This window comes from Misgurnus anguillicaudatus, chromosome 24 (assembly GCF_027580225.2).
Source record: "Misgurnus anguillicaudatus chromosome 24, ASM2758022v2, whole genome shotgun sequence".
In the NCBI taxonomy this organism is placed as follows: Eukaryota; Metazoa; Chordata; class Actinopteri; order Cypriniformes; family Cobitidae; genus Misgurnus; species Misgurnus anguillicaudatus.
The window spans coordinates 30,229,126-30,301,214 of record NC_073360.2 but is presented as its reverse complement, the minus strand read 5'-3'; the positions used below and the strand labels follow the sequence as shown (position 1 = coordinate 30,301,214).

Genomic DNA, 72,089 nt, shown 5'->3' with positions numbered 1-72,089 from the left:
AGGAATTATGATAATGTCCGTCTTTACTACATCACCAATCCAAGAAGTAAACTGTTGCCTGTGTTTGTTGTAGTCCAAGAAAAAGATTCACGTTAAAAATGATAACTCGCGTCATCGTTTACTTCGGGGGTTTGTACCTTTTGCATATCGTTAACATGTACTAATACACACTTACACACCAAACGAAATGTAAATTATGAATCGGACCATAGTTTCTCTTTAAAAATAGTATGTTGAATTGACTTGAAAGTTTTAACTTCATGCTGTTTTTTTACAGTGTACAAATTGCAATTTGGCGTATATGTATTGCACGACTTTCACACTGCATGCTATTTACTACATTTCATAAGAATAGATTGGTTAAAAATGCGGCAGAAATCAGTCCAATCAAGAATTGGACGTTTTCTTTTGTTTCAAGACAAAAACTTTTGTGTCTACACTTAACGAATATCTGTAAAAAGTGAGTTGAATTGCTTTGGTCGTTTTAAATTTTTTTTACTAGGTTATCTTAAGGCACAAAGTGAGCCAGGATTACTGCTGATGCCCCTTCAGGAAAACCGGTGCATGACGCCCCTGCATGTCACCTGGACATTTATTGAAAACAGAGAAAAGCTCGAAGTAAAATACGAAAACTGAAAGAGCACAATGTTCTGAATGTTTGACAGCACCACAGGGAAATTTTCATTAGTGAAGGTTATTAGGGTCAGTATGAAATATGGCCATTATTATTTCACTTCACTACTCATTGTGTAATATTTCATATCACATACACACTGCAGTCTGGCCAAGTGCTGAGTCACTCCTCTTTGTTATGATTATTGATTCAAACTTTGCTATTAGTTATTTTTTTCACCTGTCAGAGAACATGTACGGGTTTTGCGGTTTATTTTATTGAGGTCAACCTTTTTAACCTTTTGACACCCATTTAAGCAAGTTGTTAAAAAGTCTTGTTTTTCCTGAAAAGTCATGCGTTATGCTTCTATGTGTGTAGACTGTACCATCTCTTCAGTCGGGGAGTGTCTCCGAGACCTAATGACAGAGAAAAGGGAGTATTTTAAAGAAATCCTTTTACTTTGAGATATATCAATCAGATTATCTGACATAACAAAAGATTTCAGACAGCACGTGTTGAAAGTGTCGGAGAAAACATGATCACATAATTGATAGCTTGTAAATCCCACACACTTGTACAGAACATTGAACATTAAAGGCAAACAAGTGGTGCAGAATGCGTCTTGACAGGGGGAGGGAGAAGGGCTGATTTAATAGTTTCATCTTTCTAATCCTGTCTTCCAAGAGCATCAATCCTGGCTCACCCCCATCAGTTTATCACAGACAAACACTCGTTTTCTTCCCCATTTTTTTTTTTATGTTATGCCATCTGTACATGTGGTAATATTTTGCACAAATGCTATGTTGGAGAACTGGAAGTGAGGATTTCGATATGACGTCCACACTCGACCAACCGTTAATAAACGTTTCCAAACGACTCTGTACTTCTGTAGGGACTCCACCCTGATGTTTGAAATATAAAACTAACTCTTAAATGTTAAGGTGACACCTTTTACGGATCATATCTTTCATTGATTTGTTGACATAACAGAACAATGTTTTGAGATTTGAAGCATTACATCAATATTTTCTCAATTAGACGGCAAAGATTGTTTGGAAGTCATAATGAAATTGTAATTAAAACTTTACTTTTTTGAAAAATTATGTTTTTTTTTTTCAAATGACTTATTTGTGAGCTTTATTATTTAAAAAAATCATGTGCTTAAATCAGAAGGTGTTAAGGAATGTAACGTCTACTACCTATGTGTATAACAAGTCACTTGCAGATGCAAGAGAGTCATACAAACAATACAAAGTATACACTGAAAAAATGCCTTTCTTACTTAGTATTTTGGTCTTGTTTTTAGTACAAATAGCTAAAAATTCTTAAATCAAGATGTATTTTCTTGATAAGCAAAATGACCTAGGAAAATAAGTCTAGTGTTTAGACAAAATTATCAAAGTTAAGTCAATTTGTGATTAAAACAAGCAAAAAAAATCTGCCAATGGGGTGAGAAAATGTTAAATTCATTTTTCTTGAATTAAGTGTTTAAGAAAAATGTGAACTTATTTCAAGAATTTTTCTTAACCTATTGAGAGATTTTTTGCTTGTTTTAAGCACAAGTTATCTTAAATTTGATATTTTTTGTCTAAAAAAACTAGACTTATTGTCTCAAGTCATTTTGCTCTTTAAAGAAATATATATTGATTTAAAAATTGTTAGGTATTTTGTGGGTGTGTGGGGGGAGGTGTTGTGGTTTGAGAAATTTCCCTTATTTTTAAATCCCAATGTTGACAGTATTGGGCTGGGCCCCACAAAAAGATCACAGCGATTAGCAAATAGCAACCAACTTCCAACGATCCAATAAATACTCGATAGACGAATTCAAGTCCCGCACAACCTTTTATTCTCATTTCAGTAGCCGATTCACTTGGATATACGCAGGGGCGCCTCTAGCAATTCTGGGCCCTAAGAAAGAATATGAGGTTGGGCCCCCTACCACTCCCATTTTGCACCAAAAATAAAAATTCAAGATATATATCTGAAAAAAAATGATATCCTTCTAATTTATAGCGGTGATAAACGTAACCTATTGAATTGACCATTGTTAGCGGATGGCTATAACTGACACTAACATTATGTCAAAATGAAGCTCCGTGAATAAATTATATATAACGTTAAGTTACCTTTCTTTAATAAATATTGGGTAATTGTCAGCCCATTTCTCTCTCTCTCTCTCTCTCTCTCTCTCTCTCTCTCTGCACTCTCTTTTAGTTTCTGATGTCCTTGCGCTTTGCCCCGCACCACAAAACGGGCCTCCGCTGATGGTGCGCGCATCTCAAATGGACGTGGGGCTATGCAAGACTGGACGAAACCATTCAGCAAAAGGGGGAAAATGCATTTTGCGGGAAATGCGGATACAAGCCACAATTTTGTTGTATTAATTATTCTATGTTAAATACATTTATAATATCAATAGGGTTACTACTACTAGTGTTACTAATAAAAAATATCTTTGGGAGCCCCCAAAGTGCGTGGGCCCTTACAATCGCCCTAACTTTTCCCCCCTTAGGGGGATATACCCCTATATATACGTCATGATGGGGAATATAAAACAATCGCTACTTCTGTTTCATTGTGACTTTAAATTACATATAGAACTTTAATACACTACCTATATAAACCAGCTGTATACAAAACAATAAAAAGTTTATTGGTTGCACACAACTAAACACAGTTCGCCATTTAGTAAAATTCCTGGTATTATTTCTCCCCACAGTTTACAATAAAGAATTATACAGATTAGGAATAAAAAAATAGAAGTAGGGATGCATGACGTATCAGCCTATAATTGGTATCGGCAGATAAAAGCAAGTTTTCCCGCTATCAAACATAGTCTGCACTTCAAGGATTTCACAAAATAATACTCTGAAACAAGCAGTAAAAAGCAAAATTATCTGTATTTATCAGTATCCACCTGTTTCTCGAACGCGTAAGTAAGTGATGTGATGTATTTTCTTTCCGGTCCGAAACTTCCGTTTCAATAGCCAGCCAGTGTAGTGGGAGCATGCATAAAACATAAAACAGTTCATATTTACTACACCTGCCATGTATGAACCGGTGTGAGGATAAAATTAAGAAGAGGCTTGATATATGAACATATAATCAATCATTTTGTGTTGTTGATCGGAGGTGACTTCAATGCGCAAATATAAAAGCACAGAGACATACCAGTATCTTTACAATGGGAAAGTCAGTCGAGAATTTGTACATAGAATTTACCAAGACTTCGTGTTTTTAACTTTTATGGGGCTGGTATAAAATGTCACAACTGTCCTTCTGGTGTGAAGTTTTTTTAAAATGGCATTTTTTTAATGCACTTGCTTATGACGACACGTCAAGCTTCTCGCGGTCCAACACAGTCAGCAGTATCTTTCTCATTCAACACATTGTAAGTTATTTGAACAAACCATAATAAACATATTAACCTACTTTGAGTATTGTTTTCATTTTATGAAAATATTATTACATCTCTTCTTACGCACTAGGTGGAGACATGAGCTTATAAAATTATGTGCTTACTTTTTAAAGTATTTGCTTTTTCATTTAAAACTTAACAAAAGTACAACACATTACTATTATAAACATTAACTAAGCTGATTATGTCGTATATATTCTGTACTGTAATCGCATTTTTGTAATAATATATAATAGCAGAAGAAATAAATGAGCTAAATCAGCATATTTTTATTAGCACAATATTAGTTGTTTTTAAACAATTATTGTATTTATTGTTTACTGGCAGTTTCTATGAAAGGTTTTACTGGATGGATTTGTAAATACAGATCATGATTGCATGTTCGCCGCATACACATTCAGTTCTTGTGCATGGGGTTAAAACAAATGTTTTGTAAAGATTTATTGCATTTGTATCATCTATTATGGCAACCCCTAACTGCACAAATTATGTCGGTCTTCTTGGATTTAATAATAAACATTAAACAGCCAGTCAAAACGGCACACTTGTGTCCTTCGCAATAAACTACCATTAGCTTTAGTGACTCACCGGAAGTCATAAACCGGAAAACCCAAAGATGGCGGCACCCACGTTTACGTCAAGAAACAGATGGATTGGTGGATGTCTTTCTAAGTATTCGGTATCGGCACAGATATTTTGTACCGATGCATCCCTAATAAAAAGTAAAAAATATAAAAATGTCAAAATAGGAAAACAAGATAATTAGAGAATTGTGATCTCTAGTAAATTTGCCTCAGAATGAATCTTATAATATATGGAGTATGAAAAAGTATATGTGCAAAGTAGGCATGTGTATATAAAATGAATGAAAGCGAATAAGGGATGTGGAAAAGTGCAATATGTACTAAAAAGAAGAAGTGATAACAAGTGCATTGTGTAAAGTCTCGAAAGGTGTCAAGAGGTCAATCTTTTTGCGGTATACATTTGCAGGTCAGGAGGTCACCGAACCTGAACTTTGGTATGCAACAGAAGACGAAACTTCTTTGCATATGTTCATACGATATCGTCCTACTGCATTTATATACGTCTGAATGAAAGTGAATGGGACACAGTCTTGGGGCCGCACCCTAATTGTTGAGACTTCAGATGGCTTATGGGTAATGAATGCTGTGGCAGTTTAAAGTGGCCTCTTTTATTGAGAGACGAAGATAAAGGAGTACATTTAGTGGGGGATGTACTGCAGGTCAAGACCTTAGAGGTGAGTAAAGATGATCGATTGGGATAATATTGCCTATGTTTGTTTAATGTATGTCATGTATGTATGACTGTTATGTGGATTAGCATTGGTTACTGTTTGCTTTGCTGGGTGCGGACGGATCATCTTTGCCCTGCTAAACTGAGGTGCCACCATTTCATAATTGTATATGATGTTTGGGTCTATGTGTGCGTGTGTGTGTTGGAGATATGAGGGATGGGGAGTGTTAAAGTTGAGAGAGTTCAAACTTTTGGGGGTCTTTTGAGGGGGTCTGCATATATGCCCCTCCTCTTATGTTTTGTCCAAACATGTGCACACAAACAAACAGATATTACTCACAAGTTCACATTTTAGTGCAAATTAAGTGCAGGTTTCTATTTACTTTATTTTGTTTGTATTTGTTTATGCATTTAACCCTATAAAACCCCAAAGAACAGGTGCTTGAACCTCATTGCTTTTGTACTATCATCGTTGTCATACATGACAAAAACAAATATTTAGTGGGAAAGCATATATTTCATGTTAGAATAAAACATGCATGTTCACAATTTAGACAAATAAAGAAAAAGCTTGTAAGAGACATTGAGTGTTTGGCTCTTTGTTGGCTGTCAGTATCCCTCGGATGACAACCTTATTTTCCAATCAGAGCTCCGGATTGTTGTGCACTTCTCGCTTCAAGGGGGCCCTGGCAAGCACCCCGTTACTTATAAACTAACCTCCTCTCCAGCCCATAATGAGACCCCAAACCAGTCCAAATTTCAACCAGTGTTTCCTTTAAATGAAGACTAGAGCACTCTTATGCTTTTGATCTACAGAAAAATGTTATTGTTTAAGGCAGTGGTCTCCAACATGGTGCCCGCGGGCGTGCTGCCCCCCTTGTGTACGGTGCATCTCTTTATGGCCCCCCAAAGAAACTTAATGACATAAAATATTTCAAAACTTAAAATTTTAATTAAACAAAACATTAAAGGAACAGTATGTAAGAAATGTATATCAATTAATCATAAAATGGCCCTGATATGTCACTAGACATTAAGAAATCATTTTCATTTTGAATACTTATATTAGTCACAACAGTGGTCTGGCCAGGATATTGTCATTTAAAAAGTGGAGTTGCAGCCCTCAACTGATGTTTATGTTGTTGTGTATTGGCAACCAGTTGTGTGATTGCAGTACCAGTTTTAGCCACAAGTTTGCGAATGCAGTACCAGTTTTGGCCACAATCCTACATACTGTTCCTTTAAATTATACTATGTAGTGATGTTGATTAGTAGCTTTATTTTTATGAGGTTTATTACACAGAATATATGATAAATTAATGTTTTTCATAAAATGTCATTAAATTGGGGCCCCCCTGGCACCATCTCAGGGCCACGGCCCCCAGTTTGAACAACTGCCATAAACAGTGTGAATGAAAGTGAATGGGACACAGTCTTGGGGCCGCACCCTAATTGTTGAGACTTCAGATGGCTTATGGGTAATGAATGCTGTGGCAGTTTAAAGTGGCCTCTTTTATTGAGAGACGAAGACGAACACCAATAGCACCGTAACTATAACACAATATTTAATGCACACACAGCCATTAGCAAATTATTTAATACAACAAGAGAAAATCACTCTGCTGCTTTTTGAAAAAGCGAGAAATACACACCGATCAAATGCTTTCTTAGCACAGCAGGTGACTGAATGTGTGCAAAACCCAAATTAAAATTCCTGGTGCTCATTGTGTGTGCTGTGAAACAAAACCTCGACAATGTAGTGTGTGTGTTAATGTTTTTTTGTTTATGTGTTCAATGCCTTTAATCCTATAGTGTGTGTGTGTGTGTGCATTTAAATGTGTTAGTAACACAACACTATACGTGTGTGTGTGTGTGTGGTTGTGTGTGTGTGTGTGTGTGTGTGTGTGTGTGTGTGTGTGTGTGTGTGTGTGTGTGTGTGTGTACAGGGTTTGGACCAAGAGTGTGCATGCCTCAAAGAGGTTAGATCTGGAGAGAGTCCAAACCAGAAGGGGTGAGATGAGAAAAAGAGCAAAAAAGATTCAAAAGGAGAATAACAATCCAGAAATTACAGGCCTTTGACAACCGAATGGGAAGCCTGCCCAGCACACGCTCGCGTGCACACGACCATGGGCCCTATCTTACACCTGGCGCACTGCGATGCCAGAGGCAACGCAAGGGTTTCTTGCTAGCTTAGCCGTCTGAAAACAAGGTGTTCAGGAGTGTTGTAGGCTATTTTAAGGCAACTGAAAACGAGGCCGCCCATGATCAACTAAAACATGGTCTAAAGTCAGTTTTATTTACTTAAAGGTATAGCGGAAGATTTTCTTTTTCCGGGTGGATCATCAAGACTATTGGTCATCCCAGTTGTCAATCATTCTGGTGATATGTTAATGTAAGGCCATCGTACGTGCTCATCCCTAGGTTCGCTTTCTGCACATGCGCACTTTGAGGTGTATATGTGTGGTGGGCTACGGCTTAAGCCATTCATTGAAGCTCGCATTCTCACCGTGTTTTTTACAAAATGTCTGAGTGTCGCAATAGAAAAAGTGTCTATGAATTGCATGACAAGAAGAGAAAGGCCTCTGAAGAAAGAAAGAAGACCAGAGTGTTTTTGGAAGAATATTTCACACGCTGGAGTGCGCTAAAAGCACAGGTTGGGCTTACCACTGATGCCTCAGTCGTGAAGTTTCTACTCGACAGGTAAAGTTTGGCATGCTATTTGGAGAAATCCATTTAAAATCAATAATCAGCGATGCTACCTGTAGGCGCCTGCACAACCTGCGTACACTCTGCTTATTACACACAAGACATGCAGCAGCACACAAACATGCTACATATTAAAAATAAAAGGATTACGATGTAAAAGGTTATTATTGTGAACATGATAAAGATGCCTATGGATCGTCTTTGCATGTATCAGAATTAACTATGTGCAGTAATGACAAATGAAATTGGTTTCCTCTCTGAAGAAGAGTTCGGTCTTTGCTTTAAAAAAAATCTGCGCAACTGGCTTTAAAGTTAATGTGAGATTTTAATTGGTTTATTGGATGTTACGTCCAAAACCTTGACTCATTAGGAGAATAGACACTTTGGACCATGCGCCTGGCTTGCCAACCATTTTTTCTGTCGTTAAACTAGCAAAAGTGGATTCGGATGTCTCAAGTCAGGGGTGTCCAATCCTGCTCCTGGAGGGCCAATGTCCTGAAGAGTTCAGTTTCAACCCTTATGAAAATTAACCCTTTTTTTTCCATTTCAGTTAAAAACAAAAAAACATGGTTACTTTAGTAAAACAATGGTAACCGCAAAATAGCCATGGTTTTGACAATCATGGTTTTCAAAAACCATAGCTAAACCATGGTCAGTGTAGTAAAACCATGGTTTTGCACTTTAAAAAAACTTTGCTGCCTTAAATAAGTTTGTTGAATCAACTCACAAGTAATTTTAACTTATTATTATTTATCTTGACTAAAGATGAGTTGTTATAACTTGTAAAATGAAGTTGACTTTTTAAACTATACAAGTTGTAGCAACTCATCTCTTATCAAGACAAATAATAGTATGTTTAAATGACTTGAAAATCGGTGTTGATTTAACAAAAAATTTAAAGCAGCAAACAAAACAAAAAAATTATCCGGTCAAAAATATATTTTTAAGTAAATGCTAAATACATTTTGTAGAATGTTATTCTCAGTTAAATATATTTTTAAATTTGGAAATATATTTAGTTTTAACCTTCATATCAACATATATTTCAAAATGTATTTCAAGGGGAAGCAAATACATTTTTAATTTTACATCCTATTGTAAAAATTTTAATCAAGTTAATTTTAAAAAGTATATTTTGAAGTTAAAAATATATTTAATTTTAACCTTTCTAAAACTGTTATGTTTACAGTTTTTCCACGTGATACACGTCTGGATCCGAACTTTACTTCCGGTTTCGTTTTTTTAATGGTCTGACTAGTTGCTAAACTGATCTCTTGAACAAATGCCTCGTCGAAAATAACAAATGTTTTGCTTTCCTAGGTAATCTATGTGTTGTTTTTTTGCTTGTTATATAGACGGTTTCATCGGACCCACGTGATACACTTCTGGATCCGAACCTTACTTCCGGTTTCGTTTTTTTAATGGTCTGAATAGTTGCTAAACTGATCTCTTGAACAAATGCCTCGTTGAAAATAACAAATGTTTTGGTTTCCTATGTAATCTATGTGTTGTTTTTTTGCTTGTTATATAAATAAACTATGTTTAAAGTACTTTGTTGTTATTTATTCTTAGCGGAGTTTACCAGAAGTTACTGCGGACCCCGACAGCCGCTTGTTTATGTTGTTACTGCTGAAACGGTCTATAAATAAACTACGTTTAAAGTACTTTTTTGTTATTTATTATTAGCGGAATTTACCGGAAGTTACGTGCGGACCGCGACAGCCGCTTGTTTATGTTGTTACTGCTGAAACCGTCTATATATTTCCTTGAATTGAAATATATGGAAAGCTAAATATATTTTTAATGCTTTAAAATTTATTTACTTTTAAAATATTTTTCAAAATATAAAAAAATATCTGTGAAAAATATATTTTTGTATACATATTCCAAAATATATTTCAGCAAATACATTTTTGGCCAGTTATTGTATATTTTGAAATATAAATATATTTTTTGAAGTATGGGTAAGTTGACATGACTAGTAAATCTGAGATAATTCAACCAAAAAAATGTAAGGCAGCAGATATTTTTTACAGTGCAAGCCTGCCCTAAGTGCATCTGAATGAACCATGAATGAAATGCGATTAGTATGTGAGGGGAATGCTATAGTGCCATCTGCTGGTGGAAATCAATAGACGTGCAGAACTAGAACGAATAAAACAATAATTTTAAGTCATTGCTAAATATAAAAAAATAACAAATAGGCATTACTTTCTTAATCATGCTGTCATATCTCAAAATATTCGTGCTGTAGAAACCACTAGGGGGACCCAAATGCTTTTGTCTTAGTAAATATGAATGAACAATTAACTGCACTGTGCATTAAAGTACTGCAATAAAGTTTCATTCCTACTCAGTCCTTGAAACAAGATATATTCACGATGCTTTAAATTCAGATAAATCTTACAATTTAGAAATTTGTGTTTAAAACAAGAAAAAGCTGTTTGCCAGTGGAGTAAGAAAAATCATTTTGTTCTCTTTTTGGATTGGATAATTTTTTGGCAAATAACTTCCTGTTTTAGGCAAAAAAATAATAATAATTGTAAGACATAAACGCTTGCATCATTTTTCCTCTTAAGTAAACATATATTGTTTTAACCCCTTCAGATCCTGCAGTGTGTAAAAATCCCTAAGTATCAGCACCACCTACATGTACAAACTGATGTTTAATCATTAAATAAACAACAATCAAATGTATTAATTATAATTATTATGAACAAACATTTGTTTGCCTCATGCAGTTATGACTGCATCTCTATATTCACCCTAAGCATGCTGTTGTTATCTTTTTATGATGTCGTAAACTCACAGCTCTATCTAATCATTTTGCCTGTTATGATCTCTGTTATCTTTGTTAAATGTAATCAGTCTGTCACTATCGCATCTACTATATCTGTATTTCCTGTCATTAGTTTGGCAGCTGTTATTCCACGAGCAGCCTTATTTTTCTACAGCGTTTTGTATAAATAAGTGCTTCTCAACACAGAATTTATAATAAATTAAAGTATTATAAAATGTAATTAAACTGGGGACCCCTGGCAACATCTCAGGGCCCCCAGTTTGAGAACCACTGATATAAGCCATGTTTACCTTTTTTCTCAGGTCCACAGAAGATCAAGACATCTTTCATAGGGCTATAGTCATAACTTCCTTCTCACATGCAGAGGGGTTCGATCGGCCCCGTAGCCACACACGCTGCGCTCCGTCAGTGTTTTTGTTGAGGAGCCCCAGTGGGCTTCTGGGAAAGAGGAAGCGTTAGTGTTTTCCTTGTCAGCCCATGTTTACTCTACAATAAGAGCAATCACACGGCTCAGTGGATCTACGGTCCTCGGCCCACACCTTAGCTCACTCTCTTATAATCTCTCCATTATTTCTTGTATTTCGTCTTTAGGGTCATTCTATGAAACAGGACACATTTCCAGTTGAATGTGATGATTTTTGAAGCAAATTTTTGGGAAAATGTCACTGTGGCATTAGAGGATGAATTATAGGTTAGATCACGGGGCTCCAAACTTTTTGTGAGCAAGGGCTACCACGATGGATAAAACAATCTTGGAGGGCTACTTTTTTATATAGTTTCCTAAAAAAAAAATGTTTTACTTGGTTTTATTTTACTTGCTGATATGTTTTATAATTGTTTAAAATGTTAACATACATAAAAGAAGCCAAGCTATTATAAAGAATATGTAATAATTATTAAAAGTAAAAGTACAAGATTGAGATTTTAAGTTATATTTGAAGTCTTATTTTTACAAATATCCACTTTTTATGAACTTATCAATATTTACTTTTAATTCATTTATTATCCAAAATTTTGTAAAACTGTAAATTGAGAAGTGGAGTGAAATTTTTAGATCATCTGGCAGACACAAAACATTTTGATAAAAGATTGTGTTGATGTTTATTTTCTCATATACTATTGGTCTCAGCTAATCATTGTTAAAGTCCATTAGTAAAGTTATTTTGATAATACTTTACAATAAGGTTGTATTTGTTAATATTGGTTAATGCACCTCAAAAAATGACTTTCTTACTTTGTATTTTTGTCTTGTTTTCAGTAGAAATATCTAAAAATTCTTAAATTAAGATGCTTTTTCTTGATGAGCAAAATGACCTAAGAAAATAAGTCTAGTTTTAAGACAAATAATATACAATTTAAGTGAAACTGTCCTTAAAACAAGCAAAATTATCTGCCAATGGAGTGAGAAAAAAAATTGTGAAATAAGATTTCTTTTTTCTTAAACACTTAATTCAAGTAAAATTTTCTCACTCCATTGGCAGATAATTTTGCTTGTTTTAAGCACAAATTCACTTAAATTGTATATTTTTTGTCTAAAAACTAGTATTATTTTCTTTTGTTTATTTTAATTTTGCTCATCAAGAAAATACATCTTGATTTAAGAATTTTTAGTTATTTCTACTGAAAACAAGACATAAATACTAAGTAAGAAAGTCATTTTTTGCAGTGTGCCAGTGTTGAGTGTAACTATGTAATTAGTTAAACTAATTTAATTGCTTTTTCTTTAAAAAGTAAAGTCAGGGATTACTCTTATTTTTCCAGTAATTTAATTACAGTTATTTCTGATGTAATTGAACTAAATACTGTGTACGGACTGCAGAACAATTATATATAATACAATAGTTGATTTAACTTTGGTAAGTTATAAGAATAGTTTCCAATTCTCACTATTAACTGGTTGGTTATCAGCATTAAAGAGCACCTATGGTCCGATTCACGATTTTACATTTCCTTTGGTGTGTGTAAGTGTGTATTAGTTCATAACGATATGCAAAAGGTAGAAACCCCAAAGTAAACGATGACCAGGGGCGGATTTAGTGATTTGGGGGTCCAAGGCAAAACCCAACCTATGCCCCCTTTACTATATATATATACACATACATATATACATACATACACACACACAAAATTTTTAATACAAGGGCAAAAAGTGGCAGCTCACTAAGTACACCCCTACGTTTTAAAGCCCTTTGGTAGCTCGTGGCCCAAGGCAGTTGCCGACCTAATGGGTAAGTCCCCCCCTGACGATGACGTAAGTTATTGTCTCCAGCGTAAAACTTTTTTCTTCACTTTGTTTCGACTCAGAATGAATTAAAGTAATGTTTTTAGTAAGGCATGTTTGTAAAAACTAGTTATATTTCTTTATTAAACGAAGGCCTTGTCCTGACTTAAGCTAATCCATGTCCAGGAAAGCACCCCAAATTCTTTGGGGGGGGAGGGGTTCCCGGACAGGGAATAGATTAGTCCTAGACTAAAGTAAATGTAAGCGCTGTCCAAACTGAAAACAACTTGCACTGACAGATCTTAAAATACATCAGTGCCCTTTATTCTGCCTTAAAATGCACATTGGTACTGTTTTAAGTAAGACATGTTTGTTAAAACTAGTTATATTTCCTAATTAACCTGAGGCCTAGTCCTGGTTTAAGATAATCCCTGTCCGGGAAACCACCCCATAGTCTTTACAGAATAAAACCACAAATTAACAGCCTCATGCAAAGCACTCTGGGAACCAAAAATCCTCATCAACCTTTCTTTCCTTTATAGATTCCGGTTCCCAGAATTGCTTTGCATGAGGCTGTTACTTTAGTTTTATGTAAAGACAAAGACTTGTTAATGTTTAATGTTCATTTAACTTGAAACAAACTGTTACTGGCAAACAGCTGCCAGTAATACTGTCATTTCTACAGAAACAGTGTAATTAAAAGTTGTAATATCAGTTCATATGCACCATGAACTATCATATTTAATTGTTATGGCATTATCATTAAAAAATATGAATGCTGTGAAAATATTGTTTATGTAGGTAATGCTAACAAATACAAATGTATTGTAAAGTGCTAACATAATTTTTTTCACATGTATAAGGGACACAATCACCCCAATTTTGTAAAATTACCATTCTGTTTATCTGTGTTCTTCATCTGTTCTTCACCTTTTCGCTCTCCAGTCTTTCCTCTGTCGTTCAATCAGTAACCTGAGGGACTCCTGGCTGTGCTTCCCTTTCAGAATAAATGTGGGGAAACTTTAGATTTGGCCCGCTGGTGGGAGCGTAACCCTAATTTCCTCCCAGAGAAGCAGGGGGAGAAGGAGCCGGGAGGTGGGTGGAAAGGAAGTTTACCTTAAACTGGGGTATAACCACTGCCCGTTTCCATGGTGACGATCGTCATCATCATTTTTCTCATGCTCTCCTTCTGTTTCTCTCTCTGTGAGGTGGACTTAGTCACTAGTGGTTTGGAGCAAGCGATTATGACTTAAGATTCGGAAAAAACATGTCAGGCTAAATGTCACACTGGTTACATTTATTCATCAAAACAAATTTCAAATGAGAAAGAGCATTTAACATTTTACAGTTTTATCATTTACATCAACTGTATTCTGTTTGTTTAGCTTTATATTTGAATCATTTGAACTTGTTTTTGCCTTATTCCTTGGGTCATGTCAAGTTATATAAAAGCACACTTTTAGAAAAAAGGTACAAAAGTTGTCACTGGGATGGAACCTTTTAAAAAGGTCCTTATATGTACAGATATGTACCTTTTACGTACCAGTATGTACCTCTAAGGTACCAATGTGTGCCTTTGAAGTATCAATATGGACCATTAGATACAAAAGTGTACTTTTTGAAAATGTACCACCCCAGAGATACGTTTTGTACCTAGATTTTTGGCATTCATATACAGTACACAGTATTGTGCAAAAGTGTTAGGCCACCACCAGCTTGTTTTAGTAAAGTTTTAATGACTACACTGTAAAAAATGTCTGTAGAAATTACAGTATTAATGGGTATTACTGGCAACTAGCTGCCAGTAACTTACTGTAGATTTTACATTTATGTTATTTACTGGCAACATTTTGTTCAAAGTTAAATAAACATGAAACATTTTTTTGACTTTATCTTCTACAGTAAGTTACTGGCAACCAGCTGCAAAATTACAGCAATTTTTTTAGAGTGTATCCACATATGTGTTGCTCTATTTATTAAAAGACAAACATCAAATAAATTAAATATGTATACAAAATGTTAAAAATGACAATTTTCAGAACCAAATGGCTTCTTCAGGCAAAAATCAATATTAAGTGCATCTCTTTTGACACTAAACACATCTTTTTCTATATTTTACAAATTGCATACAATGTACACATATTCTGTATTTTCTGGTTGTATTCTAATAAAACGACTGAGAAAAAATACATATGTTACCATTATACCATTGCAAAAACAACAAATCGGTAACACTTTACTTGAAGAGGGGGGGTTCCAAAGACTGACATGACACTTTCATAATCATGACATTACACGTGCCATGAACATAAAGCAGATTTTATGCATGTTATGACAACTGTCATTAAGTGTCATTTGTTATGTCATTTTTAATGCAGAGATTACATAGTTTGAGATGTCATTCTTATGACAACTTGACATTAACCAATACATTATAACTTGTCATAAATCTGTCATAAACAAGACAGCAGAATAATTATAAAAACTTAAGAAACTACCTTAATGGGTTAACATTAAATTAAACTGTAATTTAAATGTCATTAAGTGTTAATACTCCGTCAAATAGTTTTATAACAGCATCATGAATATTTTTCTTGACCTCAACTGCAGTGGTAAAAAAATATAATTTGTCATTAAAGGACAATTCCGGTACTCAACACTTTAAGGGCCCTATTTTAACGATCTGAAACGCAATTGCGAAGCGCAAAGTGACTTTGTGGGCGGATCTTGGGCGCTGTTGCTATTTTCCCGGCGAGAGAAAATAACTCTTGCGCCAGGCGCAAATCTATAAGGGGTTGGTCTGAAGTAGGTTCATTATTCATAGGTGTGGTTTGGGCGTAACGTCAAATAAACCAATCAGAACGTCATTCAACATTCTCTTTAAACGCAAGTGCGCAAGTTCCATGGTGGGTTACTACTATTATGACGGATTTACCAGGCGCACGCCAGGAGCGGTTCACAGCCGAGGAGACCCACGTTCTTGTAAGAGCAGTCAAAAACAGATAAGTTGTTTTGTATGGGAATGGGAGAAACCCGCCCAAATCAGCGTCGGTTAAACAGGCGTGAGAGGAAATAGCCACAATTGTCTCATCAGCTGGCATCCACAAGACGTTGCGCCGCAAGCGCTACAATGATGTCAGGAGACGGGGAATCCCAAGCTTGCCAGCATAAATCGGGCACGCCATGTAACGGGAGGTGGATCTGCCTCTACACAGGACCTGACGCCAGCAGAGGACATCGCTGCGTCCACCCTCACCGCTGAAAGCCAAGAAACGCAAGCAGTCCAACCCCAAAGTACGCTTACAAATCAAGTTCACATACATTAAGGTTTCTTATGAAAACATTTGAATAATTATTTACATAAAATAAACGTAATACAGCCACACAACAAACTTATGAAAATATTTTAATCGTTATTTGCATGATAATTTTTTTAACGCAGCCACACAAAATAAATAAAAACTATCACCACAATGCTCACCACAATGATTTCCCTTATCTCATGTGTTAATATTTTTTATTGTAACAATATATGATTTGCAAAAATAACTGTTGCATCTGTGTAGATTAGATAAGCAATGCGCGTTGTGCACGCTATACATTATGGTCAACTTAAGCATGCGCCCTTAAAATAGCATAATGAACCACGCGCAACGCGCCACTGACTTTAGACTAGTTTTTTTTCTGGTCAGTGGCGCAATTGTTTTTTGAAACTGCAAAATAGCATCAGGGATGGTTTGCGCCAGAACACGCCTCCTTTTTTACGGTGAACCGCCCAGGGAGCGCAATTTCATTCCCTAGTTTGCCGACGTTTTTCTGTGGAGGGAAAAACCCGCTGTGCGCCGGTGCAAAATATGAATGATACATGCGTCACTGACAAAGTCAATTGCGCTGGGTGCAAGATAGGGCCCCATGCCTCATTTCTGGTTTGTTTAGGATGAACTACAGTGATGGACATTGAAATGTGCTACTCACCGAGTAGTTTGTGGTGTTCGTTGATGTTTAAAAACAAGTAGTGCAGCGAAATACAGTTTCTATCATGTTTTATTTGGCATTTTGTAAAATTCAATTGACTTCTCTTGGAAGACTCATTGCTCGCTGATATATCACTCCGCCACTGGAAACGGAAAAAGGGTCTGTTTACATGTGGTTGTAGTTTTTTCGCTTGCTTTCTCTCAGGCTTTTTCCCATATTTTATGGCTCAGTGACCAGTCTTAGGTTTGAAGTTGAGCTCGATTTTGACTGTCTATACGCTAGACACCGAGTTCCGTTCAGCGTCTTTGTACGGCAAAGGGGTTGTCGTCATCAAGTGGTCGGGTGTGTGCTAACGCTTCAGACTCAAATATAGAGTGGAAGTATATACGCGGTTGTGAGGTATCTGAAAAAATAGTTCCACTATAGCAAATAACACGTATTAAAATCATACATTGCGCCAATATATTTGTTTTTAATCATCAACGAACACCACGAACCACTCGGTGAGTAGCACAGTTTTGAAAATGAACGTTAAGTGTTGTTTTAATGACATGTTTGTGCATGGCCATTGACTTCCATTCTGAAGCAGTCAAGAGACGCTTCTAAACGAGTCAAAAAGTCAAGACACGACCCATTGTCAAAATTTCTGTGTCCATCACTGTAGTTCATCCAAAACAAACCAGAAATGATACTCAAAGTGTTAAATACCGGAATTATCCTTTAAAATGTCAATAAGTGTTATACCTTAACAAAATGCAACAGACACATCAAAATATTATACTTGACTTTATGTATGCGCATAATACATAAAAAACGAACAGAACTTGTTCTTCCTCACACAAAGGGTTTTGAAATTTTCTGACAAAGAAAAAACTAACAAAACATTTAATTAGTTTAATGTAATTAACTGTTTCCAGCGATACGGGCCCAACGCTGCATGGCTTAACCCATTATTGTATTTAAATTTAGGTGAATCGGTCTCCAAATATATAATTTTATCAATTTTAATTATTATTATTATTATTATTGGATGATTGATTTTATTTCTCTAACACTTGAAGGAAATAAAAAAACATTATAAACTAAAGAATATTCATGATGCTGTTATAAAATAATGAGAGTAATGAGAGTATTAACACTAAATGACATTTTAATGACACATTTGATTTGTATCACTGGTAAAAAGTGGTCAGTTATGTTGTCTTGGTAATGTCAAGTTGTCATGTCAAGTTATGATGTATTGGTTAATGTCATGTTGTCATAAAAAAGACATCTCAAACAATGTCATCTTTGCATTAAAAATGACACAATTGAAAGAATGACATTTAATGACAGTTGTCATAAACGTGCATAAAATCTCTTTCATGTTCATGGCACGTGTCATGATTATGAAGGTGTCATGTCAGTCCTATAAACACCCCTTCAAGTAAAGTGTTACCAACAAAGCCACTGGTGTCGTGGTAGACTAAGACTTATGCACAGTACTGTACTGTCAAGCATTAAGATGCTGACAGGTGCACCCAACATACAATTGCATTATAGGTATAGAGTGGGAATTTTTACTTTTCAGGATCTCACATAATGATGGAAATGCACACATGTTTTTTCTCTCAATGGCTAAAAAAACATCATGAGAAAACTCTCTCACTGTATCTGCAGATTGAAAAAAGCGTCCAGTCTCTGCTATTCTGCACCCATGCGCTATGTTTCGTCTTCGGTCCGAACTTCTCATCCGATCAGGTTTCTCTCTTCAAGTCTCAGAGCTCTGCACAGCTGCACAGCTCCCTTTAATCCACATCTCAGTGTCTTTTCACACACACACACACACACACCAAGTAGTGTCACTCTTTTGAAGAACATTACTGGGAAAACATGAAGAATAACAGCACAATTCGGAGAATCCCATATAAATGCAATGCAACTGAAAATCTCTCTTAGATGACTATCATCCTGTCAATTTTTTACATTTACAGACTAAACTACTTTAAAGAATAAATCAAATATACCATATATTCTTACAAGTTTACTAAATTGCAACATTCAAATGACTCCTAGTTTCTAAAGCTGAGGTTATGTCAGAATGAACGTCTCTGGCTACGCTATCAAGCATAACAAACATAAAACGTAATGACTTGCCTGCAGGAAACTAAATATAGACGTGATTTGATTACGTGAAAATTGACATTTCAAAACGGATTAGGATCAGGCCACTAAATCAACACAGTGAAGAGCCGTGGGCCATATGCTATTAAGAAAGAGACCTACCTTTACACACACATACAAGCATGCTCTGTAACTCACTTTTTCCAACCTGGGCTACCGAAACGAACATCACTCCAGTTTGGCAACTCGTGGCATTTCTTTCACGCGACGGTTAAGTGGTTGACCCCGTGACCCCCATCTCCATGAGCTCACGGAAGTCCTTACTTCGCAGAGGTAGTTGGGACGGATGACATCATCAGGAGAGAGAGTCCCATTGATGACGAACGGGGGGGTTGTCTGTATTTTCCGACATTATTCTGACATTACACCGACATTATTGTTGTATTAGTAAGGTCATTATTAGGCCAGGTGTGTTTTCACAGTGAGAAAATCCTTCAGAGTTGCTCTGAATGGGCCAAGACCGAAATAGGATGGGGTGCCGGATAGCTACCTCACGCAAACATTCGTCACGAACCCACAACGGTCAAACGGAGTTCATGTGCAACATCCACGATGTACAGACATATAAAACATGCATTTAGACTATGTTTACATTAATGCGTTTATCCTTTAAAACGCATTACTTACTACGTTTACGCCTTTCATTTATACTACACCACCGTTTTCAACCCTCATAAACGAAGTCGTTCGTAAACGCTGAAGACCCTGTTTTAGTTTGAGAGTTCAGACGTTGCACTGCAGTGTAAATGAACGTAGACGGAGTCTTATGTAAACGAACAGATGATGTTAAAATGACAGCGCATCATTTTCAAAGTAAAAATTATTTTTATTCAGGTAAATGCAGGTTTGCAACGGAGGTTTTGCCAAAAATAGTAAACATCTACCAACCAGCTATTATAAACGCTATATCAGATTGTTTTAACATGTATCCTTATAGGTAATGTCTGTTTTATATTTTTGTTTGAGTATTATTGGGTTTGAATATTGTTGTAATGTTGTTTATGTTTTGTTTAAATTTAGTTTTACGAGAGATATAAATTATTTTCGAGTTTAATTTTAATTATTTTCGAGTTTAAAGTTTTGTTTGCTACTTTAAAATGAATTTCGTTTCATATAATTTGTCTTTTAATTTTAATCGATGTTTTGTTAATAAGTTTTGCAAATATAAATTAATAATAATAATAACTCCTTGAAGAACAATAGGGTCCTCACACCCCGGTCTGCTCGGGCCCTAAAAACAATACAATCAACGTCATATTAATATTTAATGCTCGTTTAGTCGATTGCACTTTTTGCTATTTCTGTGTCGCTAGCGGAGGACGTGCAAGAACCTCGCACACTTTTAAAAATTAACGTCATATTCATTTTTAATTAATTGATCGCACACTGCACAGCGAAATGTAAAGGGAAGTTAAGTTATTTGGTGTTTTTCTGAAGAATACAGTCAGTTCGTACGAAAATTTTCAAATGGACTATAAGATCGTAAATATGAACTGTGAACAATGAACTATTATAAATATAACAGCATTAAAGCAATAAGCAATTGCTGAAATTGATTTTTTTCTTCAAGTTCGCTACTGTTTAGTACTGTTCACTTGAATGCTTCCTTTTTAAATCATTAAGACCTTTCTGTTTGGTTAATAACATCAACATTAACCTATTAATCATATTAATATGTTGTGGGGGGAGCTAGAACAATATAAGACTTTCCCAAACACATTTTTATAGGTTCAAAAAGAGTGTCTGTTGTAGTTGCAGGCAAAGGATCCAGGTATGAATTTTCATCAATATCGCACACCCCTACACTGCATAAATGAGCAAAGGTAAGCTGTTATTAGAGTAATAAGTTATTTTACACTTTTATTGCGCATGCCCATTTACGTGATTGGTCATGTTTTATGCGTTTATGGTGGTGTATAGTGTGGATGAAGATTCTTTTTAAAATGCCAGTATAAACGAGGATCGTTTTCATTTTAAAATGCCGTTTTAAAACGCAAATGCTCTAATGTAAACAGGGCCTTAAGCATGCACCCAAACATGTCTACTCCCTTTATAATTTCAATACATTTAAGAAGCTTTTATTTCTAAACATCTTAAAAGTCCCATTCTTTTTTGTGTTTTTGAAGCTTTGATTGTGTTGACAGTGCGCAATATAACATGTGTTCATGTTTCACGTGTAAAAAACGCGGTATTTTTCCAAACAATTTACTTATCTGTAGCGTTGTTTTCAGTGTCCTCAAAACGGGCTGATGTCTTCCTTGTTCTATGAAGTCCCTCCTTCAGAAATACGTAACAAGTTCTGATTGTGTAGCTTGTTTAGTATGGTGTGTTGTGATTCGACACCAGCCAAAGCTGGAAACTGACGTATTCCTGTGGGCGGAGTTTAGTCAAACACTCTTGCTTTGACGTCATTCAACCGGGAAGTAGAGGGCTGTAGTCCAAACCGGCCGTTCGCTGTAGGCTTTGAAAGGGGACTTCTGTTAAGAAAATATATCGTCTGGCAGTGAACTTTGAGCTTTATCATTTTGCAGATATTATTTATGCTCTAACAGCAACATTAAACACTAACTAAAGTTTTAAAAAATGGATCAGGAAGAACGTGACCATTAATATGCTACATTAGAAATGCATATTCATTCTTAAAAAAAATAAAAAAAAATGGATGTATTTTTCCCAGTCATGCAATGGTTGGGATCGCTGTGAAAGCCATCATGTTCAAGAGAGCTTGGGGATCCTATGAGCTCGGGAAAGACATGACCGTCTTCCTCTTTTTAAAGAGCATTGTCATGGAGACGTTTCCGACACCACACAACGTTAAATGGCAGAGCAGCAAGAGATATTCGGTTGCACGCACACACGCAACGGCAAAGACTCACAATTAGAAAGATCCTCGTGTCATTTCCACCTGGATGCAAGCACGCAGTCTCAACAAGAACCGTGCCAGCAGATAGACTCGAAGATAACCGATCAAAAACACACAGATACAATCTTGGACACACACATATCTTCGTGTCTGATTATAGTTAAATAGGTTGTGTTGAGTCTGGTCGCTATACACACAGATCGGTCCTCACCCTGAGGATTTTGGGTAACGGAACTTTGCAGATCCGCATCTCAATAAGTGTAGAAACAGGTTTCCTTTCTCACTCTTTTTGTTTTAGTCTCTTACCATTCTGCATTATGCATTGTCTTTGTTTTTCTCTCGTAGCCATTTGAAAAATCCAAATCAGATGTCTTTAATATCTTAAAAATGTTCTAATATGTACCATTTAGGCATAGACATGTATACATTTGGTACTAATATGTAGGGGAGAGCTGCGGGGCACAACCTAACGCTTTTTGCAAAAAAATATTTGCGTTTGATTAATTATATATTTTTACACAAGCAACACACACATCTCTGCTACAAATGAACATTTGAAGTTTGTTTCTATTACTTACCATTCTTGGACAATTACATCAAACGTGACAGAAGTGCACCCCATAGGTGGGGTTAATTGTAACAGGCAGGGGGTTAGTTGTAACACTTGCTAAAAAATTAAGTTTGCAGGCAAATATTACTATTTTGTCTATATACTTGAAGTGGATATTGTTTATATATCTGTCTATAATTGACAGGTATCCACACTGTATTCATTCATTCAGCCCTTTTCTAACAATAGTTCAATTATAAATGGATACAAATGTCTAAATATGTGAGAAAAAGCAGCACAATTATGAAAAACATTTTTTTATATGTGACCCAGTCTGTAATAACCATACTACAGTTTCAAAATCAAATTCTGAGATAATGAGCATCAAAGTCTGATTTTAGCCATTCATTTCATTATGATTTCAATCTTTGACGTGATCTTATTCAATCAATATTAAAGATATTAACAAAAATAAATGTGACATATTGATAAGACAGGCACATTTATTTTGTTGGCAGCCAGCAATCATTCGTGTATAGCCTATTTAAAACAACGTCAAGAATTACGCTAACATTAGCGGTTTTCATATCGTAAGTGCTGAGGGGTAGTTGTAACACAGCGTTACAATTAACCCCGCTGAGTCAAAATATTTTCAAGCCCACCAAAAAAGTTGCTAAGACCTGCAGACATTTCAAAATTATGCTTTTTTAGTAAACAAGACACTGATTAATATGACATAGCATTGGATTTGATATCTTACACATCCAACCGAAAAAACATATGATGAAAAAATTAACCTACATGCCACCAAAACACTCGTTCATTAATAACTCTCTGGAAAAACGTTATACATTTGCAATAATTTGCTGGTCTTTTAGCAGCGTGAAAAAAATACAGCAAAAACAAAACGTTCAACCTCATGCAACAATGTAAACAGTCCGTGTTACAACCAACCCGCGTTAGTTTTTGCCCCGCGCACCCATACTTTTGAGGTAGGCCTACTACTATGAAAGTTGAGGTAATGCACTCTTTGGTAGCAATATGCACCTAAGGATGACCCAAGTGACAGCTATGGATAATTTTTCGACAGTGTTAGGGGTTTCTATAGCTCATTTGCAGAAGGTCATAGGTTCGATCCCATCAAATACCCTGAATGCACTCTGAATAAAGCCGTCCGCCAAATGCATGAAAGTCAATTTTTGGGCGAAATAAGGCACACATTGATCTATTTGATAGAGTTGGGGTACTCGAACTTGGACTCGAGTCCAATTTTGAATGAACTCAGACTTGTCACGCACTCACCGAGTACAGTCGAGTCCGCGTCATGTGTAACAATAAAACCAGCATAAACTTGAGATGAGAAATTAATTAATTTCTTAGTGTCTCCCCCTCCTGTTATTTTACTGCAACACACTGGCAGGCAGCAGCCGGTCGCATCATACGTGCAGACAAACACATACATCGATGCGTGGCTAGCATGATGTCCTCAAAGTCAGCAATAATTTGTTTTGCTTACGAAAATCATAGAGAATTTATTTGCAAGACATCTGGTAAAAAGAAGATACCTCTATATCCCTTTCTTTTCTTTGAAATCATTTTTGATAGCAAACTAGTTGACATAAAAAAAAATGTTTAATGGCAAGGATATGATGGAATAGAGGTATTTTTATTACATTTTTATATTGCCATTGGTTTAATTGGTTGAAAGGTTAAAGTATTAATAGAAAGTAACAATTTACAATACAAATTTTGTATCTTTTTTTTTTCAATTTAATTACTCGGGGCGAACTCGACTTGGACTCGGCCTTTAAGAACTCGGACTTGAGTCCATCTCGGACTCAGACTTGGACTTAAAGGACTTGGTCTTGACTCGTACTCGACAAAGGTGGACACAACTCTCATTTGATTTGCACATGCATTCATGCACGCTTTGTCTTGTTGCCGTCTCACCTTTACAGAGGAAAAGAGAGATGGGGGGTCATTGTAGGGTCTCTGTGGAAATTTTTGTATGGTGGACAGACTCTTTATTTAACAGTGGTAGTAAAGAGAGATGACTTCTGTGTGCATGTGCGTGTGTGTAGATAAATATAGTGTGAGAAGAGACTGCTGGGAAGCGCTCCACAACATAACCCAACCTAACCATCTCAAAGAGAAAAACAGATCGAGATTAACTGTTTGCACAGTTAAGACTCGGTGAGTGAATTACAAAATAGTTACCGTTAATGACTTCAATTACTGTCATCGGCCTTTTCCCGCCTGGTCAGTTTGACATGACTGCAACAACACGCACGCTCAGTTATTGGCTCATGGACTATAGGGCTTATTATTATACTATACGGCCAGACGCTTACAGTATAGGTAACACATGCACACATTTTGGATTTGCATTCTAGTTATCAGCTGCTTTATGCAAATATGTTTCTCTCCTTGGGACAAATAGTCAATTGTTAAGATCACCGTAAAGCATAGATCAGATTATTAAGATTTAATTAATTTGTAGTGAAATCCCAACTTTTATCGCAGACCTTTGTATACGGTATATCTGAGCACAGTTTAACACATCTATATGAGATGTCACCTGTGAAGACATGTCGCCTTTGTTTAGGGGGCAAATCTGAGCTGCAGGATTTGCTTTCATTTTTCTTGGAGAAACATGTATTAAAGAAGTCTCCTGTGAATTTTCTTTCCTATAGGATTGTACAGCAAACAGAAACAAAGGATACAAATGCAAGACAGAGGTGACCCACGCACACATAGAGAGGGATTTGTCCATCTGATCCCGAGGGTTGCTATTAGTTTGTAATGAGGATGAGAGAGGAGAGCAGCTCCAGGGTGAGCCGCAGTGGAAAACCATCACCAGTGGATGATGTCAGAGGAATCGCGACCACCGATTGGAGTGGAGATTCCCGGCGAGTGCCTATAAAACGGGGAAAGACAACAGCAGGATCTAGCAAAGGCAGAGAACGTGAGAAATTCCAGGAACTGCAGAGTGTCCATCTGTCCGTCCCGTGTGACTGAAACTAAATCAGATTAAGGGTAAGAAAACTTGGAGAGAGAGAGAGAGAGCAAGTTCTACCTGCATGTTCCTACAGAACTGTATGCATGTGTTTGGGTGGTAAGGTGACCCGGCAGGTGTCGGGGATGTGTTTTTGAAGGTTGATTGGGGTCACAAAAATGAACTCAAGCAAAGGTTTTGTATAAGTACACGACTATATGCTGGTTTCTGGATTGCATGTTTAAGTTTTGGAAACATCCTCTCGCATGGTTGCAATAGTGACACAGAGGTGTGAAATCATGTCTGATATCAGAGAAGTGTTGAGAGCGTGTCTTTAAACGTGTGTTTGTGAGGGTGTCCAGTGAAGTGTACGTGGGCAATGGGAGATGGTCGGGGTTGTTTATTTTTGGGGACGGAAAATGCTAAAGTTAGCCCATGTTGCTGGACAATGCATTTCCCCAGTCGTGGGGCAGGAGAGAAACTCCTCGGCGCTCGGACCTGAAGTACCAGATATAGATACAAACACACTTGATCAAATGACTGATGTGAAAAGTTCAAAGAAAGCTCGCCAGAACCACAGAGTTCAATGCAATTTTTGATTTATGTAGCGTTTTTCAGTTTGATTGATTTACAGAAAATTCATTTTACAACTAACAGTAGACATAAGGTAAAGGAATACAAATAAGAAAAAATAAATGAGTGAAGATAGTTATAAAATACATTGTTTTAAAGAGAATGATTAGATGTTTAGATGTTAATTTGATAAACGTGATAAGAAGTTGATTTTAAAGAAGTTTTAAAGAAACTTTTAACTCCTAACTGCCTGAAAAGGGCAAAAATGCCTAAAAAGGACACAAATTGTATCTTAAAATGGTTTACATCATTCAAATCACAAGAATTTCGGCTATCGGAAGATATGTGAGATATTTAGATTTTTGTTTTTTAGTTGTTGTATTAAGTTTTCTGTCAAATAATGCAGTGTCCCTACCAATGTACACTGGAATTTTAAGGGGGTTAAAGAGTTTAATAATGAGCTTTAAAGGAAGAAATTACAACAATATTATATATTTGCTACAAATATTACATGTATTTAAAACTTACAGTATTGTATTTTCTATTTATTATTATTTAAAATAAGAAAATTTTTATTATTTTGCTTTTGCCATTCATTTATAAAAGCTCAGTGGTGATTGCATTATTTATTATTTTTTCATAGCATACCGTAAATTCTATGCATTTCATAATTTTCCTGTTTTCTATAATTTTTTCATCATAATTGTACTGTTTGTCAAAAAATGTATTTAATGTTAAGCTTTGGAACAATGCCAAAGATGTAAAACGAAATTTACTGCAAACTGATGCCATTCACCTTATGTAACTGAACTTAAGTTAAAGTCCTAATATCCTTAACTAATAGATATTTTACTAGCCACTGAATAAATAGCATTTATTTTATTAATATATTTCTTATATCATTTAAGCTGAATTTTATTCGATTAAATAAATATAAACTAAAGCATCACGTCATTATTGCTGGTGCCCTGTAATTCAACAAATCCGCCAGCAGATGGCAGTCAAAATATAGGACTAACCTTTATATGCATAAAATTAAAACAAATCGAGTGTGAAATTAACCTTAAAGCAGGTGCCTATGTGTATAATATAATTACTTTAAATTCTATTTAAAAAGACAATACTGTTAAATATTTTCGTATAGGAAAAGTGAATCAAATGTACAGTCATACCTTAAGGATGTGTTTTTTGTGCGGTTGAGAGTGTGTTTTGGGGACACACAGGTAGGGGTGCAGGTCAGAGTGTGTGTTTGGGCTGAGTTCATGTGTTTGTGTTGAGGGTGTGTGTGTTAAAAGCATTCTCACGACTGCCGGACCGCCCAGTCAGAGTGTATTTTCACAGATGGAGTCTGAATGAATATAAACACCACCCTGTATCACAGTAATTCAACACGGTGCTGAAGCTGATGTGTGTGTGTGCTTGACTGATAATACACTAACTGTACAATTTACTTGAAAAGGGTGTGACTTTATAATTTACTTGTCTAGTAGCTGCACATGAATAAATGAACAAAAACAACATGCCCTATTACCTTTACGCATTTGGCAGATGCTTTATCCAAAGCAGCTTACAGTGCATGCATGATATACATTTTTATCAGTGTGTGTTCAGTGGGGTTCGAACTAATAACCTGTGTGCTGCTAACGTAATGCTCTACCAGTTGAGCGTAGAAAAACCTTGTACCTGTAAGTAGGTATTCATGTTTTTGTGTTGCATTCTGGTCAATAATGATTTTGCTTGCATTGTAGATGTTGGGCTGTGGATGTGTGCTGCTCTCAGGTCTGTTAACACTGACCTTGTTCCACTGCAGTACTGAAAGTCTTCATATACCCCAGGAAAGACCAGAGGTGAGTCCAGGTTACAGATAGTAAGGGGACAGACATACAGAACATATACAGTACACACATATTGTAAGGAATGGATCACTAAATGGGCTTTAAATGATGTGTACAAATACATATAAATACATATGACCTTGATGAGATTAAGTGGTACAAATGAATGCACAGAGCATTCAGGTGCGTGCTCTATTAATGTGGGGATCAGAGGGACCATGGACAGTTTTATGTGGTCCTGTCTGTGAAATCCACTAAGGAAGTCAGTCATTCATTTCACATTGATTTCAATCTTTGACATCAATGTTATTTTCCACCGAATGTTCTTTACATTATATAGGATGATTTTAGAAAACAGTAAATGAGTTTTCACAGACTGGGTCACTTATTTCATATTTCTTATGAAGATGAGTTACCTGTCTGTCCATCATACAGGGTCACCTGATGTATATCACTCCTTTCGTCTCTCCATCTGAAAATAGAAGGAACATACCTTAGCACTTTGTCTTAAATCAAAATTACTTTGCATTTCATTCTTACCATTATGATAATCAAATATTCATTCTTTTTTATAAAACAACACAAATGGTATTGTCAAACTACCATAAATATGCATCAAAAGAAGTCCATGTTAGTGAGGTGCTTCTTTGATGGCCAGATTTAAAATAAATTGTAAATATGATGTGGGCCAAACTTCTACCCCTATTTTTAACTTTTATATATTTTTTACTTATATATATATAAAATTTGTTTTATTATGTTATTACTTATGTTGTTGTTTTTTACTTTTTGTTATAGATAATAAAAAAAATATGCACACTTCTTGTATGCAAATATCTTATATTAATAAAAACTCCTATTTTCTTTTTTAATATTTTAAAAACAATTGCAGTTTAACATTGCAGGAACCAAATTTAAATAGTTCTTAGTAACTTCAAACATTGCACAAAAAGTGCAAGTGTAAATAATCAAGACATGTAGAGCTCTTAAACTTTGTTTATAACTGTTTAACGTTCATAAATTGTTACATTTCAAGTATTCACAACATATAGTCAGTCTTTTTCTAAAATGATGACTAAATGACTAAAATTGCACTTCATGTTTTGTTTATTTAATATTTTAAAGATATGTAAGGCTAAACCGCCTTTCAATTGTACACTATATCCAGACCCGACAGTCGGAGTTCGCCCCCTAGTGGCAGTCGTAATGAAATTTCAGTTTAATTACAAATCCGTGTCAAGAGGCTTATATATTTACTAATTTACTTATCAGTAATCAATCGTTTTCAAAGGATTCAAGCGTTACTGATAAAGTTAAACAAAAAAGGATTAATAAGTTTCACCTTGCACACAGTGTTTCGATTGAAAGACACTGAAATACATCACTTCTGGTCGGCGTGTCACGCGGTTTAGTTTAGTTTATTTTTTATGCATCAAAGCACAAATTGGGTCCAATAATTACGCACCCGCAGATGGTTGGCATCCCACGCAGCCCATTTCTGATTATCTTTCCAGTTTTTCGGCCGTTATTTTTCATGTACAGTAGAAAGGTAAAAGTAATTATGCTAATTTTAAATCAGACAAAAGACCACCGGCAGGCCGGATAAAGATGATTGGAGGGCCGCATTTGGCCTGCATACATAAACGTTTTATATGAGAAACTAGGCCTATATGAGTTATTCAATTCATTATTTAAGTCAGTATAAAGTCATTTCAAAGAATATTTCTAAGCACATTATAAATGTTAGAAATGTATTGCTAAAATACGTTGTAAAGTTACACCGTTAAACAGTATTTCCACATTTCCGTGTTCAGGATTATTTGGGAATTATTATAGAAGAACAGGATTAAGATTATTATAGAAGAACATTTTCCTGAAAGGCATTTTGTGAAACTTATGAAAATCACAAAAAATGCTGGCGGGCAACTTTAAAAAAAAAAAAGGCTGGCGGGGAATGAGTTAAATCAGGTTTTATAAAATTGTTCTACTAGGGACATTTTTTTTTCTAAAAAATCTAAACAGAATATATCAATATTTAACTTAACACGTATTTCCACCTCTTTCTGGTATAGTATGTGGGAACATCTGGTGTGGAAGAGCGTCGTGTCCAGCGAGGTCAACCTGAGCAGAAGACCCCAGGAACCGTAAACGCAAAACTGCTCCTGTTCGACCAGCTGGTCCGGCTGGAAAACGATGTGATTGAGACCAAGAGAAAACGCAGTTTTCCCGGATCCAACACACCACTTGACCGGCTGTCCATCAGCACCATGGATCCCAAGAGCAACAAGCAGAGGTACACTAGAACGAGACATAAAGATATACATCAAGATAAATGTTTTGACATTGATATACACATACTCATCCAAAAAGACTTGAGCATTGGCAAAAAAAGTTAGACTTGAATTCCCAGAAATTTTACAACTGAAGATGAACCATACATTTGATGCACAGTTTTTATTGGCCGCAGTCTGTCACGCACAGCTTGGTAGCATTGTATGTGCGTGTTTGTGAGTCTCTAAGTTCACTAAGTGCAAATTAATGTTTTGTCTGTAGCCCACAGTTAAAGTTACTTACATTACCAGGGTGGAGTCACAGTGATGTGGATTGCGGTTTTGTCTGACATAACAAGCGTCCGATACCGATTTACGGTCAGGAACGGTCCAACTGTGATGACTGGAGCGTTAGACTTCCAGTCAATGATCAAAATGGGTCTCATTTCATCTCCGTGAATGATTTGATCTCCCCTGCTGGACAAAACACACTGTGGAACTCAGCATGGCCCGAGGCTCTTACAAAGTTCATATCGAAATGATCTCTAGCATTCGATAACATCAGGATAGAAGCCAGAAACAACAGTATGAGCACTATGTCATGCATTATCAAATCTTAACACTTCGACTGTCATGGGTCCAGATAAACAAGCTCAGGAACCGCCATGTGACTTTCCATTGAAACTTAATAAACATTGTCTGCTTTGAACCCTGTGTTAGGTTTTGTAACCCTAAGAATCGAACCTATGACCTTTGCGTTGCTAACACAGGGAAAGGAAACTGGCATTTTTGTCAATTTCGTAAACATAAACATACAATTTTTTGTAAATTGTAATTTTAACAAATGCTGGGTTATTTTCCTACGTTGGGTCAAAAACCAACTCGCTGGGTGGTTTCAGCCCAAAATGCTGGGTTGTTTTAACCCATGGGTCAAATATAAACATTTGCTAGGTTAATTTAACCCAACGGCTGGGTTCGTCCATTTTTGACCCAACATTTGGTTGAAAATAACCCAGCGCTTTTTTTAAGTATAACAAACATAAAGGGAAATGAATATGTTTGAGTTCATGAATATGAAATAACCCAAAATCAATCAAAACTTTTGTGGTTATCCCTACAGGAAGGTTGAGTTGCCACGACGACGAGTTAGCGTTCCAATCGACCGGATCGGAGTCGGACGTCTTCCCAGCAGCCGAGGATAGACTCCGCCTCTGACCACGCCCTTACAAACAGGTTGGTAAGATGAGTGACCAGTGTTTCGGAGGGGTATTGTGTTTATTGTTAGTAAAGCTGTTTTAAATGTAATTAGTACATCTATGTTATCTTTGTTTACAGATGGGGGATGTCGCAGGTAGAAGATATGCATGATAAAGCACACCAGCTATCACAAATCACTAACCATTGAACACAGGCTGCCGCAAAATTATCTTACTCGGTGATTACTTTAACTTTCAACCCTTTGACCACACGATGTCTGTTTTTACTCCTAATCATTTAATTTTTCCATTTAAACTTTATTTATCCATTGAAGTGATGTGTCCGTTCTACGTCCTTTATGATGTAATCAGAGCCATTTGCCAACCAGAGCAGAATCTGCTTATAGCTTTTATTGCACATGTCTTTATTTACTCTCGCTTTGCTGTAATGTACTGTATTGTTGTTTTCTGACTTTGACTGGAGGTTGAACATGTTCAGTTCAGCTTTGACAATAAAACCGATAAAATGTTTAACTTTTCTAAATGTTTCAACTGATTTTTTTATTAAAAATAAAACATCAAGTTTATTTAATGAAGTTCGGAGCATGCTGATGAGATCCAACAAATCAGCGCGAAGAGGTGCCTATAAATAGCCGTCCCTCACCTCTGTCCCATGACAGTTTTTTGAAGCATCCCTCCTCCTCCCCATCACCTCACTCTTAACTAGTTTCATCCATCCCAGTTATAGAGGGGGGAGTACTCTGGGTTTGGGTTAAAATTCTCCTTTCGGACAGCATGCCAAATATGCTCTCTCATATTCCCTATCGATTAATTGTGAAGAAAAGTAGCCGATCCACCATTGCAAACAAAGTTTAGAACAAACAATAAAAAAACAAAGAACACGAATCAAACATTCTGGTGACAAATGCTCCAGAGCATTTATAGAGTTTATGTAACACCAATTTAATCTTTATGTAAGATATACACATTTTTTGTACTGCTAAACAAAAAATTTTATTGTTTGCCTCAATAAAGTGTGTAAATAAAACATACAGTTGTTAAATTAAAACTTTTTTCTACTTGTTGTTTTTAAAAGCTTAATAAAATGAATCAATAATTATCGCTATTGAGTAATGATATAACACGTTATATCGATGATAAACATTTTAGCTCTATCGAACAGGTTCACAAACAACAACCTAAAAAACGAATAATAAAAGTTAGGGTATAGCAGATGAAAACAACAACAGTTTTTATTTATTTTCATATTTATTTATTTCAAATTACATCCATTACAACTCTTACGCATATTTTATGAAATGTATTTTTTTTTGTGGTTTTTATAAAACATGTTTAATGACTTTCAATAAGGGTATGATATTTTAAATAAAACAGTAACATTCTGTGTGCTAATAGGTATAATGTCATGTAACAAAAGACGTGTTTGATTTATAATACAATTCTGTTTTGCTGACATACAAATATATTTGCTTGTAGCTTACATGGTGTATAGATTATTTGTTTTCTTTAAAGGCTAAATACTAACCAATACTTAATCAGATAAATACATTTTAGAACAGTATGAGTTTTAGATAACAGCACAAATATTAAATGAGAACTTGCATCTGTAGTGCATGCAGACCTTCATGTGTTGTTGAATACTTGTGTTTATGTGTTTAATAAGGAGTTACTTTGTACTTATACTGCGTCTAGTCTAAAAAAAAGTCAAGTGAAATATAAAAAAGTAGAATACATAGTTGCAGTACTCTGTAAAATGTAAAAGTTGGATCAACTTAAAAAAACACTTCAGTTGGCAATGCTTAAATATTCGATTGTTTTACTCAATTTTTCTTACTTTAAGTAACATTTTAGATACAATTTTAGTTGAATTTTTTTAAATATTTTAGGTGTTACCAATCAAAGTATTTTTTTTTTAATTTTAAGTTTTTTCACGTTAACTTTTTCACTTAGTGAGAAAATGCTTAAGTTTATAAAACTTTTTTTAACCCTCATAAGCCCCTATTTTCCTGTATACGTTAGAGTTCCTTGGGGGTAAAAATTACCCCAGAAATTAAAAGAGTGATTTAAAAAAATATATAATTTTTTTAATGATATATATATATATATATATATATATATATATATATATATATATATATATATATATATATATATATATATATATATATATATATATAATATATATTTTTTTTTTTTTTTTTTTTTACTTCCCATCTATACAATAACGCTGTGTTTTGGGAGATATGAAGTACTTTTGTACCTGTTTACCACTCAATTCCTCAACTACCCCATTAGCTTGCCTGTAAAATATCACATTTTTATGAAAAATTCACATAAATTATTATCTAAATTTGATTTAAATTGTTTTTAGATATTGATCTAGATGTTATGTGTTGAATTCGGCCATTTGGTGTTTAGAAAAAAACAAAAGAATTACAGTTTAGGAAATAAATCATTTTGACCAGCAGAGGCCGATAGAGATCCATTCATTTTACTGGATGTGGCCAACTGCTCAACATCAATACTTTAGTGATACATTTTGTGAATTTATGTTTATATAAACATTAGAAAGGACATTAAAAATAAATATTATTTCAAATAGTAGAATTTTTTGAAGTTTTTGATGCATTTTGAAATGTCTGTGTTTACAAAATGCCACAGAAATTTGACTGAATGTAGTGTGTGTGTGTGTGTGTCTGTCTGTGTGTGTGTGTGTGTGTGTGTGTGTGTGTGTGTGTGTGTGTGTGTGTGTGTGTGTGTGTGTGTGTGTGTGTGTGTGCGTGTGTGTGTGTGTGTGTGCGTGTGCGTGTGTGTGCATGTGTGTGTGATTGAGCATGTCTTTTCTATATTGCATTTGTGCTCTAGTACCAGGCCTACCTTTCTGTGTTAAAATTTTCTGATTAATTCTGGATACATTGATTTTTTTGACAAATAAAAATATCATTATTTTATTTTTATTTTTTGCATTTCCCATTCATTTCAACTGGGGTCATTTTTATCCCCAAAGGGCCTCTTTTGGTAAAAAAAAAATCGACACATCTTTAGAATGACCGAAATCAAGACCAGTTTTTTTATATGAATCTTGACAGATAATCTGGAAAATTCACAAAATCTTATTCCACTGAGATAAAGGGAACCATCTTTTAAAACTAAAGAAAAGTGGCTTGGAGGTAAGATTGACCCCAAGGGACTTATTAGGGTTAAAAGTGTTACCAAGTTTCTTAAAGGATTAGTACATTTTCTTCCAGATAAATCCAGATAATTTACTCACCACCATGTCATCCAAAATGTTGATGTCTTTCTTTTTTCAAGAAGTTATGTTTTTTGAGGAAAACATTCCAGGATTTTTCTCATTTTAATGGACTTTAATGGACCCCAACACTTAACAGTTTTAATGCAGTTTAAAATTGCAGTTTCTAAGGACTCTAAACGATCTCAAACAAGGCATAAGGGTCTTATCTAGTGAAACATTTTGGATGACATGGTGGTGAGCAAATAATTTTTTTTTTAAGAAAATGGACTAATCCTTTAAGTACAACAGCTTTTCCTTTTTACAGCGTGTAGCCAAACAGACATCCTTACACAAAAATAAAATTTGCAATACAAACATCTTCAAATGGACATAAAACGTGTAAAATTGTATAAAATATAGAGCAAAAAAATACATAAAGTTTAAAAAATAATAAGATTTAAGCTCTAGTGTACCCCCTATTTCCTCACCACCAGCGGTCTATGTTCATCTCCGTATGTAGCCAGTGAATGTAGTTTGCCACTCGGGTGTACACCCCATACACCCTCTGACTACCACACTCCTCTGGTCCACCCCAGGAAACCAGTCCTTGTGCCACCCATCTTCTACTGCGGGTGTCCTGGATGACGAACGCCCCTCCGCTGTCTCCTAAACAGGTGTCCGGACCACCTTCATAAAAGCCAGCGCAGAACATATTTGTGGTGATGTTATAGTTGCTGGAGCGTGAAGCGTAGCTTGCTTCGCATTCGTCCTGCGGGACAACGGGCAGCTTGACGTATTGCAGAAGCTCGGAAACCGAATCCGAGGTCAAGCCGTTGGCAGAGGCGGAAGAATTGGCCGTGTTGATGCCCCAACCGGCCACCACACCCATTGTGTTGGGTTGAGGCATCAGGTCATTATCTTCAACGGCAGGCCTCGGCAGACAAACAGGTCGAATAAACTCAGACAGCGCCACCTCCATACTGAGTTTAACAAGCGCAATGTCATTATTATAGTTGTGGGAGTCGAACTGCGGATGAAGGACGACTCTCTCTACGGAACGGTTGGTGACTGCTCGTTTATCCCGTACGTCCGTCAGGCCCAAATGGACCCGGATGTGTTCGGGAGCGACAGGGACGATGGAAAGATCGCGGCGATGAGAACGCAAAACGTGGGCGGCCGTGAGAACCCAGGATGGGGTGAGGAGAGCTCCGCTGCCAAACCAACGATCCTCGGGTACGCGCGAGGTGTCTTCTACTGAGAGAAGAGCCTGCCAGGGGAACAGTCCGGGAGATGCCGTCCTCCCGCCAACAATTCGCTTCTGTTGCGCTGGGAAGAGCTGGGACTGTTCGCCGCATGCTTGAACACACATGCAAGTGCAAATTAACATAGTGCAGCAATGCAGGATATAGATGCATAAAATTACATTTATAGATACAAACACACACAATTTAACATGCAGAGTCTCCAAAATAATTATAAAGAAGTTTACAGCTTACCAATGGGAGTGTCGGTTAATGGACGGATGGGAAGCTGGAGTTCAGGATGTGTTTTTGACGTATTATCATGATCTCCTGCAAGTAGACACAAATATAATAATAATTAATACTCTGGTTTAGATTAACTCCTAAATATTTCAAGACGAGACAATGTTTTTTACTTATCTCCATATGACTTTCTTTAATTTTTGGAACACAGATGGGAATGTTGCCAAATGCCAATTTATTTTAAAATGCAATTATTTTAGCTTTTTGCTAAAAAAAATATTTTTAAAGAAAAATACCCGTATTTAAGAGTTTATAAGCAGAGAAAAAAATATAGATAGGATGAAATGTTTTTTCCTGTTTTGTTTGTTTGAAAGCAAAGGGTCTGTTTTTTCATTTGATATATTTGTATGTTTATATATTTTTAGAATAATTTTTTCATGGAAGGCATTTTGTGAAACTTTTGTGAAAATCACAAAAAAATGCTGGCGGGCAACTTTTCAAAAGATGGCTGGCGGGGAATGAGTTAATATTGGTGACTTGTTACCTTACCTGTGAAGCAGGAGAGCAGTGATGTCCCATCCTGACTCACCCACTTCCCACTCTGGTGACAGGTGTAAGTGTCTGTAAGACAAATAATAAAGTCACAGTGACTCTATATACTGTATGACTACACAAAAATCAGGGACTGACAGTGTTGAAATCCTTACTGTTGATGATGGGTGAGTCTTTACAGCTGTACTGAATTGTAGATCCAAACAGAGTATTGTTTTCAGAGTTCTCAAACACCACATCACCCAGAACCAAATCTACTGGACCACAATCCACCACTAAAGAAAAGACAGTGGAAGAGATGACAAAGTGTTAGACATATTTCATTCCTTAAATCTGAAAGGATTAGTTCACCCAAATATAAAAATCCTTACCCGCATACAGTCTCGAGAATTTAATATAAATTATATATTATATATTAAATATAAACAAAATTTTAAGAGAATTTTCATATTTGGGTGAACTATTCCTTTAGATTTTAATGGACTACTTTTGTATATAAACTAATATTTTTTATAAAATAAAAAAAGAAGAAACTTCAAAAAGTTTATTAATTCTAAAAATCTAAAATTAGCATAAAAATTTATCGAAATTGAAAGAAAACAAATAAAAGATGAATTGTGATCCTATCTGTGAAATCCACTCTAAAGTCTCATCTAATAATGAAATTGTGACCCTGGACCACAAAACCAGTCATAAATCCACAGCAATAGCCAACAATACATTGTATGGGTCAAAATTATAGATTTTTCAGTAAGGATAATGTTCCATGAAGATATTTTGTTAATTTTGTAAATATATCAAAAAATACTAATCATTAGTTATATGTGTTGCTAAGGACTTCAGTTGGACAAGCGATTTTCTCAAAATGTAATTTTTTTGCACCATCAGATTCAACACTGAAAAAAATGATTCATTGAATTTAATTAATTTTTTTAAGGTAAGTGGTTGCAATCAATCCACTCAAGCCACATTTAAACAAAAGTTTTATATTTTATTTTACGTTACTAATCTTTTTTGTTTAAATGTAGCTCAAACAAATTGATTGCAACCACCCACCCAAAAAATTGATGAAATTCAATGAATCATTTTTTTCAGTGAAGATTTTCAAATTAGGTTAACTCATTCCCCGCCACTGCTGAGTTCCTGATGAGTTTTTATGGTAATCTGTAATGCTGCAATTATCCAATAGATGCGCTCTTAAAATTTATAATAAAAAAACTGAAGCAAAAAATATTTATTAATTTTACACTTCGTTTATGTTTTGATAATTGTATTAAATCTGACCTCTAAAATTCCTTCACAAAAAATGGAATTATTTCAACTTTTTGCTAAAAAAGAATATTTTTGAAAAAAATACTCATATTTATGTGTTTATAAACAGAGAAAGAAATAAAGATAGGATGAAACTTTTTTTGTTTGTTTGTTTATTGTTTGTTTGAAAGCAGAGGGCATGTTCTTTCATTTGACATATTTGTATGTTTATATATTTTCCTGGAAGTCATTTTTTGAAACTTTTGTGAAAATCACAAAAAATGCTGGCAGGCAACTTTTCAAAAAAAGGCTGGCGGGGAATGAGTTAATAAGCTTATTTATTCAGCTCTCAGGAATACAAAATTTACCCTTATGAATGGTTTTGTGGTGCAGGGTCTACATTTGTTTGATTTCACTCACGGATTACACATTATTTTAATGGTATTAGTCAATATTAAAGATATCAAAGTTACACTAAATAACAAAAAATTACTTTAGCTATAGATTTACACAGACTGGGTCACAGTTAGATGAAAGTGAGTATTCAGCTAGAATGACAACAGCACAACGTACAAATTTCACAGAAGTAAGAAATGTGATTGGTGGATTTTGCAAGATGATTCTTCACAGGTGGGATCTGATCTGAGATGATGAACCAAAGAAAATGAGAAAACACAATCATACCAAACTTTGCGTGTCCATCCCATCAAAACGGTTGTCCATTTCCAACAGATAAGGCAGTGATTTCCTGTTTTAAAAATCTAAGTGCATTTTGCTATTTTAGCAGACTAAGGTTATACTTTTCTGTACACATCTACATCTGTAGGGATCATGTAATATGGTTTGTTGGACCCAGAAGCCAAATTGTGTCATTACAACTTTGACCAACAGAGGGAGACAATATCTAATACTTAAATAAATGGTGAGGCCTTCACAGCCTAACACCCCTGATAATGTCTTAAAATCCAGACTTGTGTCTGATTGAAGATTGTATTGTACACTGAAAAAACACAACTTGGTTGCACATGATTGAATTAGGTTTTCTCAAAATCAAATAAACACAAATTAAAATTAATTTCATTTTTAAGAAAACTTGATTCAATAATTTTGAACTGGTGTACATAATTAAATTACATAGATCCAGCAACTTAAAAAAATAATTTTAAGAAAACTTAATTCAATCATGTGCAACCAGAATTTTGTTTTTAGTATAATACTGATCATGTCTAGAAAACATGCAGGTGTGCAAAAGTAACAAGAATTACAAAGCTAAGTTAAACCACCAACAGATATTTACCCAATATACTGGATCTACATAGTTATTGAGCAAATGAACAATTAGTTTCTTAAAAACAAATATCCTTTTTTTAATTATGGGTTTATAATGTTGGGAAGGCTTGACTTCATTCATATCAAACCACAAAATATGGTTTTGTGCAGGATAAACTCAGCTGTTTCCTCATAAACCCAAGCAATCTAACTACAAATATCAACATTTGATAATGCATCTTTATCAACATCATCATCATGATATGAAGAGTTTGGTTCAGAAACGCAATAAATCCATTTTGACTAATTTTGGTAAAACGTGTTTTCAATACCAAAAAAGTGACAAGAAGAAAACCACTATTTTCTGTTACAAACTTTCACATAGCATCTTTAGGTTATAAAAACATTTTTTGTTATTTATAATTTGTTACATTATAATTTGATTTTCAAAGATTTATTATAAAAACTGATTATTTTTTCTGCTATAAATCTACTGAATCAAGATAAAACTGATTAAAAAAATAAACATTAATAACATTATCAAAACACTTACTTTGTCATATTAAGAACACTGTTATTGCTGCTGTCATCCTTGGGACATCGTCGCTGAACTTATTTGACAGCGATCAGCTGTAAAATGTTTTGGTCCTGCTCGATTTTCGTTGACTTCGAGTAAAATAATGGAAAGTTTTTCATAAGATCTCCTGGGGTCAATGTGTTAGCATGAGAGAAACTTGACGCTGTCAGGAGAACAAGCAACAGCCGACATTTTTCCATCTCCCGAGTGCCTCTCACGTAAATTATTCGATCAATGCCATAAAAAGCATTATTTTGTGTTTGTTTGTTGATCACGAAGTACAAAGTAGATTCTGAAAACTAGGATTCTGTGTGTAAACAAAGTGCCGCCATCATTGTTTTTCAATGAGTGGAACGGTGCACTGTGATTGGTTAAGCGGATTTATTGCATTCTGCGGACTGGCGTTTGTAGCGGTTTGAAAAAAAAAGGGAGAAAGATGACAGAATAATACGGCAGATATCGGATTTTGTGTAAAATAAAGAATTGACTTTTTAATACTGACCAGATACAACATTGATTTTGGCGCTAATAACGTTTATCGCGTTTTAGAACCAAACTCTTTATATACTTCAAATATATTTGAATACCTGTATATTGTGGAGTATAAAACAAACAAGCTGTGTTATGAAGATGAATTCAGTTATGTTCAGTAAGAATTAACTAGCATGATGGAAACCAATACTGCACTGTAACAGACCCATAAACACAGTAAAGATAAAGCTGTGTATAAAATACTGCAATGCACTGTGGGTTGCAATTTGCTTGGCTACCAGCCAGTCCCATAAGGTTTGATTTTCAGTTTATTCTTAACGCCATTTCAGCATCTATGTCTATATTCATGGCGAGAACCGATCAATCTATACACCAGTTAATCTACATATGTTGGTAAGGGGTAATTTGACATCCCCAATTACATGTTTTTGAATGTTGGGAGGAAACCGGAGCACCCGGAGTACACCGATGCTGACACAGGGAGAACATGCAAATTCCACACAAAAATGCCTCCTTTTTGGTGAGAGGCAACAGTGATACCCACTAAGCCGCTGTGTTTAAGGTTTAACTCAGTATCTGATTAGTTAAAAAACTTGGAAGGGAACGACGACTCCTTTGAGATTCCTTCTCTGGTGGCAGCAAAATATAAAGGTAGAAGAAGAAAAGAGACAGAAATAACAAATTGAGAAAGAAACAGTAGAAAGAAAACAGTTACAAAGAGCTTGCATAATGACTTACTTATACACTGTGGTATGTCGCTGCTCCATGATCCATCTTTCTGGCAGTCAATCTGATAATGCTCAAATTCTTTATTATCCTGTGACAGACAGCGGGTGTTAAACACGTGGCTGAAAGCTTGAATTTGTCTTAATCAGCAGGAAATAGACAGACATTATCATTAAAAATGAATGGTGACATTAGTCTGACCTGTCGTAGGGAGTATCCCGGGTCACAGGTCACTGTAATGTGATCTTTGAATATATAATTGGACTGCAGAGGCTCTAGCTGACCATTAAGAGGTGTCGTAGGTGGAGGACATTCAGAACCTGAAAATAACAACAACTTATATAAACATATAGTCAAATGTCCTATCAGATGCCCTATGGGTGCTGAATTCTGACCTGTGGAAGTATAGGTGAGTTTCCAGCCAATATTCTCCCCTGAGTTGTCACTGTGAAACAGGATGTTGACTGTGTTACTTCCTGTCAAGATCTTCCCCGGTGATCGGTCACCACAAAAGGGACCAAACTCCCTGTCTCCAGCCTGAATCTGAATATAGAGCATCATCACTTTTACACTAAACATCTTTACATTTATGAATTTGGCAGACACTTCGATCCAAGCTGATTTATTGTGTATTACATATACAAGGTATACATTGTAATCAGTATTTATAAAATCGTAAGATTCTGGTCAATACAGTAGCTGTGTTTTATTTATTATTAATCACACCCAGACAAGAGAGGACTCAAGGACGGATCCGCACTGGTTCCTCATCGGCGTTGCTGACTTCGGCGTGGATCCGGCCCGGAGTCGTCTGCTGTCTGGGCAGCTATGACAGCTATCACTGCACAGCACTCTCAGCAACCACCCTTAGCAACGTCTCATTCATAAATATAAGTAAATATGTTTGATTTGTGTGTAAATTGTACTCTCCTCCTGATTTACAAATGCTTTGTAAACGTCCGATTTGATTGTGAAATGTGTGTATGTTAATGAGTTCCAATCATTCGTAAACAGCACGCTCATTCACGATTAGCATAATCCCCGCCTATGCACCACTATAGCTACGCAAATTACGTATCTAGGAATGCTGTAATCTTCTGGACTCCATTCTCTGGTTTGGCTACAATATGTTGCATAAATGCATAAGAGACCAATAGGCTACATGCCTATCAGTAAATTAATCATTTAAACTGTGTCCACCAAAGCGTTTTAAGCAATCTGAAGTAATACCTGGTGCTCTTTTGAAAACGAGAATGGTGGCACTTGAGAACACTTTGGAAGCGCCGCGCGTTATTCCGGAGACACATTTGTTGTTGTGATTTGTAATATTGGATGGCTGTGTAAAAAAGGACGAGCTCTTTGTTTTTCCCAAACTTAAAGAGTAAACATTAATAAAGACAGCAGCACAAATAACTCGAGACGTGTCACTACGATATAATGCTGCAACGATGCATCAACGTCATCGATTACGTCAACTACGAAAATACGTCGAAAGGTTAGCAGTGTTTTCCCACACACACTGGTTCTATATGTGCTTGTGCGCGAGCTCTCTCTCTCCTATGCCCGCGCATGCCTTCTGTAGTAACTTTGTGTAATGGCAATTTTTTAATTTGCGCCGAATTGTCTATGATGTCGCGTTTATAAATCAAGATTTTAGTAACTTAGTAGTTAAAGTAACAGCTGGTTGGACTAAACACAAGGTTATTGGGTCATGTTTAGTCACTATTTTAATAGTCTTTGGGGTGGTTTCCTGGACAGAGATTAGCTTAAGCCAGGACTAGACCTTAGTTTAATTAGGAAATGAAAAACATTACTTGTGTGCATTTTGAAGCCAAATTAAGGGCACTGATGTATTTTAAGATATGTCAGTGCAAGATGTTTTCAGTTTGGACAGCTCTTATATTTATTTTAGTCTAGGACTAGTCTAATCCCTGTTTTTTGAAACCGCCCCTATATGTCTGAAAACAGAACAGATAATATGTGAAAATAGCATTCAGTTGTGTTAAAATACAATAAAACAAACAATGATTGTCAGATCAGACAGAGAGTAGAAAAACAGATTATCCAACAGATTAAATAGCTAATCAAAAAAGAACACTATATTAATAATAAAAAATAGTCGTTAGAGTAGTCGACTAATCGGAAAAATAATCACTAGATTAGTCGACAGAAGAAATAGTCGTTAGTTGCAGCTCTACTACGATACATAGTTCATCAAAATGTACAAACGTTTTAATGTTTTAAGCACCATTTACACGTGGTGGGAAGCAGGTGTAAATTTCTTTCAACTCACATTTTGAAATACATTTTTATGAATCCGCAAATTTACGCCAGAATGACTTTACGAACAATTTACACAAAAATTTGTTCTGCTCGTGTTTAATGGATGAGACCCATCGTGTCAAAATTCTGTTGCTGTGTCGGGCAGGGACTAGTTTTTCCAGCAAAAGGAAGGTTTTTGGTGAAATTACTTCATAAAAGTTGTGTTGATGCATAATTTTTTGCTATAAAATTAAATCTGTATTGTGTGGTAATCGTTTTAAAAAAACCAATAAGGTAATTGAGGCTAGCACCATATTATATGCAACAACACAGATCGATCAGCCATGATTTATTCTACGATGTACTCTAGGCACTTCATTGCATAGGCCAGATAAAATCTGCAGACTTTTTTGCGCAGAAATTTTTGGAAAAAATCTTAAAGAATTTATGGTGTAAATATTACAAAATAGCATCTAAATAATTTTACTTTATTAAGGCTTACAAAGAACAATTCCCGCACACTATGTGCTTGCTGAAAAAATATTTTTTTAATGAAAGTTGCGTTGCAACGTTTCGATCAACTGATCTTCATCAGGCAACTAGTGTGCAGTATGCAGATAGTGTGCGGGAATTGTTCTTTGTATATTTTGAGACTTTTTGTCGTCTTATCCTACACACCTATCTATTGACTTCAGGAGTGCGACGCTAATTTGTTTACTTTATTAAGGCTTACAATGACAAATAAATACACAAACCAATGAGTCCTCTGAATTAAACTGGACCAGCATGAACCAGAAAATGTGCATGTCAAGATAAAATTATATATTGTATATAAAATGAGATAAATTATTGTTTATAGTGTGATATATTATAGCAGAATAAATCTTGTGGTAATACGTTCTTATTATGAATTTAAAACGTATATCGCAACCCAATATCACGAATTTACGTAACTATAGCACGTATGGACCAACGTGAAAATGTCACGTTTTGCCGCGTTTGAGTGTGAGCATGTAACGCCTTTCTGTTCGTCTCACTGTCACGTATTGGTTACTCAACTTTTTTGTCCTAATTTCTTACTATTGTCCCTTCGGTTTAGGGTTAGATTTACATAAAATGACACCCAAACCCAACTCTAACCCCAACGTCAGGCGACAATTGGTTAAAGTTTAGAAAATATAAAAAAATAAGTCTTGTATATTTTTATAAACCAATAATTAAAGTGATATATAACGCAAGCACCAAATCTAACCCTAAACCGAAGCGACAATGGTTTGAAAATAGGACAAAAACGTTGAGTAACCAATACGTGACAGAAAAGCGTGACATGCTGACGCTCAAACGCCACAAAATGTGACATTTTCACGTTGGTCCATACGTGCTATAGTTATGTAATTTCGTGATATAGGGTTGCATATCAAGATAAGTTCATTGGTTTTACAACCAGTGTAAATATAACTTTATATTACACATAATAGTAAAAGCTTCTTGTATTCTTCTTGTAAACGGATTTGAAATGATTATGTGCTGACTGACGCATCACGCAGTCGATAGAGTTAAGTCCACAGTCAGTTTTATTTAATATCAAATGGTTCGTGCTCTCTTTTATTAAAAATGGCCACAGCAAACAGCATGAGCAGGGTTTGTGTACTGCTTGGCTACTGCTCACAAACACACACATGCTGAGGGGATGTGTGCTTGTCAATGACGGGCATTAAAATCTGTGTGCACGAATTACATTTGGGCCTGCTCATTGCTTACGTGTGTTCTTTGGGATCAAACCCAAAACCTTTTGTGCTACTAACATAATGACTCGACCAAAGTGAGCTACAGGATCACCAATCTAGCAAGAAATGTTCATATTACATAAATGTGAGCGTCTGTAAAAACCTAGATAAAGCCAATTATTGTGATTTACTGTTTTCAACATAAAATAATACAATGCATAATGTAAAGAACAAAAAATATAACCTTACTATCTTTAACTCTTTCCCCGCCAGCGTTTTAAAAAAAAAGTTGCCAGCCAGCGCCAGCATTTTTCATGATTTTCACAAAAGTTTAATGCCTTCCAGAAAATGTTCTTCTTTAAATATTTTAACAAACAATATGTCAGATGAAAGAACAGACCCTCTGCTTTCAAACAAAAACGTTTCATCCTACCTTCATTAGTTCTCTTGTAATCACCTCTCAAACATGAGTAGGTTTCTTCAAAAACACCCAATTTTGAGCAAAAAGCTGAGATAATTACATTTTTGCGAAGGACTTTTAAAAGAGATCAGATGCAGAGCGATCTTTAAAACATACACGGAGTTCTTTCTCTTTCACGTGAGGCGCTACTTCCGGGTTGTATAAGTTGCGGAAAGACGGAAAATCTCGTCATTGGCGGGTAAGCGTTTTCTCTTAATTGACGAGATATCTCGTCAATGGCGGTGAAAGAGTTAATATTGACTGCCATTTAATATGCCAACCATTGCTCCAGGTTTCATAAATAGATTAGCCGAGATTTTACAGACAGGGTCACAACCAGGCACAAAACATGCTTGCACGTATATTTTTGAATGTGAAATTTTATAAGGAACATGTCTTTAATGGCCTGAGTATACTGTATGTGTATCTATAAACCAATTATTTGGCTAGAATATGTGCCCAAAAAGTTAGGTAAGTGTGATTTTATTTCGTATTTGGTCATATTTGAATATGTCTGAGACAAAAAGTAAAAATGCAAAATTTGAATTGTTGCAAAATTCTTACTTTAATGAAGTCATATGGGCAGGAGACTTCTGGATGGTCTTCGATGTCGAAAGTATCATCAAACTCCAGAGTGATTTGAAAGCCCTCCTCTTGCTCAATGCGATACATACAGTCTGAACTCTTGGGGTATGGTTTAGGGAAATCTGCGCTGGCGATCTCTCCGGATCGCTCCGTAAACACGCTGTCATTACACTCCACTGCAACAGTGTACAACACACATAAACATACCTTATATACTCCATTATCATTCACTGTACAAATTACAAAATCTGTAATGAACACATTAACCGCGATCACAGCGGTCACTCTTCCCTTAATGTCCTGTTTAAAATCTCTCAGCTATGAGATTTGCTTGGAAGTGCATGTAGGCTTTACTACGGCTCTGATCAAGTGTTTGCAGTTTCCAAGTTTATCCACATCTAACCGACCGCTGAAATGTAAATATTTAGCAGTCAGCGCTTGGCTACAATCAGATGGGCAGAGGGCAAAGGCTAGACATGAAACAGACTCAAGCATACACTTACAATGTGCATTACTATAATTGCAACACTTTACGGTAACATAAAATATGATGATGATAATGTTATAGATTTATCACTATCCAAGCCAATGTAAATGTGTTGTAATAAGTTTATTTGACTTACCCCTAAACTCAAATTAACCTGCTTTATAATCACAAATTCCAGCCACTAATCCTAGATAATCCAAGTGCGTAAGATTTCTTCTATGCAATGTATGCAGATAAGTGCTAAGATTTGACAAGAGCTTTAACTTAAGCGCTTGGTCAGGCAAGAACATAATGTGTACACACTGGAGATAAAGCTGTGCATATACACAGACTTTACATTTTTATTTGTGACATGAACTTTAAGACCCCGGGAACAGGAAGTTGCGATGTAATATATTTGTGAGTGAAACAAAAGGTTGGTTCGACTTCATGTGGCGCTGCGCAGATCGACTGGCAGCTGGCTTGAAGCAGTGCATGCCAGTTAGAAATTTTGTCTTGAGCTGATGCTGAAGGCATGTGACTGTGACGTATTGGATTAAAGTACCGCATCTTCTCCCGAGTGGCTGCACAGATTTCTGATGACAACACAGCTCTTCGTGATTGGTCGCCTCACTAATGACAACGTTCACGTGTGTTTCATATTTAATCCAACGTTCAGTTACACTAATAAACATAATTCATGTTAAATTCATGTTTTTATAACAGGTATAACTCGTTAAGACACAGTAACGTGCCTGCAGCGTCAGCTAAAGTCGGACAAAATTACTAACCGGAATGCACTGCTTCAAGTCAGCCGCCGTCCGGTCTGCGCAGCGCCGCACGAAGTCGAACACACCTATAAGTTAAGTTACGCTCAGACACATAATCGCGTCACCGCACGTGTGACAGGGAACTCACATTAGACCGACAGCTGGAGGGGGCGGGGTTAGCGGATGCTCCCGACCCAGCTGTCTAGCAGAGAAAGATTGCCCCAAAAGGCCAGAAGTACATTTTCAGATTTTGATTAAAGTTAATGAGGGCACCTGTTTTTTTATTTAAATAATGACACACACAGATAAATGGTTTATAATGAACACTGCAATATTTCATAAAAAAATAAGAATCTGTCCATTTTGATTTCATGGGGACTTTGACTAATCAGGATTTTACAGGATTTTCCTGAGCCACATATAAATATTGTTTAAACAATGACATATTTCGGCACCATTAAGATGTGGGTCAACTGTTTTTGTGGGTTTGAGATTAAATGCTACCTTTGCATGTTCTGTTATCAGCGTGAAGCAGGTATCCATAGCGGCAAGAACAGTAGAAGCCACCAATGTAGTTATGACAGAAATGATCACAAACGAGATCTTCATCATTTCTGTCTCTGCATTCATCAACATCTACAGAAATACACAAAAGGTGTGAAAGAAAGAGTTATATTTAGCTTAAAAAGAAAATTAAAAATAGTTCATAATATCATACCTGCACCACAGGCACAATTAAAATGGCACAAGATTGTCAGTGAATTGAAACTCAATTGTGATCACACAAATGTAGGTCTCTTGATCATACACAAAACAAGTAACAAGGGCTACAATAATAGTAACTTTATGAAGCAAGACACTCTAAAGTCACTAAACGGATTTTCGCCTGATGTTCAATTAAAACAAAACACAATTAACAAGCAATATCCATAAGTTCACAATAACCAAACACCAGTGTCAACACAAATGCACCAGTGTACTCCCTATCATGTGTTTGTGCACTCATATGCAATGTATGTATTGTTTTTGACACACTCACCAAATGCACTATAATGGGCCTCGAACCCTGAGTAGCGCTCCTCATTGGAAAAATCTGAATGAAATTCCACACTGAGCTCGCTTCTAGGGGACGTAATGACATCATCAGCAGGTACCCGTTCTGTGTCTGTGTTCTCTCTCCCACAAAACACAGCCAGCTCCTCGCTCTCTGAGTACACCTGCGTGAACGATTACAAAACACACAAAACAAAATTATAAAGCAGTCAGTAATGCAGTCAATTATAATGAGTCAACTCCAGTCCTGTGTACATAAGTATAGACCTTTAGGCAGGCAGGGTGTACAGATAAATACTCGACATGTTTAATCTGAGTGATTTCAAAAGTTATTCACGCCTGCCGGCTGTGTACGAACGTTGCTTTGTTCCGCTATTTTGTATGGAAGTCAATGGGAAGTCTGGTTTGTTTTCTCCCAAAAAGGGGCGGTGACGAAATTTACAGTCAAGTTCCCGGATGTGCCGGTAGTCCGTATTGCAGAGATGTCACTTTCTGCCACCAGTTGGGCTCCGCCCACAAAAAAACGTCATCTCTGTTTGCAAACACGCAAAAGGTCTATAAATACTAGGTAGAAGGTAAAAGGTTTACCTTAAAAATGTAAATTCTCAAATTATTGACTTGAAGGTCCAAACCCACATGACTTTCTTTTTGGTGTAATACAAAATGAGGTTTTTGTGCATAATGTTTACCATTCAGTGATCGTCAGCAAATATACTGAATAACAAGATTGAGCATAACTATTACTATGAATAAGGGATGATGCAAGCGCAATAGGGGACGATGCAAGCTCAATAAGACTACTTTGGCAACAAAAGTCCCGCCTTCCAGTTAAAAGAACCAATCATCAATCAATAAATCCTGATGCTTCTCTGGGGGAAAGGCTTTGTACAGAGTACAAACGGAAGTGACTTAAAAGTGAAATTCATCGATGGGCTCCAAAAGGGAGTCAATCCCCAAAGACACTCATGTTAAAATGCCCAACTTTACAGCAGAAAATAATGTTTACAGCCTGGTACAAAAAGTGACAACTGTCGGGGGGTGAATTTTTTTCTAACTCATTCTTTAAATTATATTAAGCCTTAAGTTCTGCATAATTAAGGGGGTGGCTCCACCCATATTTCACCTATTTGGCATTTTTCGGTTATCCAGAAGTGACACGCGGTGACGCATTTGCCAAGATGGCGACTTTTGGCTTAAAAAGCGCTCTTTAGAAACCTACGATTGATGTCACAGATACTATATTCATGTTTTGTACAGTCTAGTTTTAGTGCATTTTGAGCTTAAAGGGGTCATATTTCATGAGATTTTTTTTAAAGGGGACATTTCACAAGACTTTTTTAAGATGTAAAATAAAACTTCGGTGTCCCCAGAGTGAAATATTAGCTTAAAATACCATATAGATATTTTATTATAACATGCTAAAATTGCCACTTTGTAGGTGTGAGCAAAAATATGCCATTTTGGGTGTGTCCTTTAAAATGCAAATGAGCTGATCTCTGCACTAAATGGCACTGTCGTGGTTGGATAGTGCAGATTAAGGGGCGGTTTTATCCCCTTCTGACATCACAAAAGGAGCCGAATTTCAATGACCTATTTTTTCACATGCTTGCAGAGAATGGTTTACAAAAACTAAGTTACTGGGTTGTTCTTTTACACATTTTCTAGGTTGGTAGAAGCACTGGGGTCCCAATTATAGCACTTAAACATGGAAAAAGTCAGACTTTCATGAAATGTCCCCTTTAAGATGTAAAAAAGTATTTGGTGTTCCCAGAGTGCGTATATGAAGTTTTATCATAAAAAATACTCCACAGATAATTTAATATAGCATGTTAAAATTCCTACTTTGTAGGCCTGAGCAAAAGTGTGCCTTTTTTTAAATGCAAATGAGCTGATGAAATGCAAAAACTGATTGCAATGATGGTAGTTTGTTGCAATCTGAAATCTGAACAACCTAATTTTTCACATGCTTGCACAGAATGGTTGACCAAAATTAAGTTACTGGGTTGTTCTTTTTCATCATGTTTCCTAGGTTGATAGAAGCACAGGGACCCAATTATAGCACTTAAACATGGAAAAGTCCGATTTTTACGCTATGACCCCTTTAAGAAACAAACGCTATTGTACATGTCAGGTGTAATTGTTTATCAGAAATATGTTGTTAATTGTGATTTTATATATATTTGTCTTTCCCCATTCAGGTAGATAGGACTTTAGTCTCGCATGACTGAAATATCTGCCCAGAGGCGTTGCAAACATGGCTCCCTATACCACCGCTACAAAAACAAAAGCAGCTTTCTTCAAAATTCCTCCTTTTATGTTCCATAGAGGATAGAAAGTGCATGTGAGGTTAAGTAAAAGTCGACAAATATCTTTCCCTTGAAATATTCCAGACTTTTATAAAAATCCACTTTACTTAACCAGACGACTGACAGTTCAAAATTTTTTAATTTATACTTGCATGAACACATTTTAAAACAACATAAAGACACATAACTTCATTTGAACACTCCCAAATTCTCAAGCTCTTAGTGTAACGAAACAAATTACACAGGACGAACACTGCCAGTCCTCAATTTAAGGAAATACCCGAACAAAAACTGGCACGCACATCAGCACAATTAGAAGCGGCACCCAGCCAAGCCATCAATCAACCCGCAGTCGCACATTCAAACATTTCAGACTGATAAAACAGCCAAGACCTCACTGTTTCCACAACTGCACATACGCACAAACAGCCCAGAAACATGTCTCTTATCTGGCTTCCAGCTTGTGTGTTTATTTTACCCGTGTCAATGAACGGCGTGTGACCCACAGCTACTAAAGAACCAACATTAGAAAGATGGCCATAGGCAGTTAATTCCCGAGCAATAACATAGATAGATACAGTACACACTAAAAACAATACACAAATACACACTAAAATACATTGAATCCCACAATTACAAATATGCATGCAATGCAAGAATAGTAATTGTGCAGATATTTTACCAAAAACACCTCTAGTAGTGAAACAAAAAAGCAGATAGCTGTGTCTGTGTAGGTAAAGTATAAACATTATAAGCATTTATATGTTTACGCTTGTCATCATGCATGTCTTTGTGTCTGGCAAAAGCTCAAGGTCTTTAGCCTTCGCTTGTTACCATAGCAGGTTGCTGTGGCACCCCCATGGAGGTATTTAAATATGAATATGCCCCCTTCAGTCTGGGCAATACATTGGCTCCTGGGAAATAAATGCTTTTAGGTCTATCCATCCAGGGCACCAGGGCATCTGTCTGTCAAACAATCTTGCACGCCCATCTTACCAACTTATACAATAGCATGCTGAGACTAGCAATGACATGCATGCAAGCAAAGCTGCAAAAGACTGTCTGGACATATCTAGCAACTCTTTAAACAGCTTTTATCAATCAATATTAAAGGTTTATGATGTAATTTAAACTTAAGCTAAACTAAGCCGAAGTACAAGAAGTGTATTGTTGAAATACAATGCACTGTGCATCTAAGCAAACAATATATTTTAATGGTTTTAATTTCTTTATCTGGCGTGTTTTCGGTCTTATTCCAGTAGGATTTTATGGTTTCCATCCAACAGGTAACATCCCACTAATAGAAACCGATTAACCAATACATTACCAGACCCACAGAGGCGATTAACGTTTCCATTAATACCAATACAGCATTCCCATAATAACCAATAAATCTATTTTTTTATGATGGTTCTACTATTCATTCATCAGAGATATTTTTAAAGTCACCATGTAACAAAAGTAGCAATTGTCTAATTTTCCCATGATGACGTGTAGCTATCCGATTAAAATGGCTTCTAAAATTTTAAAAAAATGTAGGGCTGGAATTGAATCATACATCTAAATTAATTGGATCGTTTGATGTTGGGTCATGTTGCTATTTGATGGCCGGAAGTAAATAGATCTCAAGGACGGGAGGAGATTTTGATTAAAGAATATGAGGGCACATGATTTTTTTTTTTTTTAAATAATGAAGCTCACAGATATTTCATTTGTAAAAAATACCACAATAATCCAAAGCAAACTACACACTTTCACCTCCATTTCATTTTGACTTTAACATGGATTATATCATCGCAATACTATTTATGTGAAAGTAAATAACGTTTATATTAAACTGAAGTTGATAGACAAATGTTTGTTAAAAAAAAAATTTGAAACATAATCTTACCTTTACGTAGTCGTACTCGCATAAGTATGACGGCTCTATGTCAAAGTGCATAAAATAGAGTCGTATTTGATATCCGTCTGGTACAGTTATATTCCACTGCACTTCGGTCTCTTTCGGGTATGATTCGGGAAAGTTCGGAGACTGGATGCTCCCGTACATTTCCGTGAGGTGGATGACTTTAGACCACAGTGGCCACACGAACTGGGCCAAGATTAGAATAACACTGCGTACAGAGATGTATATAAAGCACATAATTAAATATAGCATTTAAATGGTTAAACCACAAGCTTAAACGACGTGCGTGCTCAACATTTTCATAAACTTTAATTTAACGTATATCCGCATAATTCCAGATATCACAATCAAAATACTATCTATTTTTGCAGGATATAAACAAAAACGTCAAAGCCGAACGATTGTCATTTCAGCTATTGTTACTTTCAAAATATGTCCAAAGTTCACTTTAATATCAAATGCCTAAAGCGCAAACTTGCGAAGATAAACAAGTTGGAAAGCGTTGGATAAAGTTTAAGTTTTACCGCGTGAGCTCCATGGTTTCTCTGTCAGATGAAAAGAAATAGTTTTTCTGTCTAAACTCTTGTTTTCTCCACACATCACATCGCAACCGTTTACACAAAGCGGTCTCCCCCACGGTGCCTGTGTGTGCGCGCGCGCGCACGTGTGTGTGCGTGCGTGCGTGTGTGTGTGTGTGTGTGTCGGGGCGGGGTGCGAGTTTTTGTTTTCCCACGCAGTTTATAGTCTCTTTCTGCAGCGGACCTTATAACTTAGCCGTATTTACTGTCACAAACAACAGGTGAATTATTTAACAATGCAATTTATGAACATTAAACAACAATGCAATAGCTATCGTAAATGTAATACAAATTCTATTAATTTTCAATTTCATTATAGAGACCATTTTGTAGCATCAGGTATTTGCCATTGCAATTATTACAAAATCCCCTGTATATTGTTTGTTTGTCTTATTCGAGTATGATTTTTGTTTATTCCCAACCACCACATCCCATTAATAATCCACCACATTACCAGAATTAAACAGTCCATTACAGTTTCTATTTAAGGCAATCCCCATATGGCCTATTGCACAAATGAATACAAAAAAATTGGGTGAATTGTAGATTATTGTCATTGTTTTAAAAACAATGAAACAACGACAACACATATAGCAGCTCTCACAATGACTGGCAATGCAAAGATGTAAATAGGCAAAGACATAAATACAAAACCAAATATGAACACAATTAACTTCATTCCATCATATTTATGTATGGAAGATTGCACATTGTGGGTGCATGCCTTTTGTTTCTATTTATTTGTTTTCCAACTCTTTTGTTGCTCTGTAAACAGTCCTGCTGTGTGAGAAATATATTTTTTTAAATTAAGGCCTCAATTAAAATGAGGTCATGTACTGAGGGAAACTGTCTATTTGTTATGCTTTGCATTTTTCTAGAGCTTTCTTACCTCCTTGTTGTCCGCTTAACCATGTGATTGGTCCTGAATGTCTATTTGAGGTGTCTCTCCTATTTAAAATAATCTCAGTTTGACAAACTTGGGTAAACATGGTATACAGGGCTCCAGACCTACTTTTTTCACTAGGACCACAGTGGCCCCCAACTGAAAATTTTGGGGGTGCAACCAGAAAAAATTTGGGGGCACACACTGTAAATCAACATGCTATCCAAATATTCACATTTCTACTAATTTCCACTGTATCACTAATAATAACTTTAATGATGCAGAAAGTACAATGTGCTGTTTTCCAATTCACTGTCACATCACAATAAAGTTAAAATTTACTGGTCGCACATGTTGAACTAGATGTAAATTCAGTGGCACACTCTGAAATTTTGGTGGCAAAATGCCATTTGCTGGCAGTGTGGATAATAATTTCTTATATTACAAGGGCATACAACGACACAATGGCATAACGATTATGTTTTAGCTATCAGAATACATGCAAAAAAAATTGAACAATTTTACCAAGTTTTTTGTAATGTGTTTAAGGCCTCCTGGTTGATGCCAATGGTTTGCCTGTCCTTGTCTGAGGTCATCTTTGTGAGTGTCTAATTTGGACTTCTGATGGATGATCACTATAGGTGATTAGGGTTGATTAATGCGTTTAAACCCTCAAAAGATCCTTAATTCCCGAGCGATCCATATCCCACTGTTTTCCGCAAGAGAGGGATAATGGAACTGTGGATTGTAGCCCAACAGTGCAATAGTCGACAGGTGGGTAATGAGCTCTGTGTGTGTATTTTAGAGAAAAAAATGTGTATGTGAGAGTGAAATGCAAAAAAGAGCGTAAGAAGAACGTAATCTGACGTACAAACATGTTCATTACAAAAGCACTCATGGAGCAACCAAAAGGCTAAATCTGATCCTTTCCCAACTAAAACCAGAGGATGCTTGTTGAGTAGTCTTTAAAGGGATGAGTGTCCCAGGTCAGGGTTGCACATACTGCTAAATAACTGAGACGGAAATTTACCTTTACTGTATGCAGAATTTTCTTCTTACATTTCTATACATTTTATATCAGTGTGTTCCATAAGAATCAAACCCACAACCTTTGCGCTACTAACCCAATGCTGTACCAGTTGAGCTCCAAGACATCACTAGTGGTGTAGTGCAGAGTATACCCAGGTATACCCACTTCTTTATTTGATGGCATGGGGTATACTCACATCTACTTTATAAAAGTGGGGGCATGAGTATACCCACTTTTCCAGGCACCACTACACCACTGGACATCACGTATTATTACAATTGTACCTTAAAAGTTAAAATGGCAGCTGGTGTAGGAGGGATAAATAGTATCTATGTATTGCAGTATATCAGTGCTGCTGCTATTACACTGTGAGTTTGCCTGAACTAGTTACTAGTAGATGAAAGACGATTAAATTGAGTAGTGTAATTTAGCTTTTGACCTCTAGAGGAGGCTGCTGACCACCTCTCAGTCGGCGTGATCTGATTCTAAGCCAAACGCAAAATCCATTTTCGCATGCACCTTCAGAGAATGTACGAATCTTACTGTTATGGTGACAGCTTTGCTTCATGCAGTGTGGTCTGTGTTGATGTTAAATGTGTTGCACCGTGGGTCTGTGAATGACATTAATTTGTACAGTAACAGTTATGTTTTTCACATATAATGACAATAAAGCTCATTTGACCTTGGCCACACTGAGAATATTTTTTATATTTTGAAAGTTTACAGACGCACGCTGCATAATCACGTAGGAAATGTAAAAACAAAGCAGTACAAGTAAGTTACCGTCGTCACTATATGGCGGTAACCAGTATTTTTTTTCTTCATGCGAGTGCATACTTACTTTTACAAAGGTGCGCAAAGGGCAGTAATGTTGTAATTGCGGTTTGAAAATCGACTTTCAAAGAGGAGCTTGAAGATGGTTCTTTGGAAGCCGCCCGAAAAAGACCGGTGAATTGTGGGAAAATCTAAAGCAGGATGATTAGCGAATACATAAATTAAAAGTATATCTAAGTTATGTCTCTACATTGTTTTACATTTTTAACAGCATAAGGCTGTTTTATACAGGTGCTCACGTAATTGCTCCTGTAAGAATTTTTTTTAAGCCCTGGTTTGTGAACCATTTGGTTGGTACACACGCAGCTGTGCTTAGCTTACCACGCAGAACGACAGGGGGATGACATCAAAGTATCGCGCGAGTGATTCGAGACTAGACCGCTTCGTATGCTTTCGGCTTACTCTCGCGGTTATTTGATGTCATACTACGCCTCGGTGTGGCTGCGTTGCATGAAGTTGAAGACATTTATTGTTTATACTCGTCACGAAATATTAGATTTTTAGGAGAATTTAGTGATATTTAACTCATTTAGTGAGATACCACAGGTCATAGGGGATATATTATTATGCCTCATATTTCCCAAAAGCATGCAGAGTATATCAGCCTTAACGTATATTTGCAAAAACAACCTGATCTCACGAATTTCCGTGGCATAGTCACGGAATTTTGTGCTCATTTTTCCATAAAAAATAAATTTCTTTGGCCAAAAATATACTACATAACTTTTGTAGAAAGTAAAGCTTAAGTAAATATATTTTTGAATGTAAAAATATATTTAGTTTTAACGTTCATATATTAACATGTATTTCAAAATGTATTACAGGGGCAACAAATACATTTCTAATTTTACAACCCATAAAGCAAAAAATATATCTGTCCTGCCCAAAATATAAAAGTTTGTATAAAATGTTTAAAGTATAACATGTATACGTATGTATAAAATCTAAAATTAGAAATATGTTTGAAATTGAAAATATGTTTAATTTCAATCTTCTCAAACCTGTTATGTTTACAGGTTTGTAACATACAAAGTTTTTCTTCCAATGCGATGTGAAAATAAATGCCTTAAAATATATTTATTTTTAAAATATTAAAAATGTCCAAAAAATATATTGGTGAAAAATAAATTTCTTAAAGGGACATTCCACTTTTTTTGAAAATACACCCATTTTCCAGCTCCCCTGGAGTTGGACATTTGATTCTTGGCGTTTTGGAATCCATTCGGCTGGTCTTTGGGTCTGGCGCTGGCACTTTTGGCGTGGCTTGGCACAGTCCATTGATTCTGATTAGACCATTGGCATCGTGCTAGAAAATAACCAAAGAGTTTCGAATTTTTTCTTATTTAAAACTTGACTTCTGTAGTTACTCTGTAGTGACTCTTACATGGTGTAACTACAGAAGAGTCAAGTTTTAAATAAACTCTTTGGTTATTTTTTAGCGCAATGCTCATGGTCTAATCAGATTCAATGGATTATGCTAAGCTATGCTAAAAGTGCGAGCGCCAGACCCAGAGATCAGCTGAATGGATTCCAAAACGTTAAGAATCAAATGTTTAACTCTAGGGGAGCTGGAAAATGAGCATATTTTCAAAAAAAGTGGAGTGTCCCTTTAAACATATTTCAAGATATATTTCAGTACATATATGCTTTGGCCATTTTTTGTATATTTTTAAATATATTTAAAATGATATTTGAAAATATATTTTTGCCATATATGGGACAATAGCAGCAATTGATTCATTTTAGTAAGTGAAAGTGGATCAACGGTCATTTCCAATTTTGCATTAAATATAATTATGTATGATAGCTTTCCACTGGTATCACGTCGTCTTTTGTGTGTAACTTTCTCAGTATTATTTATCTCCTTTGTCTCCCACCTGGGCATTTTGAAAACGTTATTCTCAAACTGAAGTGTAAGCTAATTATACTTATTACAGTGCTTAAGTTAAGTTTAATTACATTAAATGGGATGTGTGTAGGTCTAGATATCTTTAATCTCGCTTACCACACATTAAACCGACTCTGTTTATCTCAGAAACGTCATACTTAATCAATACATCTCCAAGATAAATGAATCCGCAACAAGCGAACACACACCCATCAAACAGATCTGCTCAATATTCCACTCACTTTGAGTCATGACTGACTTTATGAAATGAATCACACATTAGTCACATAATTAGGCCTGTCAAACAGTGGTGGTCAGGTGATATTTCTGCATCTCTCTCTCTCTGTGCGTGTTTTATGAATAGGTAAAGTGTTTTCTTATCGATATCATTTGTGAATGATGATGGTTTTTTGTCCAGTGACCATGAGAACGGTCAGCTTTTCAATATCTTTTCAAGCATTTAGTACGGTAGCTTCGAACATTTTATAGCTGTAAACTGGAAAAAATATTTTTCAATACAAAGCAGGTCAATTAAGAAGAAAGTTTGTATGCATGGCCATATTGTGAGATATATTACAGATGAATGTGTTCATGTATTTGTGTGTATTTGAATGTTTTATTTTTGTTTGCATGTTTCAATTGTGTATGTGAGTGGGAGGCGTCAGAGTTAAGACCTTTTCTATCAGCGGGCACCTTGCAGTAGCTGCATTGTCTGTTTCAATGCCTGAATTAAAGGACTTTGTCTCCTTTGTCACGGTAATGGCCTCCTTCACACAGACAGCACGACAATGGAGACCGAATTGAGGATCCCCACTCCAATCCCCTCCCACCATTTTCCACTTTTCCTCATTTGTCTTATACCTCTCCTTGTATGCCTCGATGTGCATATGTACATTTATTCAATTATTGGTTTGTTGTTGTTTTATTAATTGATTGATTGACTCATTCATTCATTCATTCACTTTATATCCTCTCTTACCAAAGTTGCATTCATAAAGATTTTCCTTTGGTTGTTTGTTCGTTCGCTCATCCAAGGTTTCAGATTTTGTTTTCCCAGCAGGACGACCATCAACCTGTTCTTCTTTGTCATTTCTGTTTGATTGTTTCTTGTAAAGTATTAGTGTGCACTAGTGGAGATGTTCACCTCTATTACCCTCTTCAGCAAGATTCTTTAATCCTGTCAAGTTCAAGCACAGCAGTGCCCCACAATATTGCCTGAGGCTTCAGGTAAAAAGTGGTACACGTAGAGGAAGATGATCGTGATAAGTATGGAAGGAGGAATGATGATCTTATGATCCACCTTTAGATAAAATCAAACTGATCTCTATCTACTCCCATAATGCTTTTCACCACTCATCATTGAAGGGATCAGAGACAATCCTTTTCAGACAGATCCTGGATAAGCCAATCGTTGGTTTTTGATTGTCTTTTTATATCGTGTGTGTGTGCGCGCGCGTGTTTGTGTGTGCATTTTGTGCCATATTTAGTCTGGGTTATACAAAGCTGTGATATGTTAAAGCAATAAGCCCCAAGAAGCAGTGGGTTACCAGTGCATTTTATAACAGCTAAGGGCCGTTTTATAACCCCCTTAGCTGTTATAAAATGCACTGTAACCCCACTGCTTTGTGGGCTTATTGTGTTTATAAAACGGTTACTTGATATGCATAGCAGGATTTCATAAAATAAAACACAAATAAGTTGTAATTATATTAGTACAAATATTACTCTTGCGCCAAACAAAGTAGTTCCTCAGAATCAAGTGCGGCTGTAACAGAGCGCAGTTCACAACCAACACAAACGCAGCAAAGACACAATCAAAATATGATTGAAGACTGTAGTGTTTATTTTTATATATCAGTACGCAGCAACAGTGGCGCAGTGTAATGCGGTCTGAACCGTGGGGTTACCGGGTATTTTATCACGGCTTAGAACGCGTTTCAACCAATCAGATTGAAGAACCAGAACGGGCCGTTTTATAATAAAAGTTTTACATGTTTAAGCTCACGTCAATTGAGTTAATGTGTTAATGTATATTGTGTCAGAAAGGGGTTCCACTGTCTACGTCAGTAATCTCCCGCAGTAATTATTTCCGGAAGAGGATAATACTGCATACAGAGAAGTCATTATTTCTGAGAAACCCTACAAAATCATCTCAGTTTTTGTTTAACAAAACAGTTGAAAAAAGGCCATTTCTTTCCTCTTAATCGGTTAAACACATACTGTGCGAAAATGAAGATCTCCAGGCTGGCGCTATTGATGTCAATTTCCCACAATGCTTTTCAAGGCAGCTGTGATAATGGATATGCAAATGATATGTAAATAAAACTAATGGACATGTTTCATTTCACAAGAATCATAGTTTTGATGAGCTAGGGAAATACCATAGTTGGACAGATGAGCAAAAATGTGTTGTAACAGCACGCCACACAAGCCAATGACTTAAACCCTGTAGTCATAAACAAACTATATTAATAGCATAGTTAATGCATAAATTTGGATGACCCTGTCAATTTGTGACCCTGTCTGTCAAATCCAGGCTAAAGTTTCTGTATATGGTAACGACACATATGAGCCTCAAAAATGATTGTTTCCTCATTCTTATGTTAACCCCGTGCATGCAAAACACTGCTGGAAAACAGGCCAATCTCAACATAAAACCAACTGTGGTTTGGCTTGCATTTTAGATTTCTTCCAGCTATTTGGGGTTAGGAAGAACCAATAAATAGCCAAATATTTTCTTTGAACATAAAGCAGTGTAATTGTCCACGTTTCTGTACAATAGGTTGCAGTTAGACAGAATTAAGTATTATGGTGCCCACAACAAAATGTTAGATGTCCATGTACACTACCTGACAAAAGTCTTGTCGGGTGATTCTCACGAAAACTTGGTTTTAAAAATGTCAAGCATGAAAATGTAAAAATTGCTTAAATTTACTTTTTCTCCCACCAGACATTGTAACACTTTTTGTAACATAATTTAAAAAATTAGTCCTAAAAAATCTCATTACCGCAACAGTCAGAAAACATCAACACTGACATATTTTCAAAATGACATGACAAACCTGAAAGAACATAATTTGGAGATTCTGCACATGCATTTAAAATCAAAGTATTATGCTTCTATTAATTAAATTAACATTTAATAAGCATCTGTTGCGGTAATGATAATCAAAATGTCGTGTAAGCATTCTGACAAGACTATATTTCAAATTAACTGTAAAAAAATGATCTTACCTGGTAGCCATCTTGAAGTAACTGGTCCATGTGCTTGGTCACTCAAAATCAAACTTTATTAAAATTCTGTATGTGTGCTTAAACTGTTCTCAAAAAGTGCTGCGGAGGATGAGAACATCAGGCATGGACACATCATTTTCCTAATTTTTCTTCATTTTTATTATACATGAATATTCAGTAAATATTTTTTCTGTCATCTAAAGTAGTTTAGCAAAACATCCATTTATTTTGATTAAATTACAACATAACGCATGTTCAAACACAGCCGGACACATTGCGGTAATGAGAATTTCAGCAGAAAATGAGATAAAATTTACAATTATAAATTCTTATGTTGAAATCACACATTGTGCAAGGTAAAACACAGTATTGTGTTAATTCTGATGCTTTTTAATGTTACTATATTACACATTTTAAAGCTAAAATCATTAGTGTTGTGGTGTTTCAATGGTTTCGTGAGAATCACCCTGTCGCTTGTGTACAAATTGACATGAAGTGCCGCTAAAATATATTTCTAATCAAAATTTGTTTTCAAGAAATGGCTCATTTTAATCCCAACAGCTTTTGTAATAATGTTTTAGTGCAAAACGAAATCTGTCCAAAAGTATTCTAATATTCAGAGCTTGGTAAAGCCAATTTTTGCAAAGACATAAGTATTGTCGCCTTGTCATATAAGGTTAATCTGTGACTAATAATGGATCAGTTAGGTCTCAGGTGTGTATAAAAAGACCCCTAGTACACTAGACCTTCACATCAACTGCAAGTAGACCTCTGCAAACATGCCTAAGATTCACCCTGAGACTAAAGTTTTGATTATCAAGAGGCTGAAGACCAGATCCACTGCTGATGTGGCAGACACCTTCAATGTGTCTCAGCATCAAGTACAGAGGATAGAAAAAAGATTTTAAGAGACTGGAGACGTTTTTGACAAGCCCAGGTCAGGCAGACCCCGGAAGAAAACTGCTCGCGAGGACCGTTTGTCGGCTCGAAAATCCAAGGCCAGCCCATTTTCCACTGCAGCAGAGCTCCACGAGACCTGGTAACCTAAAATCCCTGTGTCAACCAGAACGTTTGTCGGATTTTGTCTCGAAATGACCTCCATGGTCGAATCAGTTCCCAGAAGCCAGCACTATGAAAAGACCCACAGCCTGCTAAAAGGATGGACACTGGAAAAGCAGAAGGTGGATTTTTCGAATGAATCTTCTGTTGAATTACACCACAGTTGCCGCAAATATTGCAGGAGACCTACTGGAACCCGCATGGATCCGAGAGTCACCCAGAAAACAGTGAAGTTTGGTGGCAGAAAAATCATGGTCTGGTTACATCCAGTAAGGGGGTTGTGCAAGAGATCTGCAGGGTGGAAGGCAAAATCAATAATCTAAAATACCAAGATCTCTTAGCTACCTCTTATATTCCCAACCATAAAAGAGGCCAAATTCTGCAGCAGGATGGTGCTCCATTGCATACTTCCATCTTCACATCAAAGTTCCTCAAGTCGAAGAAGATCAAGATGCTCCAGGATTGGCCAGCCCAGTCATCAGACATGAACATCATTGAGCATATGTGGGGTAGGATGAAAGAGGAAGCATGGAAGATGAAACCAAAGAATATTGATGAACTCTGGGAGGCATGCAAGACTGCTTTCTTTGCTATTCCTGATGACTTCATCAATACATTCTATGAATCCTTGCCAAACCGCATAGGTGCAGTCATTCAAGCTCATGGAAGTCATACAAGATATTAAATTTGGATCTCACAGCACCACTATTGAATTTGCTAAAAGTATTTTTGTATTTGCAGTAAATTTGTTCAATTTCTGTATAGGCGACAAAACTTTTGTCTTGCCAAAATTTGACCTCTCTGTCTTGATGAAATGATAAAAAATATTGTAGTGAAAATAATTCATTTCAATGCATTAAACATCATTTGGGAGGGGTTTAGCTTTTCATATGAGCTATTTCTAACACCAATTGATTCATTAAAAGTCAGGTTAATAGCAGGTGTTTCTACAAAATAGATAAGCGACAAGACTTTTGTCAGGTAGTGTATGTGGACACACCAGGTCTAAAGAGGTTAAAATACAAATGAGCTGATCTCTGCACTAAATGGCAGTGCCGTGGTTGAATGGTGCAGAGCCCCTTCTGACATCATAAGGGGAGCCAAATTTCAATATTTTTCACATGCCTGCAGAATGTTTTACCAAAACTAATTTACAGGGTTGTTCTTTTTTACATATTCTAGGTATTGGTACCCAATTATAGCACTTAAACATGACAAAAGTGAGATTTTCATGATATGTCTTCTTGAAGAATATCCTGGTGTATCATGGGCCAATTTAACCTCCCAAGACCCGAGCTTTGGTTTGTCTTTTTTCCGATTTCTACCAGCTATTTTGGGGTTAGGAAAAACCAATAAATATAATAACCAAATATGTTTCTAAGAACCTGAAGCAGTGTATTTGTCCATGTTTGTGTACGACAGGTTCCAGTTACATAGAATTAAGTATTATTGTGCAAACCACAAAAAATGTATGTCCACATATGTGGACATCCAGGTCTTAGGAGGTTAATGATATCCCCTACAATATCCTTTTCTCAAACTGATATAAGCACAGAGCAAAAGAGGGAGAGATTTAATAAGTTGTAAGGGAACATTTGCCATTAGTATAAGCACAAGCGCCGCTATGCCATCAACACACACGCAAACCCTGAGGGCCACTGCCACCCTAAGAGCCGCTAATGATGGAGAAGAACGCAAACAGACAAACCTGTTCACATATGCAAAAACTACACACACGCACATGCTGAGGCTGTGATTGAGTTTTCAGACATCATTACTAACCCATCATAGATTTGGATTCTCGTGATTGCACTTTGTCTATTTATGTGTTCTGGAGAGACAAAGAAAGATTCAATTATCAGTTTCATCATTAAAGTAAGTAGAAAAAAAAACAGTAAATAAGACTCTTTATGTCACTTAAGTGTTTTGGCAAAGAAAACAGGCCAAGTCATTTAATCCTTCATTTTGTAGCATCTCATATTTTAGAGATATCTGGTATGGATAGTTTCCTCTTGGGCTGTTTTGTACTCCTCTTATGTCTTCACACCTGCATCCAGTTATTCTGGTTCCAATAGTTTCAGTCCCCAAGAGAGATTTGAATCACTTTAAGAGACATGCGAGCAGTGTGCACTTGATATAAGCCTCGGGTTTGAAGAACTGAATGTGTGAATATGGCAGAGTTCAAGCTTCAAAATATACTTTTTAATATTTGGGGATTTCAAAAGTTTAAAACCATTGAATTTTGGAGTTTATTGATTTGTGTGAAAAGTTGAAATTATCATAAATATTAGCATTTAAACTGGCACGGACTTCGCATTTTTGTGTTCGTGTTCATGTATGCATGGATGAAATTTGGAAAGTAAAAGAAAATTAAGTAAATTGGTTGAATTAACATGCTAATGTCTTTGTTTACACAACAAAATGATCATAATCGTTCAACTATGAAATAAAAATGCACACATATTACAGATATTACAAAGTGGTTTGAAATTTAAATATGGACAATTACAGAAAAACAAAGTGCATAATGACGCCACATTGTTTACGCACCAGAGAACCTAAAGCTTTTAAAGAGCTGTTTTAACCACTGGGAGCTAATAGACCCAGAGTTATATTACAACATTAAGGAAATATTGACTTTGCTCTTGTGTAGTTATTATTAAGCTCCAGCAGTGTGAAGAATTCGATCATATGAAGATAAATCAATGAAATCAATTGCACATTTATAGTTGAGATTAATTGGCATTGAGACAAGGCTTTGTCCTTCATCACATTCCTCTGCACACAAATTTGTCATTTAATGCTATTTTTCATCCCCATCCTTGACTCTCTCGCACCTAGATTTTAAAGAAACGCATGTGCTATTTTAAATGATTTAGACAATGTCACCTCTCAAGCTTTTCCCATAATGTCAGGGTGTTGTTATCATTACGCAGGGAAACGAGGAGGTGTCATTAAAACTCCTTTAATTCTGTCACAGGAAATATCAAGCACGCCAAAAGAGCAACCAAATGACACATTGTCCCTGTAAACGTGTCTGCCCCCCACAATTTGCCATTTCAGACTACTATACTGTATATTAAATGCGACAACTTCTTTGAAAATCTTTAATTAAGCTTTAATAAATAGAGATGCTGCAGAGTGTCGCATTGAAGTGCACTAAACACTAATCGCTTTAAAAGCACACAGGCAGATGTTAGGATTGGTGTGACGTGTGGCATGAAAAACGAGCCGTTTAAAAGGATTGTTTGCCTTTGTGCGCATTTGTGTAAGTGGTGTTAGTATTGACGTCTTGAGACATTATATGTGGGTGGGTGGATATGAACCCCCAAAAGAGCAGTGGGCACGCACATATTCAATGGGATTTCTTGGAACAGTGGTTGATTTAAGTTCATTTATGAAACATTTATATAAGAATTATAACTCGACGGAGTGCAAGTTGGGAAATTAAAGCATTTCAAATGTCATAATGTACATTTATTTTCAGTGACTTTATTTAATAAAAACATGAATACGCCAGCTTTCCCCCAATTGGGTTTAAATTTGAAGGCAAATAACATTTTAAGATTTATGGATGGTGAGCAGCTGCACAAGTGGTTATTGAATTTGTTTCAAATTATGGTTTTGACCAATTTTAAAAAAAAAATCTTTAATATTTATTTAGCTGCAGAAAATGGCATTCCAGCATTTAAATTTGGAAATATATTGGAAATATTGGGTTATTTGGTTTTTTAAATCATTCTTGCTATGCTCCCATATCTTTACAAAGTGATAATGTTATGAAATACATAAATATAATCTATTTAGTGGATTTGATACCACAGCTGTATCAGGTGGACAAAGAAAATATGCGGACAGATTATTGTTAAGAGAACTACAAAAGCATGCATTATACGAGATGTGGTCCAATGTAATATTTGACATGCAATAGTCTTGTTGACTTTTGATCTTTTAAAGCGTTGAAGGAATCAGGGAGGAGGGGCCATGAAAGACGATAGATCATACAGCACATACTGTGTATCTGGGACTTACTTCTGTAAATGTCAGAGATAATGATGTGTTTTAAATGTAACTGCACAATGCACATACCCAGAATGATGGTATAAGATCAGAGGTCAGATATTTCTCATATTAGAAAAACTGAACTCAACACGTTCGTATTACAAATCACTGGGCAGTCTGGTAACTCCCCTTTGCCTGTCAATCTCACTTCTGTATTGCACCACAGACCAAGCTGTACAGAGAGATAACACATTCACAGAACACACGCACAGGGTGGGCAAAGGACCTGTCAGCTGGCAGGATGAAATATGCGCACACATACCCATAATTGTTTGAGAGCTTTCTTAAATGAATCTCTTAATGCTGAAAAGGAAAGGTTATTAAGAGCCTCTGTGATTCACCAGCCAAATAAGGTCTCTCTCTTCATACACACACACACTACATCTTTCTCCTCCATTTTCTCTTTGGCAATCATTTACCTGAAAGATTTCCATATATGCAGGTCATCATAAAATTTAATCTTATTGTAAGCTGCCAAGATCACACCTGCCATCACTTTATCATTTAACATTGGATAAGTGTTCAGTGAATTGCAGCATCAAAATTTGCTCATCTAAAAAAAACAGATGACGTCTTTGCAGCAAGTAGTCTAAGATATCTTATGCTTGCATGACTTTATAAATGCAAAACGCTTTTGTCCTGAGAAGATCACCAATAAAGTCCAATAATGGTATACTGACACTTCTATTAAGGCATTTTTGCACACAGGTGCCCTAGTTGTATAAAGTATGTAGTCAGTATGCGTTTTGAAAGTTGGTTGGATAAAGTTGCATTATGCATTGGTTCCGAAACATAGATTTTATTCAAACAAACAATTAAAAATAGTGATACGTACAGTACAGTTAAAAGCAGATTTGCCCACATTCGTACAACACTCGATCTTTCTTTGGACACATCAAAAGAAAAAATGAGAGCTATGATCGTTGTTAGACGACAAATATAACAGCTTTTATTTTTTATATACAGTTTGAATGTGATAAGGAATTAAAGAAGAAAAGAAAGGTGAATGAGTAAAAAAATAAGCACTCAAAACCAAACGCTTGCGGTGCGTAATTAACACGACGTGAAAGTTTTCCAGAAGAAATTCTTGCATCCGGCTTTGCGCTCGCGTGGTGCGAGCATGGGACCCGCGGCGCGCTCCAGCTCAAGGCGCACTTCATCTTTCTCCACAGCACGAGAGAGGTCCTCCGGTTCGAGAGCTTCGTTTTCTGCTTGCACGAGCTCCGAGAGCAAGTCTGCGAGCGTGTATCTGGCGAGTTCCTAAAAAAAGAGAGAGATATGTTTTCAATATTATTCATCTTTCCATGTAAGAGGTTTACTCACATCACATGTTGCAAGTGCGCCTAGTAAAGTTTTTTATCAAGATTGTAGACTTGAAGTTTTTGACTTTCAATGGATTTCAGAACCATGGACAGCGCACTGCGCGCTTTGCCTCAAGTGCCTCATTTCATGCCATCTACATTATATTAATACATTTGGCAGAAACTTTTATTTAAAGCGACTTGCCTATACACGCATAGGCTACTGGTAAAACAGACAGAATGCATTATATAAACGTCGTTGAATATTATTGCTAAAGCGACCTTTGCGCTCTTAACGCAATTCTCTGTAAATTGAGTTTAAGTGTCAGTATATGACTAATCTTTCTTATGACTTGTTTATGATATCATTACCAAAACGGAGCGTTAATTATTTTAGTAATGGAAGCACAAATAGCCAAAAACAGATGATAACGCTTACACTTCTAAAAATAAAGGTTTTGAAATGGTTCTTTGCAGTGATGCCATAGAAGAACCATTTTTGGTTCCCAAAAGAACCTTTTAACTGAAGGGTTCTTAAAAGAACCATATACTTATTATCTTTTAATAGTGTGTAAAACTTTTTTACTACAATAATAATTTTGTGTAATATTAAGATTCTGGCAAAGAATCTTTCCGGAACTTTTATATTTAAGATTGCACTGTTGTCTCACATATATTCGTATTCAGATTATCATGTGCGTAATTCCCAGAGTATATTGAGTAAGTTTTGTGTACCTGTTTTCCGGCCGGGTTGAGGAGAGATCTTTGTAGAAGTTGGCGGAGTTTGGCATCTGTCGGTGCCGCAGAGATGCTGCTGATGGCGAGCGCGAAGGACACGAGCGCAAGAGCGCAGTGAATGCGCGTGGAGAGCATCTTTAACAGTGTTGGTTTTGTGGGAAAGTTGCGTCGGTATAGCCTCGTCTGTGCCTTTGCTCCTTCTGTTGCATCTCATTCCTCCAAACTTGCCTTTTAAACGTTGCGCCTGACGTCAGGATGCAAGGGGGGTTTCCTCCGGGTGCGCTTGAGTGATGCTGAGTGACAGAGATGGCACCGATTAGAGGCGTGCATCCTACTGGAGGTAAACGTGATTAATGATCGATTCAACCCTAAACACGCACACAACCTTTCTGGTGTTGTATTTTATCCTGTGTAAATATCACTTGCGCACGCATGAAACTTGGTATAGCTATGGGTACTACCAAGGACACTTATTTTACGCACTGTGTGTTGCTGGATCACTGGTGTCTTTACACATTCAAAGAAAACAACTAGGCATTTACTTAAATGCTACAAGTGTATTAGAAAATCATATTAAATGACTGTTTATGGCACATTTCTGTTAAAACAGGCTGTACAATTTAAGGAATTTTTGATTGAGGTTTTTTACATTTTTTTTCACAATGATCATAATCGAGCTATTTAAAACGTGTTTAATTAATTACATACATTGAGAGACTAACGGATGCAATGATACAGATGGGTCCACTGATGACCTGTTTGCCCAGGCCTGAATTCACACCCCTTGATTTGATTGATGATTTGGTTTGCACTGTCCCATGCGCGCATTGACGTCAAAATTTCCGAGAAGAAACTGCTGCTTTCTTGGGGGGTGGGCAGATAGTGGATATGTTTGCCTCTTCCCACCGTGGGGGTTCTCGGTCCCCTCTGTTCTTCCAATCAGGACGCGAGCTCTGATTAAGTGATGCTAATGGGCAGTCATGATACGACCGGCGCGCGCCGTATGAGGCGTGATGTGTTTGAGGATAACTCAGACTAATTCCATCGAACCCGTGGAGATGGTGTGTCTGTCGCACCCGCTCATGGGTTGCGAACCCGGTGACTTGGGATGCGTCCGAAGCGCCAGTATTTACGCAGTTACTATTTATTGCATGCACAGGATGTTAAGTGCAAACGATGCCCAGACTAACACTCGCAGACAGTATTTTTCACAGCCTCAAATGCTAATTGCAGTTATGCGTGACTCAAGCACATTTGCCCTCGGTGGATTGAGAGTAACATATTTAGATGCATATGGTTGATGGCATTGATATCTATAAAGTCTATAAAGGTTGGCAGAGATTAAATAAGCATATTATCAAGACATACAGCACATAAATATGCATAAAAGTAAAGAAAATGAACCTATTCAAACCTGTTGGCATGTATTTTAGAGAAAAACAATGGAAACTTTATAAGCAAATTTAAGTTAATTTTTTTAATTAACATAATAGTCCCATACTGTAATGTATGTGATTTACTACATGTGGTTACTCTGCTAGGGCACCTGAACACACATTGCAAAAATGGCTTAAAGGCCCAGGTCAACCCAGAAAAGGTCCAGCTTCACTTCTTTGCAGATGCCACTTGTTTTGATTTTTTGTAATGCACCACAATAGGTTTTTAAGTTAAATGTGGCTTATAGGCTATTGTTTCTTAAGGCCACTGTATTAAACACTTACACATTCCTTTACCGAACACTCTTGATGTGTTTTAATTAAAGCCTCTGTTTATTGAAGAGAGTTTACAATCTAATTTTCTCTCTGTAAAATGGATGTTGGTCTTTTCTCATTATAATGAGTGAAATCCTACACTGCAGCAGAACATTAACATTAAAGAAAATGACTTTCTGATTAAGCACATGAAAACCAAAGAATCCAGTTTTCTTCATTTTCTTCTTAATAATGTGAATCTCTAATCGGAGTTTGCTTTAAGCAGCAGTCAATCCATAATCCATGCTTTTATTCAGCATTCACCTTTTCTGTATGATTGAGGAATTTTAACTGTTTAATTGTGCATTTCTATCTACTTTTTAACCCGTTAACTGGCGCTGTCCTGTGAGCGGGACACCCACGTTTACTTCAATATTTTTTCATGTAAATATTAATCTATCATGACAAACTATACTGTATATTGTTGGAAAGGTCTAAGAATGTAGTTTTCATATTTCAAAACCTTTTAGTTGTAATAATAATGCAGTAACTGTAATTTATTTGTTTGTGACAAGAGTATGCAGCAAACCTTACAGCAAACAACACAAACCTCAGTTTTTTTTTGTATTAAAAATAATATTGCATTTTTTATTTATTACAAATAAATGTAAACTGCTATAAAAAATATATATTTTCACCTCCAGACCCTTCCGTAAATTTTTTTTTAAGTGTCTTCTTTAAAACAAGATTAGGCTTCTAGACCAAACAAATGCCAGAGTTATATTAATTTGAAGGTGTAAATCACCTTTTCACCCCCCCCACTCAAAAAGTTATATAAATTTAGTCAATATTGGAAAAAATGTCAAAAATGAAAATGGTTGCTTGTGTGGACCTTTAAAAAGGTCCTACCATTTAGGTACAAATATGTATAAATATGTTGCCATTACTTCTAAGGTACTAACAGTGTTCGAGGTAACGCATTACAAGTAATGTGCATTACGTAATAATATTACTTTTCTAAAGTAATGAGTAAAGTAACACATTACTTTATAAATGTACAAATTAATATTTGAGTTACTTTTCAGTTTAATTCATTAAAAAAAATTATAATTAAAAGACAGTTAGAGTCAGAAAACGGAGATGGCAGGCCAGAGCTTGACATTTTTGTGATGGAAAATGCAATTTCTGAATGCAGAACTTCTAAGTCATAAAACTAAAAGAGATCAAGCCATAATTAAAGTAAGAAAAAGAAACGCAAAAGTAACTTAAAAGTAACGCATGTATTACTTTCCATGAAAAGTAACTAAGTAACGCATTTAGTTACTTTTTGGGGGAGTAACTTAATATTGTAATGCATTACTTTTAAAAGCAACTTTCCCCGACACTGGGTACTAATATTAACTCTTTAGGTGCAAAGGTCTAATTTGTGACTATTTTTATACCATTTTCTCTTAAAGTGTAGCTGGTTGCTAAGATGTTATGCATTTAAATGTATTTATATTTCACGAGTTTGCATTAACATGTAATCGATAGGGAATGAGATAAAGCATATTTGGCGTGCTGTCCGAGGAGAGGGCCCCGAACCCAGAGAACTCCCCCCTCTTTAACTGTGATAAATGAATCTAGATGAGAGTGAGGTGATGGGGTGGAGGAGGGATGCTCCAAAAAAATCTGTCATGGAACAGAGGTAAGGGACTGCTATTTATAGGCACCTCTTTGCACTGATTGGCTCACATGGATCACATGACCATGTTCCTCCCGAACTTAGTTAAATAAACTTCATTTTGTTAAAAATCCCTGAATCACCATAAATTGCGTTCACAAACACCTCAAATGAGATACGATAAGTAGCAGGGAATGTTAGAAATCTGCTGTTGTCTGACTGATGAGGTGGTGTGTGGGTTCAGACACGTCTAATTAACTAGAAAGGTTAACCTTTGTGAAACACACTGAACCGGGTCAGATGCTCACTGTGACTCCAGGTGCCAATAACAATATGGACACATCTGACCATCAACCATGCACAGTACTAATGTATCTGGGTTAATAGATGTGTAAGGTTTGGGGGAGCTGTAGATGTAAGCTTTATTCATTTAAAGTTCTTGTTCCTCTTGCTTACCTCCTTTTTGTAAACCCTGCTCTCATCACTTCCATCATGTCATCACCCATTATTATCTCTTAACCTTACATCAATATCATCACCATGGTATACTGTATTTT

General features: G+C 36.1%; 3 protein-coding genes and 1 long non-coding RNA gene across 6 annotated transcripts; 1 reads left to right on the top strand and 3 right to left on the bottom strand.

Moving 5' to 3' along the window:
* Positions 1-548: 548 nt before the first annotated feature.
* On the bottom strand, positions 549-19,303 carry LOC129438360 (uncharacterized). Its single transcript, XR_008642527.2, has 5 exons — positions 18,636-19,303; positions 14,129-14,233; positions 13,907-14,009; positions 11,082-11,229; positions 549-1,029 (listed from the first exon to the last, which is right to left on the bottom strand). It is a non-coding gene; the product is annotated as an uncharacterized lncRNA (long non-coding RNA).
* Positions 19,304-25,239: 5,936 nt separating this feature from the next.
* Positions 25,240-31,976, top strand: ostn (osteocrin). Of its 2 annotated transcripts, none has more exons than XM_055197098.2 (5): positions 25,240-25,599; positions 27,880-27,978; positions 30,039-30,259; positions 31,357-31,473; positions 31,572-31,976. In XM_055197098.2, exons 2-4 carry the CDS (start codon positions 27,880-27,882, stop codon positions 31,436-31,438), a joined length of 402 nt encoding a protein of 133 aa, XP_055053073.1. In that variant the 5' UTR covers positions 25,240-25,599; the 3' UTR covers positions 31,439-31,473; positions 31,572-31,976. The 2 variants fall into 2 exon arrangements, with proteins under 2 accessions (XP_055053073.1, XP_055053072.1); XM_055197097.2 differs by having other exon boundaries at positions 25,241-25,599; positions 31,357-31,469.
* A 2,178-nt stretch (positions 31,977-34,154) lies between these two features.
* Positions 34,155-53,238, bottom strand: masp1 (MBL associated serine protease 1). Of its 2 annotated transcripts, XM_055197094.2 has the most exons (12): positions 53,096-53,238; positions 52,557-52,779; positions 48,346-48,523; positions 47,811-47,942; positions 46,050-46,246; positions 41,432-41,579; positions 41,238-41,356; positions 41,049-41,127; positions 36,877-36,996; positions 36,719-36,790; positions 36,182-36,256; positions 34,155-36,041 (listed from the first exon to the last, which is right to left on the bottom strand). In XM_055197094.2, exons 1-12 carry the CDS (start codon positions 53,107-53,109, stop codon positions 35,170-35,172), a joined length of 2,229 nt encoding a protein of 742 aa, XP_055053069.2. In that variant the 5' UTR covers positions 53,110-53,238; the 3' UTR covers positions 34,155-35,169. The 2 variants fall into 2 exon arrangements, 1 of the variants encoding a protein (XP_055053069.2); XR_012367501.1 differs by lacking the exons at positions 34,155-36,041; positions 36,182-36,256; positions 36,719-36,790; positions 36,877-36,996 and adding exons at positions 39,226-40,757; positions 40,813-40,939.
* Positions 53,239-66,922: 13,684 nt separating this feature from the next.
* sst1.1 (somatostatin 1, tandem duplicate 1) lies at positions 66,923-68,398 on the bottom strand. The gene is made up of 2 exons (XM_055197093.2): positions 68,176-68,398; positions 66,923-67,399 (listed from the first exon to the last, which is right to left on the bottom strand). The coding sequence occupies exons 1-2, from the start codon at positions 68,311-68,313 to the stop codon at positions 67,193-67,195; spliced, it is 345 nt and encodes a 114-aa protein (XP_055053068.1). The 5' UTR covers positions 68,314-68,398; the 3' UTR covers positions 66,923-67,192.
* Between the last annotated feature and the right edge of the window lie 3,691 nt (positions 68,399-72,089).

Coding starts and splice junctions, on each gene's coding strand:
- ostn (XM_055197098.2), top strand. CDS start 27,880: ATGTTGGGCTGTGGATGTGTGCTGCTCTCAGGTCTGTTAACACTGACC. Junction 27,979..30,038: donor TACCCCAGGAAAGACCAGAG/GTGAGTCCAGGT, acceptor TTTCTGGTATAG/TATGTGGGAACATCTGGTGT. Junction 30,260..31,356: donor CCCAAGAGCAACAAGCAGAG/GTACACTAGAAC, acceptor TTATCCCTACAG/GAAGGTTGAGTTGCCACGAC.
- sst1.1 (XM_055197093.2), bottom strand. CDS start 68,313: ATGCTCTCCACGCGCATTCACTGCGCTCTTGCGCTCGTGTCCTTCGCG. Junction 67,400..68,175: donor TCAACCCGGCCGGAAAACAG/GTACACAAAACT, acceptor CTCTTTTTTTAG/GAACTCGCCAGATACACGCT.
- masp1 (XM_055197094.2), bottom strand. Junction 41,580..46,049: donor GCCCATATGACTTCATTAAA/GTAAGAATTTTG, acceptor CTCTATATTCAG/ATTCAGGCTGGAGACAGGGA. Junction 36,791..36,876: donor AGACTCACCCATCATCAACA/GTAAGGATTTCA, acceptor TTTGTCTTACAG/ACACTTACACCTGTCACCAG.